General features: G+C 35.4%; 6 protein-coding genes and 1 long non-coding RNA gene across 8 annotated transcripts in view; 5 read left to right on the top strand and 2 right to left on the bottom strand.

The window, feature by feature from the left end:
• Window positions 1-3814: 3814 nt before the first annotated feature.
• On the bottom strand, window positions 3815-5495 carry LOC116119457 (putative S-adenosyl-L-methionine-dependent methyltransferase Mvan_1345). Its single transcript, XM_031405404.1, has 2 exons — window positions 5114-5495; window positions 3815-4555 (listed from the first exon to the last, which is right to left on the bottom strand). The coding sequence occupies exons 1-2, from the start codon at window positions 5493-5495 to the stop codon at window positions 3927-3929; spliced, it is 1011 nt and encodes a 336-aa protein (XP_031261264.1). The 3' UTR covers window positions 3815-3926.
• A 3698-nt stretch (window positions 5496-9193) lies between these two features.
• Window positions 9194-18884, top strand: LOC116119414 (DUF21 domain-containing protein At1g47330-like). Its single transcript, XM_031405354.1, has 12 exons — window positions 9194-9536; window positions 9875-9951; window positions 10034-10117; window positions 10215-10328; window positions 10480-10566; window positions 10689-10828; window positions 10912-10999; window positions 16482-16555; window positions 16641-16804; window positions 17358-17572; window positions 17953-17999; window positions 18372-18884. Exons 1-12 carry the CDS (start codon window positions 9359-9361, stop codon window positions 18622-18624), a joined length of 1521 nt encoding a protein of 506 aa, XP_031261214.1. The 5' UTR covers window positions 9194-9358; the 3' UTR covers window positions 18625-18884.
• A 1318-nt stretch (window positions 18885-20202) lies between these two features.
• On the top strand, window positions 20203-25655 carry LOC116119460 (probable methyltransferase PMT28). 2 transcript variants are annotated; one of them, XM_031405412.1, is made up of 8 exons: window positions 20203-21403; window positions 21489-21641; window positions 22533-22803; window positions 22912-23004; window positions 23792-23966; window positions 24533-24775; window positions 25025-25219; window positions 25379-25655. In XM_031405412.1, the coding sequence occupies exons 1-8, from the start codon at window positions 20540-20542 to the stop codon at window positions 25575-25577; spliced, it is 2193 nt and encodes a 730-aa protein (XP_031261272.1). In that variant the 5' UTR covers window positions 20203-20539; the 3' UTR covers window positions 25578-25655. The 2 variants fall into 2 exon arrangements, with proteins under 2 accessions (XP_031261272.1, XP_031261273.1); XM_031405413.1 differs by having other exon boundaries at window positions 21492-21641.
• A 1490-nt stretch (window positions 25656-27145) lies between these two features.
• Window positions 27146-31842, top strand: LOC116119455 (S-adenosyl-L-methionine-dependent tRNA 4-demethylwyosine synthase-like). Its single transcript, XM_031405402.1, has 8 exons — window positions 27146-28098; window positions 28523-28638; window positions 29168-29343; window positions 30138-30328; window positions 30434-30520; window positions 30846-31003; window positions 31077-31287; window positions 31375-31842. The coding sequence occupies exons 1-8, from the start codon at window positions 27247-27249 to the stop codon at window positions 31513-31515; spliced, it is 1932 nt and encodes a 643-aa protein (XP_031261262.1). The 5' UTR covers window positions 27146-27246; the 3' UTR covers window positions 31516-31842.
• A 26915-nt stretch (window positions 31843-58757) lies between these two features.
• On the bottom strand, window positions 58758-59630 carry LOC116119407. The gene is made up of 2 exons (XR_004126395.1): window positions 59563-59630; window positions 58758-59416 (listed from the first exon to the last, which is right to left on the bottom strand). It is a non-coding gene; the product is annotated as an uncharacterized LOC116119407 (long non-coding RNA).
• A 5028-nt stretch (window positions 59631-64658) lies between these two features.
• On the top strand, window positions 64659-69128 carry LOC116119450. The gene is made up of 5 exons (XM_031405399.1): window positions 64659-64867; window positions 65513-65574; window positions 65683-67989; window positions 68230-68338; window positions 68503-69128. Exons 1-5 carry the CDS (start codon window positions 64756-64758, stop codon window positions 69126-69128), a joined length of 3216 nt encoding a protein of 1071 aa, XP_031261259.1. The 5' UTR covers window positions 64659-64755.
• A 2146-nt stretch (window positions 69129-71274) lies between these two features.
• LOC116119422 (glucan endo-1,3-beta-glucosidase 7-like) overlaps window positions 71275-71635 on the top strand; it is a 2076-nt gene continuing 1715 nt past the window's right edge. The window contains exons 1-2 of the mRNA XM_031405363.1: window positions 71275-71354; window positions 71527-71635. The exon at window positions 71527-71635 is cut by the window's right edge and continues 556 nt beyond it. Coding sequence (XP_031261223.1) covers window positions 71291-71354; window positions 71527-71635 — 173 coding nt within the window. The 5' untranslated portion in view covers window positions 71275-71290. The remainder of the gene's footprint in view (window positions 71355-71526) is intronic.

Raw genomic sequence — 71635 nt, forward strand, 5'->3', positions numbered from 1 at the left:
TCGGCCAGATCCATCGTGGATCTGGCCGAAAAAGGCCATATCGGCGCACGAACGACAAGATCCAGCCAGTCATGCGCCGATACGGCGACTCCGGCTACCCTTCGGCGGTGGTGGCTGGCTGTCTGTATTTGAGGGTGGGTTGGGGGTGTTTTTGTTAACTTTTAATATTTTATTATAAGGGGGTATTTTGTAAAAAAATAAACATAGGGGGTATTTTAAATTTGTAAATCTTACATCGTAATACCCGTCCAATTCAACTTTTTTTTAACTTTTTTTCAAAAAACTTTTCTCAAAAATACAAAATTGTGAACCAAACGGAGCCTTAGAATATGATAATGGGAAAGAGTGCCAAACGCAGGGGAGATGCGTAAGGGCTTGGAATAAGTGGTGGGTTTTCATGATGCATGTTTTTTTAATTTTTATTTGTAATTATTAATTGTTATTTATAAGTGTTTTGTGAATTAATTTAACTAAAGTCTGTTCAATGTTTTTTCTTTATTGAAATGGCGATTGTGGCGTCCTTGTGATTTTTCTACCTCATCAAAGACGCTTGGAGTTGGAGAACGTATCATTTAAGCCAAGCGGGATATGTTTCGAAGGACATTTAAGATGAAATGGTATAATATTGCTTAGTTAAGTAGAGTTGGATGGTTATTACAAGGTAAGATTTGAAAATTAAAAATAGTTGAATAATTTAGTATATGATTTTGATAATAGGAAAACAAATATATATTTTGATTTGGTATAGGAATAAAATAGGGAAACAAACGTGTTTGTTTAGTTATTTGAAATAATATTTTTGAAATATTATTGTTAGATAGAGTTGGGTGCTTATTATGAGTTATGATTTAAAAATTAAAAATAGTTTCCGTTTGGTACATTGATTAAAATACTATTCTGGTTTTCTCAATAAAGTTAAACAGAAAATTGGTCTTTAGTTCTCTCATTCTCAAAATATTATTCAACTTCTTTTAAACCCTATAAATTTGTTAATTTAATTAAACATCTAAAAAAAAAAATTAAAAATTGACAAAAACACCACAGTAATCCACATTTACCAGATTCCGTCCACCACTATTGGAAGTTGGTCAGAATCTGGTATAATGGTACACTACCGGCTGAATCTGGTTGGTAGTGCGCCGATCTAGCCTTTTTCGACCAGATCTATAATGGATATAGCCAGAAAAGGCCAGATTTACAGCCAAAGATTTGGCTGTAGTCAAGATACGGCTATCGTTGATGACCAAATGCGGCCAGATCTGGCCGTTAATGACCAGATTTAATAGTAGATTTGGCCGGAAAAGGCCATATCGGTAGACGAACGGCCAGATCTAGTCGATCGTGTGCCGATGCGGTAACTCCGGTGGTGGTGGTTGGTTGTTCGTATTTAATTGGTGGGTTGGGTTATTTTTGTTAATTTTTAATATTTTGTTTAGTAAATAAACAAAAATAGAGGATATTTTTTGTTAATTTTCAAATCCTACATCATAATACCCATCTAATTTTATTTTTTTTAAATTATTATTCTAAAACGTATCAGAATAATGAACTAAACAAGCAAGAATAATGAACGATATGATTAATAATTTACGTTATGATTTTGAGAATAAGAAAATAAATATGGACTAATAGGATAGGGAAACAAACAGACCCATCTCAAGCCCGGCAGTTACGCTCCATCATGGCACCGGCAGTTACGCTCCTTATCTCAAGCCCTTCCTCCACTCTCTCTTCCCTCTTATCATTCCGTCCAAAACCACCATTTTTAGATGCACCCAAACATCAAAACCAACAACTGCTAAATCATGGAGTTAAGTTCCGCCGTAGAGATTGTGCTTTGCTCTCATTTCTCAGTCTCATGCCTTCTCTCTCACATCCTGACCCAGCCAATGCTTTCTCCATTGGAATTTGTACGGAATACTATTCCTTGCACACATCACTTTCGTTGATTAATCACTATTGAAAAACCTGATTGATTGTTTTCTACGCAGCAGGACCAAAGGATTGGCTTAAAGAACAAAAGAAGAAGTCCTCCAAGTTTCTTTTGGCCCCAATCGATGCCTCACGACAAATCCTAAACTCCGCCTATCTATCGCTCAGTAAAATTCACTCTCTTCTTTCTACTTTTCTTGTTTACCTTTTTAATGAATTCAATTAGTTGGTTTTGAATAGCGGCTAGAGAATCTGATTATACGGAGAAAGAATTAGAGGAGGTTCAAACGATGTTGAAATCTGCAGCTAGAGATTGCATTCCTCAAGAGAGAAACTCCTTTGTTGCATTTCAAGCCAATACAGGCGTAGAGGTTTGGTTTTTTACTCTCATTTTTTAAATGATTAAGGCTTTGTTTTAAACTAGCTTAATCAATGCATATTCTTCTAATTAATTACATAACCATGAAAATCATGATTATTTTGTTTTGGTTGATGTAATTAACAGGTTTGCACATTCCGTTTGATAGTGAAAAATGCTGCGTCGTTGCTTGATAATAAGGATCCCAAAAAATTGGAAGCTGAAGCTATATTAAATGATCTTATAAGGTAGTCGTTGTGCATATGCCATACAGAACATCTCTGTCCGTGGATTAAATTGAGATTGCTTACTTGATCTTGCACCAGTTGGACCCAATTGGTTTACCCTTTTGCCCATTTTCTATTTGCTATGTAGTGATGACTAATATATTAACAGTGTATTTTCTTTTTCTTTTTTCCCTATATGCTTCTGATGCTGCAGATCTTTTACTTTGCTCAACGGTGTGGCTGGTGATGCTGATATCCAACTCCCTTCGACAAGAAGGTATGTCTTCTATGTCACGCTTACAGATGTGGGAGAAAGCTTTCACCTTTGGTTTTCTATTTTTTTCTTGGAAACGTTTGTCTGTTGTTTATAGGAATTTTGAAACATACCACTTTGGTCTTAATTTTAGTGGTTCTCTCCTGGCAATAATGTGAGCCTTGTTTCAAATAAATATTGCATGACATCATGAAAATCTTAATTTGCCTAAAGTGAAGCTATAAAGAAAAAGAGTAATAAAACTTGTTTCTTGTAGCTGCTTCACTGTAACTAAATTTACATCTCAACTATCGTTTATCAATTAAAAGGAAAAAGAAATAATGGTACATTTATCTTCTTTGCTTTTCTTTCCTTCTATAATTATTGTAAAATTTTACTGCAGACAGAATTTGGCGGATGCTCTCATGGATACTGTAGCTTCCCTTGACAAATTTGAGCAGGGCGTTAAGGACTGCCTTGAAATTTAGCCATTCTGGTTTTCTCCCGCAGTTAAAACCTATGTTGTATATTCTGTTCAAGATTTTGCAATGCTTTTGTTTTGCTGGAGTTGGCTTTACCCTTCTAGGTACTGCAACTATGGAAGTTTATCTATTTCCGCTTGATCTTTGATGTGTCCACTTTTTGTTTTCCTTTCCATTTTATGCCTTTTCTCTTGTTTTATGTTCTCCATCCTTTGGTTTATAAACTGCAAGCTACTGTAGTATTATTGCGGAAAAGAAGATAGTTTGCATTAAGTTTTCCAAAATGCTACTTGCTCAATAAATAATATTAGTTTGTAAAGCGCTCTCTCTCCTTTTCATCTAAAAGCCCAAGGATAAATGTTACTTCTTAATGTTATATAGATTTATTATACTTGTGAAGAAGTTATTGTGCCAATCTTATTTTCCGAAAATAGAGCTACACAATCTTACTCAAATTTTACTGAAGACAGAAGTTGGCGAATGCTCTCATGTGGCTTATGACAAGAGTAAACAACGTATAGTATGTAGCATATCATCACACAACTCAAATGCTGTGCTATGGCATGGTTATGTGTAAACATTTTCTGTTCCTTAGAACAAGCTACAAACAATGATATTACATCTACTGCTACAATTGAGAGTTGATTTCTAGGTTCTACATTATATTACATGGCTTACAGAGTTGTTTGAATTGGAGAACCAGAAGCCTGCACCAAATACAAGCGACGACACGGTGTTCCATCATCTGGATTGGTTTCTACAGACCTGGGCAAGCTGCGGAGCTTGTTGAACAGGTTTAATGGATCATCCATGAGCCCAAAATGAGCATCTGGATCACCAATTTGTGAAAGCTTAACATGAGAAAATCCTAGAGATGGTAGGAGCTGATCAGGCCAATCGCTGTAGAAATGGAAGACAGAATTGCATAGTGTGGTTGACGGTTTATTCATGAAGTCTGCTAATAAAACAGTGTGGACAAGGGTGCACTTGTCAGCTATGATCTTCAACACTTGCATGGCATCGGTCTGGGTAAGGTAGTAGATAATACCTTCTAGAACCCACACTGTATTCTTCTCTGGCTTAAACCCTGATATCTGAAGCTTCTCAAGCCAGTCATTTTCTCTGATGTCAGCTGCTACTCTGGTTAGAGATTTTGCTGTCACCCTTAGCTGCTGTTGTTCGTATTTGGAATCTATCGCTTCTTGTATGAGAGTGGTTTTCATTTTCAAGACTTCTGGAAAATCTACTTCAAAGATGTCACTTTCCTTCAAGCAGCCTAAACGATATGCCCTTGTGTCCATTCCTGTAAATAGTAAATGTAATGAACATTTAATTGATCATAAAAACGATTCTTCTGTTTTTTAAATCAGGGGCATGTTTTTCCTTTTTGAACCCCAATATACCATACCTCTAGGGTGCAAGCTATCCACCCAAATCATTTAATGGCCATCTATTTACACATATAATTATTCCTTAGAGCTTAGATTATACAAGTCATGGTTCATAATTTACTATAATTATCAAAATATCCATTTTTCTGTGGTGTCTCTGCATCATTCAGTATGAGCATTTGTTTTATTACAGTTGTGCCGTCTGGACCGGTACCGGGAAAACTTCAGATTCCGGTCCGGAGAACTATGAATTTTGGTCATAACTCATAATCAAGGGAATTGGGCGGGGCCGGCAACTTAAGAAAAAGCGGTGTACCTGAAGCATATGCCAGTGCCAGACATTATCGAATATGGTTTCTAGTAATTACATCTATTAGTATTAGGTCCAAAACATGAAGATGAATAAGCTGCATTCCTTCTAGTATTCTTATTATAAAACATGTCAAAATGGGAGTAGAGTGATCACAAACCTGCACCGAGGAGAACAACCTGGGCGGTCTTGTCAGTGAAAGAACTGACAGCAGCTTCAATTTGTGAATCAAACCACAGGGTTCGAACAGCAAGAATTACGCCTGAAATTTCTCTGGCATTATTGAGGTTGTCTTTCTTTATCTTCTCATGAGTGTTTCTTAGATAAGTCTCTCCTGCAAGCAAATCTGCAAGTGGGTCGTGGATCAAATGCTTCCACAAGGCTCTTCCTGCTGCCGTTTGGCATGCTGATCGTCGGAGGGAGTCCCATTCATTATCAACTGTAGCATGGATTTCTCGAACCGTATCAGTAAATAGCAACTGCGGGAGCTTTAGCTCATGCCATTGTGGATTTTCAGGCAATCCATTTTCGTGTTCTGACATATCTTTTTACATAAAAAAAATATATATATATCAGGAGTGATAGAAGGGAATAGGGAGATAATGCATGCAATAAATAATAGAAAATATTTTATGAAAGAAGTAAGAATTGTAGTTAGGGATGGATAAGAAAAGAGAGCCACACATAACCAACGTTAGAGAAAACTTTCAATATCGTATCCAGCTTCTCTGCCTTAATGAAAAGTTATGTTACAGAATAGTCCACGAGTATCAAATGTTTCTTATGCCCGTAACCTGTCCATTATGAATTTTAAAAAAAGTAACAATGAATGGTTCCCACCATAGAAGAGTCATTGCCGGATATATGCGCGTGGCTACCAAGTTACATCTTATAACAAGCCAAACCACTCTACCATTAATTGCTTAACTACGTATTTGTCTTTTGGTTGCTTTTGGCAAGTTGACTTGACTGCTGTCCACACCGCTTCTAGTACATGGCAGCTACTGGCTGGTGCCAGGCTGCCGGTTAGTTCCATCTGGCATTTAGGCAATTGAGTGGTGTTAAATTTACATAAGCAGCTGCAATGATCGTTGCCGTGTTTTTGGAATTTTATAATTATTTTTTTCCATATTTATTATGAAAATATACGTAATATGTAGTAATAAAATGTTAGAAAAAAAAAAAAAATATATATATATATAACCTCAAGGGATTAGTCAGATGGTTAAAGAGGTTTGTTCTCATTCCCTAAAATTTTTATGTTCAAATTTTAAGATCACTAATCACAATGTAAATAACATTATGACTTACAATTGGGGTCACCTTGACTTATCTTATAGGATGTTCAATAAATCTTAAGAATTAATTGAGATATGTACAAACTGGTTTGTCCGACTATAAAAAAAAAATTTAGATAAAGAATTACAAAAAGAAATTGCTACCCTTACTGTTGATTGTGGACCTTATAATTATTTGTTGCGAAGTTGCTAAGACCATCTTCAACCCATTGCACCAAATTGGTGCAAATTTTGGTGTAAAACACTATTGCATTTCCAACCCACTACATCAAAAAGAATATTCTTTTTTTTTTATTGTAATAATCAACAATTAATCTATTTCACTCATTATTTTTGTATATATTAATTAAATATTGGGAATTATATTTTTATTAAATAATAATTACTTTGAAAATTATACTAATTTAATAAAATAAAAAAATAACACAAAAGTAAAATTTCATATTGATAGTAATTTAATTTTTCGAATTAGTATGTTCTTCCCATAAATGATTAATTAATGCATTTCGAAGAGTATGGTGTATCTCTGTATCTTTGATTTGTCTATATCAAACAAGAAAATTTTAAAATCGGATATTTTTATCTATGATATTTTCATTTTTTGAATTATATTATTATTATAAATAATAATTAAATCAAATTAAATATAAATAATTAAATTTAGTGTGATTTTTAATGTAGAATTTAATAATAAAATTGAAAAGAAACAAATTTAATAGTGCTACAACGTCATGCCAATTTGTGAAATTTGGGGCAGCACTGTAGCGCCCCACACCAAATTGGCGTGACGCTTAGCGCTGGACTGGAACAAAAACTCACGCCAAATCGCCTGGTTGGAGATGCCCTAAATGCTAATTCAATGGAAGCTACTATTATTTATTACCTAGGACTGGTGGAAGACGCGACAAATAGTAATCAATACTAGTAATTGTTCGAATAAGAAAAGATATGGCATAGTTTCTCTTGATAGTTTGGTATTGAAAAGCCAGCTATATGCGGAGATTTTTTCTCTGGAAGTGAGACTGCAGTCGTCAGGTAATTGAAATTCAATTACAAATGAAATTGCTTCAAAGTCCACAGTCCTACATTACTGCTACTGTGCTACATGCATCGTTCTGAACTGACCGGGGCCTGGCCAGCTCAGATTTCAGTGTTAGGTTTTGGGTCATTTACTACATGGAGAGAAAGGTGAATCACACTGCCACTGCCACCGCCACCGCCACCAATCAACAGACAGTCATCATCCAATTGCGAGGCAGCCACCCTTCTTCCATAAAATTCAATACAACTGCAAGTACAAAAGCATACTACCCACTTGGAGTCTTGGGCACACAAACCCAAACCTTATCCGCACCAATTTAGCAGAGTTCAGTCGCGTTTAATTCACTTGGCCTAACTACTCCACTTACCCAAATTTTGACATAAGGACAGATTGGTACCGAAAATGTTTGAAAATGATAAACAAATACTTTCTGTCATATTCTATTAGAGATTTTTGTATGCTAAAAGACAATATAATAATTTCATCTACAATCACAAAGGCTTCGTTTGGTTCAAAATTTGGGGGTTTTGAAAAAAGTTTTTTGAAAAAAGTTAAAAAAAAGTTGAATTAGACAGGTATTACGATGTAAGATTTATAAATTAATAAAATGCCCCCTATGTTTATTTTTTTATAAAATATCCCCTATAATAAAACATTAAAAGTTAACAAAAACACCCCTAACCCACCCTCAAATACCCCTAGCCGGCCACCACCACCGGAGGTGGCCGGAGTCGTCTTAGCGGCGCATGACCGGCAAGATCTTGCCGGTCATGCGCCGCTATGGCCTTTTCCGGCCAGATCCACGGTGGATCTGGCCGTATTTGCTCTCAATGATGGTCAACAAACGGTCGTCGTTGATGGTCAACGACGACCGTTTGTTGGTCGTCATGACCGACTGTTACGACCAAAGATACCGGCCAGATTCAGCCGGTAGTGCGCTATCCTACCAGATTTCGGCCATTTCCGACGGTGGTGGCCGGAATCTGGTAAATGTGGATTGTTGGGGTGTTTTTGTAATTTTTTAAAAAATATTTAGGGGTATTTAATTAAATTAACAAATTTAGAGGGTTTAAAAAAAATTGAATAATATTGAAAGTAGTATTCCCAAAAATGAGAGTTTTTGGGTATTTTACTGTTTAACTTTTTTTAGAATACTAAGAGTAGTATCCAAATTTTGAACCAAATGAAGCCAAAATTTTTAAATTTTAAATATGTTTCTCCGTATCCATTCTCACCCCAAGCCCGTTTGTACAGTCATCTTACTTCATCGATTGATTTTTTGATCGGATTTAGCATTTTTCTACGAATTTGGTGATAAACAGTGGCATTGACCCTTGTTGGCGCACGTTGGGAATAGAGATCGGTGGGTATGCCAGTCTTTTCACCATTTTTATCTTTTAACAAATGAAAATGCTTAACAAAATATAACGAAAAGTGAGTATTTATCATTTCTAAATATTTTGGATACTATTTTATCCATACAATAAACTTTGGGTATGTGTAAGTCGTTCTCCAAATTCACTTTTATTTCATATGTAATGGTCCACATCCACTACAGTTTTCGGCAAAACACAAGTTATTACATAAGTGAAAAGATTTCATATAAAGCTTCGGTTGGATATTGGAACAAAGTGTAGCAAATGGGACAACCTAAGATGCTTTAGCATTATACCCGTGCACGCGTGGCCTTGAAAAAGATACAAACCAAATAATCAGATACTAATAAAAAAATAAACGGTTCAGAATGTTGGTATAAGAAATAGGTAATCAAATCGTGGGTTGGAGATTTATATTGAGACCTAATTAAGTGGAAAAAAATAATTTGATAAAAGTGGGTCCACTCTACTTGTAACAAACATGTTCGGCTGAATAGATGCGAATTTATACACGCAAGTAAAAACCAAATAGTAAGGTCGATTTGTTTCTGATCAAACCGGCGACTTTGTACTGGGATACTGATAATACTACTGACAAACGAGCACAGCACTCCCGCCTGCAGAATTCTTGTTTAAAACACAGAATATTTGAGACAGAAGAAGAGGGAGAGAGGGGAGAGAGAAGAGTTATGGCGTCGGACGTGGAGTGCTGTGGGACGACGTTTTCGGTTTATGTTGTGGTTATAATCGGGTTGGTTGGCTTCGCTGGGTTGATGGCTGGCCTAACACTGGGTTTAATGTCTTTAGGCCTCGTCGACCTTGAAGTACTCATCAAGTCCGGTCGTCCTCAGGATCGTATTCATGCTGGTACTCCCTTTCTCTTACCGTCAATTTGTAACCTGTTGATGAAACTTTTACCCAAAAAACCTGTTGATGAAACTCAAACTTAATTTGGAAATTGTTGATCCCTTTTGTTCTAACAATTTACTTAGCCTCAATTAACCAGTTCCTTATCACCCGAAATTCAATGAAAATGAATAAACCTTTTATACACCTTGGTTTTGATATGGTGTGGTAAATTGGGCCACTAAGTTGACTAACTGAGTTATTGGTGGATTATCTTGTGTGCGGTTGGGTTCTAACTCATGACATTCTAACTTATGACAATCTGATTCATGAAGTGATCTGTTTGATTCTTTGTGCAGCTAAAATATTTCCTGTGGTGAAGAATCAGCATCTTCTGCTATGTACTCTTTTGATTGGAAACTCTCTTGCCATGGAGGTAAATTGCTAGGTTCTATGTGGTTTACGAGAGAAATAATTGCTAGTTTTTCTCACTTTTGTTTTCTCTCTCTTCCAAATAGGCTCTTCCCATATTCTTGGACAAGCTTGTGCCTCCATGGGCTGCAATTTTGATATCAGTGACTTTGATTCTCATGTTCGGAGAGGTTACTAATTTTTAAACTGATTAAGCATTATTTCTGTGAAAAGGTATCTCTTCTCTCAAGTACTCAAATCTATCTATGCTTTTATTTCTGGTCATAGATAATGCCACAAGCAGTCTGCACTCGTTATGGCCTGACTGTTGGAGCAACAATGGCACCCGTGGTCCGTGTTCTTCTTTGGCTTTTTTTCCCTGTATCTTATCCAATTAGTAAGGTGTGACCGATTCTTAACGTCAATGTTTGTATTTTGTTTTTGTTTTTGTGCACGTTTTGTTTGTTATTGATGAGTTGTTTGGAATTACTTTCGCCATTAAATTGAGTTTTGAGAGGTTGCTTTTCTCTTCTTAATGCATGTATAATTGGAGGTTTTGGATTGGATGTTGGGTAAAGGGCAGGGGGTTCTTTTACGGAGGGCAGAGCTAAAGACTTTTGTGAATTTTCATGGCAATGAGGTATCAAGTTTAACATTTCTTGTTTTTGATCAATTGCGCAAACAGGTTGAGGCATATTCAGATCAAACTATCTTAGCCAAATTTTCTGATGAATCATTGCATATGTACACTTTGTTTTTTAGGCTGGGAAAGGTGGGGATCTAACTCATGATGAGACTACTATCATCGCTGGAGCGCTTGAATTGACTGAAAAGACTGCAAAAGATGCCATGACTCCCATATCGAAGGCATTTTCCCTTGATCTGGATGCAACTCTTAATTTGTGGGTTTTTGGATTCTTGTTCATTCTCTTTGAATGTTTTATGTGTTCTTCATATGTTCTAATTCTCTGTCATTGTAATTTAGGGATACACTGAATGCAGTAATGGCAATGGGTCATAGTAGAGTGCCAGTTTACTTTGGAAGTCCAACAAATATTATAGGCCTTATTCTGGTAATTTCCTTTCTGTGATAAAATATTCTACTATAGTTTATTCAAATAATCAAATAAAATAATATTACACCTTATATATATTTTCACTACCTTACACTTACACATATACCCCTAACTTTATACACATAACTTCTATCACTCCCCCTCAAGCTGGAGCATATATATCTATCATACCCAGCTTGTTACAAATATAGGATACTCTTTTTCCAACTAGAGATTTAGTAAAGAAATCAGCTAGTTGTTCCTCTGTTCTAACATGTTTAGTGGAAATTAATTTCTGTTCAAGTTTCTCTCGCACAAAATCACAATCAACTGCTATATGCTTTGTCCGCTCATGAAAAACTGGATTGTTGGCTATATGTATGACTGTTTGGTGATCACACCACAAGTCCATAATTTCTAGATCACTAATTCCAACTTCTATAAGGAGATATTTTGTTCATATAAGTTCACAAGTTACTTGTGCCATAGCTCGATACTCAGATTCTGCACTTGATCTAGCTACAACAGGTTGTTTCTTACTTTTCCAAGAAATAAGATTCCCTCCAATAAAAACACAAAATCCAGTCACATAACGCATGTCTATAGATGATCCTGCCCAATCTGCAACTGAAAATCCTTCTACTTTACTATGGCCATGATTACTATAAAGGATCCCACGTTCAGGAGCCCCTTTGAGATATTTCGAAATATGAAGAACTGTATCCTAACGAGGTGTCCTAGGAGATGACATAAACTGACTTACCACACTCACTGAGAAAGCAATATCTGGACGAGTTACTGTAAGATAATTCAACTTTCCAACTATTTGTCTGTATCGCTCTGGATCATCAAACACCTCTCCATCCTCAGCATTCAATTTTACGTTAGGAACCATAGGAGTATCACAAGGCTTAGCTCTAATTAGACATGTTTCAGTCAATAAATCTAACACATACTTGCGTTGAGACGACAATCTCTCTCCTACTTCGAGGAACCTCAACTCCTAGAAAATACTTTAAAGAGCCTAAGTCTTTCGTGTGAAATTTCAAAGCCAAAAAGATTTTCAAACTATGAATACCAACACTATCACTACCAGTGATTATAATGTCATCAACATAAACAACAAGGAGGAGAATACCAGAACTAGATTGCCTATAGAAGACAGAATGATCATAAGCACTTTTGTGCAGTAAATCTCCCAAACCAAGCATGTGGAGATTGTTTCAAACCATATAAAGATTTCCTCAATTTGCATACCTTTCCAAACTCCCCTTGAGCAACAATCCTTGGTGGTTGCTCTATATAAACCTCCTCAAGAAGATCACCATGAAGAAAGGCATTCTTGACATCAAGTTGGTGAAGGGGCCAACCATAGGAAGCTGCAAGAGAAATAAATAACCAAACAGAGGTCATCACAGCAACAAGAGAAAATGTCTCTGAATAATCAATACTATATGTCTGAGCATAACCCTTAGCAACTAACCGAGCTTCCAACCGGGCCACAGACCCATTAGGATTAATCTTCACCATGAAAACTCACTTACACCCAATGACCTTTTTGTCACCAGGTAAATCAATGAGATAACATGTACTATTATGCTCAAGAGCCAACATCTCTTCTTCCATAGCCCTTTGCCATCCATCATGAGCAACTGCTTCAGACACTGAACGGGGAACAGACACGAAATCTAAAGAGGCAACAAACGACTTGGAAGCTAGAGACAATGAGTTATAAGAAACAAAAGAGGAAATAAGATAAGTACAAGAGCGCTTACCTTTATGTAGAGCAATGGGAAGATCTAAGTCAGAAGGAGGAGTTGGATTCGGGGCCGAGTCAGGAAGTAGAGGCAATGTCTCAGGTGTCTCAGATGCCGATACTGGTGCTAGTACTTGTGCCACTTGCTGTGGTGGAGGACGGCGAGAGTATATCTAAGTGACAGGAGAACGAGACAGAGGTGGGAGAACTATAGTGAGTAATTGTATAAATAAGAAAATCATTATTGACCAGAGAAGAAGATGGAATGGAATCATCAACATAAAGAGTAGTTTTGAAGAATGAAACATCAGCCGAGACAATATACTTACCTAAAGTAGGAGAAAATCAACGATAACCCTTTTGATACCATGGGTAACCTAAGAATATACGGTTGAGGGATCTAGTGTCTAATTTGGAAAGATGAGGGCAAACGTCTTGAACAAAACAAGTACACCCAAAGATTTTGGGAGCGAGGGGGAATAAGGTTGAGAAGGAAAAAAAATGGAGTAAGGTATTTGGCCAGACATAATAGATGAAGGCATATGATTAATTAAGTAACAGGCAGTAGAAACAACATTTGCCCAAAACTCTTTAGAGACTTTCATATGAAAGAGAAGTGTACGAGCGACCCCTAACAAATGACGATTTTTTCGTTTAGCAACTCCATTTTACTGAGGCGTATACACATAAGACGCTGATGAATAATATCTCTGGTGGACAAAAAAGAAGAGAGAGAAGCAGAAAAATATTCTTTGGCATTATCACTTCGCAAAATTTGATAGATGAAGCAAATTGGTTTTGTATCTCAGCATAAAAGGTACAAAATATAGAGAATAATTCAAAATGATTTTTCATAAAATATAGTCACGTAACACGTGAAAAATCATCAACAAAAGTAACAAAATATTTATAACCAGATTTAGATAAAACGGGACAAGGATCCAAATGTCACAATGTATAACATCAAAAGGAGCAATGGCTTGTTTTTTTTTTCTACGACTAAAAGACACTCGATGGTGTTTCCCAAATTGACACGCTTTATAGTTAAGCTGTGACATTGACTATAAATTAGGATATAACTTCTTTAGGATTGGAAGAGGAGGATGACCAAAACGACCATGGAAGAGAGAGAAAGACAAATCACTGGTACATGCAACATGTGGTGGCACTAGAGTAGAGATGTCATCAAGCATGTACAAGCCACCTGAGACAAGGCCCCTATCAATAATCTGCTTCGTCCTAAGATCCTGAAAAATACAATGAGTAGGGAAAAAATAAACACCACAATCAAACGTAGTAGTGATTTGACTAACAGATAAAAGATTAAAGGAAAAGTGAGGAAGACACAGAACAAAGGAGAAAGACATAGATTTGGTGGGATTAGCAGTACCACAATCCATAATTGGTACAGTAAACCCATTAGCTAAAGTAACAGAAGACAAATCAAAAGAAGGTGTAAATAAGGAGAGAATACCTGTATCACGTGTCATATGGTGCGTAGCACCAGAATCAATGACCTAGTTACGACTAGAAGTAGATACACAAGCTATCGCATTACCTAGTTGAGTTAATGTAGTAGCAGTTGGTGGAATGGATGACTGGGGGCTAGCAAGCTGAGTGAGGCTAGCATACTTATTTGCAGATATAGTAACCTATGAAGGAGGAGGTAAAATGCCATCTTGAGTGGCAACATGAGCATATTTCTGATTGCTCGATATAGTTGGAGGTTTTCCATGTAACTTCCAACAATTCCTTTTGACATGACCTTCAGCACTACAATGGAAGCAAGTACGAGGACCATTACCATTGCCATGAGTACCCTCAATATCCCGACTAGCACCTTTGGTGCCTCTAGTCCGCATGATCTGGAGCAACATTCTGAAGAGTCTCCCTGTCTTTAGATGCTTCTCTATCTTCCCCTTTACTAACCCGAAGAAGACGAGCATAAACCTCTGTTAGAGAGATAAGTTTGTCACTGGTAAGGAGTTGTGTCCGAACTATCTCATATTCTGGTCTCAGCCTAGCCAAAAAACATTGCACCACCACTTGCTCTTCTTGTTCTTTCATTTGCACAACATCTGCAGTAAGAGGGAATGTAGCTTGTTTTTCCTGAAAGGCTTGCTTCACCTTTATATAGTATTCAAGTAATGTCTTCTCTTGCATATTTGCTGGATAAATCTGCAATAACAGCTCGTGAACATGAGACAAGCCTTATTTACTAGCATACAAAAACTCTAGATACTCCCATAACTCTTTAACTGTATCACAATGATTAGTGACATCATCCACTGTGGAATTCAGAGTATTCTGGATCTGATTAAACAATTTATCATCCTCTATGAGTCATTTCTTCTAAATTCTCGTAACTCTCTCTAATTTCTTATCACTACCCTCTGGTTGCTTATTACTCTCTGTTTGTGGAAGTGAATCCGTAGGTGGATCCTTAGTCAAATGATCCCTCATGTCAATGCTAGAAACATATCTCCCAATAGTTCATCTCCATTGAGCATAATTTTGCTTTCCCAGTAACTTCCTATCAGTAATCTTTGCAGATGAGTGGACTAAAATTTCAATCACCACTTGTTTACCTTCCACTGCCATAGCTTAATCGAACCAACAATGATTCTTTAATAAGCTCACAGACAAGATCACCTCTAATCACCAATATCTAGCAAACCCAAATCACCAATTCACAACAAATTCACGACTCAAATCCAACATCATAACCAGAACAATCATCAAATAAACATAAAAAAAAGGAACAAAATAACTGGAAACTGCAGAATAATAAAAATAGATCACCAACCAGATACCACGACCAGAAAACAGGAGACACGACAGACTTAGTCGCCGGAAAAAGTAACAACCTTGAACAGTGTCTCCTAAACAGTATCACGTGAATAGTATTGCATGAACAATGTTTCACGAACAGTGTCTCGTGAACAATGCCTTCGGCCACCAAAACAAAACCTTAAGACCGGTGCTCTGATACCATGTGATACAATATACAATATTCTACTGTAGTTTATTCAAATAATCAAATAAAATAATATTACACCCTATATATATTTTCACTACCTTGCATTTATAGATATACCCCTAACTCTATACACATAACTTCTATCACTTTCTTCTTGTTCATGAGACAATAGTTTTGTGGATTGTTGATAGTGTGGATACTTCACATTCTTTCTTCAACTACTTTGATTTTTGGTTATCATGGTCACGTTTTCTGTTATTCTTAATTGATTGGGAGAAAATGTTACCATAAGATTTTTCTAGTTCTTCTTTATTTTCATAATCTAGAAGATGTACATTTCATTAAATACAAGGGTGGATGATATATGAGTTAGGGATATGTACTTTCAGAATTATTATTTTAAATATTGAAATTGGATAGTTTGATTTATTATCAGAGGTATGGATGCTCGGACTTTCCCTTATTTCACCTTTTTCTTTTTCTGTTCTCTTCCTTGGCCTTTTTGTTCTACAACTTAAAGCTCAAGTTATTTTTCATAGTTACTCTGTGCTGTTAATCATTATGTCATACTCGCTACTTGATTCATAGCAACTAATTTCTTCATGTTTTTCAAGCTTTCCATCAAACACAATTCTTTGTAACCCTACCCAAATCTCAAACCCTCCTTTTATGTTATGCATATGTAATATAAATGTGTAGATCTTATGATCTCTTTCTTCCTGATATTTAGTTGAACTTACTAGTTTCATCTGTAATGTGGGCAGGTTAAAAATCTCTTAACAGTTGATCACAGAGATGGAGTTTCTCTGCGAAAAATGATATTAAGAAAAATACCTAGGTATGATAATTTTTTACTTTCTCTCGAGGATAATTATATGTATCGAGCTAAGTGATATTATTTCTCTCTTCCATTCATCGGACAGGGTGTCAGAAGATATGCCTCTGTATGATATTCTAAATGAATTTCAGAAGGGTCATAGCCACATTGCTGTCGTATATAAGGTTTTAAACGAGAAAAAAGAGGGTGAACAGTTTAAGGACAGCTGTAAGAAGCCAAGAGGACAACCTGAGAAATCAATGAAAAAAGGTGAGGATGTTGTAATAGCAATATATTATTACTATGTTTGAGTTGCAGGATCCTGACCTAGGTTTCTTTACTTAAAGTTTCAAATTGTATATTGCTACTCGTAGCATTGCGCTTATTTTTCAATGAGTAGACGTGTTCATGTTTCATTTATACCTTATAAGTCATTATTGAAAAGTTACATTAAAAAAATTCCCCTAATGGTTTCAAATTTCTCAGAAATCTTTATGTGACAGCTGTTGCCCTGACCTCATTTTGTGATCATTCCTGATCAATTCCTGAAAGTTTCTATTCTGTTACTATCATAATTGTGTTTTTCCTCCATCTAGAATATTTTGTTATTTGTATACGTGGCACGTCTAATGTCTGTGATAGGTTGTCCGTTCCAGTGAGGAAAAAGCCTGTAAATTTCACTGTTCTTACTTCTGCTATTGTTGCTTTCATTATGAGTTTCCATTGATTGCTATTGCAAGACTACTTTACCAGTCTTGGTTCCCTAGGTTGCTTCATCTTTTTCTTCAAATTAAATAGAACTGGTCTTTGGTTGAATTCTCAGTTGACAATGAGGATAATGCTTCTACCCAACATTTGGGGAATAAATTGGAATCAACAAAGAAAAGTCCACCAGCTGCTCATGCCTTTAAGAAACGACATAGAGGTTGTTCTTTTTGCATTCTGGACATTGTGAATGCTCCTATTCCAGAGTTCCCAGCCAATGAGCAGGTTGTAGGTGTTATTACCATGGAGGATGTCATTGAAGAACTTCTTCAGGTAAATCTAAGACTGAAATACATTATGGCCATGTGTTCAAGTGAGAGTTTATGGACAGACCATTATATAGGCCTTAAAATGGGTTTTCTGAACATCTATTTAATGTGTTAATCATGATGATATTACGCCTCTTCCCTGAGATATGGGACTCCTAGCAGGGAACTATTACTTCCAATTTACTACAAGAAACATGCTTAGGCAGTGTACTTGAGTTTTACATTTTTATTGAATGATGATGTGAAAAAGTAGTCTGTCTGAAAATGTTGGTATAATGACTACAACTGCAGTTGAAATTTTTACTTATAGAGTTGTTGTTGCTCTGTTCTTTTAGTTTTAGTTTGTCTGTGCTGATCTATATTTCAAATTTTTGCGTATGTCAGGAGGAGATACTGGATGAAACTGATGAGTATGTCAATATCCACAATAGGTAAAATTTGATTCTTCTATCTCCATCTGGTTCTACTGCTGTGTATTGTTGTATTTGGAGCCTGCTGGTGCTGGTTAACCAAGGTGCTGTTTTCTGTTACAAGTTTTGTTTGTGTCCATGAAAGATGGAAAGCCATGGTTGTTTGGCATCATCTTATTTGTTTCACTGTCTAATATTGCAAGCACGACATGGCAAGGCTTCATCCATCCTATTGCTAAGCAGGATGATAGAACTGCTGATTTCTTCCTCCATTTTTAAATGGATTTAGAACCCTTAAGACTTGTTGATTCACTATGTTGTATGGAATAGCAGTTGAACCATGCAGGTACACGTCTCATGAATGCACTAACCTAGTGGTTCTTGTGAATCCAGGATAAAAGTTAATATGCATGCGTCTCAAGAAAAGGCTCCTGATTCAGATTTGTCACAACCATCATTCAATGGCTCGTCTGCCATACGGAGCTCCAACCCAACATCACCAACACCCATGGGTTTCACTGTCACTCAGAACTCCTCAGTCTCTCCTTCCTTGGTGGCCTCCACTCCAACTCTCTCAATCTCTAGCAATACTTCAGTCACAGGTTCACCGACCCCAATACATCATGTTTTAAAGGAGACTTGTTAAAGGATAGATGAAAATTTGGGGTTTTCTCATGCTGAGTCTTGATATGATAAGTAAGGATATGAACCCTATAATGGAGTTACATAACCCTCAATATACCTGGAAAATTAGGTAGAATGCAGCAAAAGGATATGGTGTTCTTATGTAGAAAGGGGTGCTTTTCTTGTCAGATGTGATGAAAATGAAATTTCCACGGTTTCTACTGTAGGTTGATGTAAAATTATTAAGTGAATGAAATTTTCAGTTCATTTATTGCAGAAGAATTCACATTCCAAAAGGATTAATGATGTCACTGAAGAGAAAAGATGCAGTCATGATTAGCAAACTGTATGAGAAGAAAGGGGTGTAAAACTGTTTCTTTTTTGGTGTACACTGTACATGTAGAGGCAGTATGGAGGCAATGAGACAAAGAAGATAACTAATTTACACGCAACCAAATTAGATATGGAATAGCACAAAAGTATCTGCACCAGATATTTGAAAACTAGAGACTACTGGTGTGCAAGGATTTTAATAGATTTTGGACTCCAATTTGTTTCCTCCCATAGACATGGCAAGACGCAAGATCCTCAATGAATGACTCCAAAATGTGGACTTGTAAAACTATTCTGTGTTCTTATAAATTTGCTAAAACATGACAATATCCCCAACTTAAAACTAAAAGAAATAATTTGCTAGAGGAAGTAAAGCGACTTCAATATTCTGGGGTTCGCAGTAAAATCGGCTTGAAAAAGCTTTTTCCTTAAACATGTTTCCAACGGTTGTACTAATCAATCAATGGATGCCTATAATTTCTTTTTTCCCTTAAAGTTTATGTAAAAAAAGAGAAGAAGAGGAAAACTAGGAGTAAACCACTGGCGCATCTTTTTCTTACGGGCATGCCAAAATCTTTTTCTCATTTCACATTTCATAGCCACTACCACTGGCGCATTATGCGCAGTCACATGCATGTATAGACAACCAATGAAAAACAGGTTAGGAATTATACCCCACCTCCTGACAGACTACAGGCTCATGATTATTACCTTGAATTCTCTCACTATAAATAGAGGGTTCATCTCTCATTTACGGGATTAGCTTATCTTAGTCTTAAACAATATACACACACTCTTTCTCTCTAAATTATAACTCAGCTCACTACATACGATCTGATCATAACCTTCTATTAATACAATTACAATGGATATAAGAATCGCTTTTAAACATCTGAACCATTTAAAAAACCGAAACATCTGAATCATTTAAAAAACCGTTTTTTATTTACTCTCTTTCTACACATTTTCATATCACATATAACTTCTAAACTATTTTATACGTGGATCGTTGATATCAAAATCACCAACAAATACAAACATAACGTTGATGTTCAAAACCGAAATATTCGCAGCTGGTCCTTCCCACTCAAAGTGCCTTAGTTTCTACAACATCTGTCTCACACTAACACTCACGCATGCTCACTGATAGTCCACGCTGTACCTCTATGTTATCTCAACTCTTAACTTAACCCTTCTCTGATCTCTCTTCTCAGCTCTCCTCCTTTTTGTCATTTTTTTTTTTAGAAAAAAAAAAAAAAAATTTGAATTCGGTAGGTGCCAGCCACTGGCCAGTACAATTATACTATACTATCCCAGTTGATAGCTCAACTAATATTTAGCGTGTTAACCAATCTGTGCACTCCAAATTTCTTGCTTTCCAAGTGTGGTTGTCTTGATGAGATTGAGATTTTCTTCTTTGCTTTTTTTCCAGATTATAACTTCTCCCCTTTAACCTTTTCATTATTTTGTTGTATATACATTATTATTCGTTTCTCATAGATCTATCTCCTCGCTACTCATTTTTAAATTTTTAGTACTGTATTTCGTATTCGATGCGTTTTGTTTGATTACTTCTTTCGAAGAAGAAGATTGATTGCTGAGAAATGGCTATAGCTCGGTTAGCTCGATTGGGCCGCCAAGCAAAACGACCGCATGGATTGTGCATAAAGATGAGTGCAGTTGCAATCTTGGGCCTTTGCTTCATATTCGTTTGGTCTATGTTCTCTTCTCCTGCAAATTCAGTAACCTCTCAAAGGGAAAGCTTTGATGACATCTCTGAACCCGTCGCAGCTAATACAAAGGTAACCAATTCTTGGATTCAATCTCAAGAAAAGAGACCACAAAAGCATAATCAAGAAGAAGACAAAAAGGCCAAACTTGAATCCGATTTGGAAAAGAAAGATGAGAAAAAGGTTAATGGATCTGTTTCTGTATCTGTTCATAAACATGAATCTAAGAAAAAGAACGAAAAAGATGCGAAGAAAGTCAAGCATAATGTAAAGTCACCAAATGAGGAAACAAATGAGAAAACTGAGATTGATGATTTAGAAAATGAAAACGATGAGGAACTAGAAGAAGGACTAGTAGTGGATGGTAAGGAAGAAGAATTTAATAGTGAAGGTGAAGTGATTGTGGATACAGAAGGTAATGATAATTTAATTCAGCAAGAGAATGAAGAATCTGTGGAGAAGGTTGAAGGTGAGAGTGGTGGATCAACAAGTACTGGAAAAAAGAGGAAGATAAAGGGTCCTGTTTTTTATCCCAAATCACATTATAGTTGGAAATTATGTAGCACAAGGAGCAAGCAGAATTACATTCCTTGTATTGACATTGAAAGTGGTACTGCAAAGTTTCTGAGTCATCGGCATAGAGAGAGGAGTTGCCCCAGATCTCCTCCTATTTGCCTTGTTCCACTTCCTCATGCTGGTTATGGACCTCCAGTGCCCTGGCCTGACAGCAAATCAAAGGTGTATAAAAGGGTTTATTCTTTTTTATTGAATTTTGGATAGATTTTGATTGATGTCCTGATCTGGCAGTGTGTTACTCTTTCTGCAGATATTGTATAAGAACGTGGCGCATCCAAAACTTGCTGCATATATTAAGAAACATAATTGGTTGGTGGAGGATGGAGAGCATCTTACATTTCCCCAGAATCAATCTGAATTCAAGGGTGGAGTGCTTCACTATCTAGAATCCATTGAAGAGGTGCATTTTTCTTATTCGTGAACCAAAAGTTGAATCAATAAATTTTCTGTTTGAGCCCCTATACAGAGATAACGATATAAAAGCTATTAAACTAACAAAAGAATTTGAATAGACAAGCTTTTTCCCTCTTCAATATGATAATATTCCATTTTTACCATGCCAAAGGTCACGTAAGCCTTTCAATCTTTCTCAGTTCAATACAAAAGTTTTAACGCTATATGTTTCTCAAGTTTACTTTCTTTCTTTCCTTCTTCTTTTAATTTAACCTCCTTTTTCTAAATCATGTACCTCATATGTGGGAGGGAACTGATGACCCATGGTGAAGATTACTAATTCTAAAGCTCACCAATTGTACCACTCTGTAAATTTGTATAGCTCATCTCTGCTCCTTCAATATCATACCTATGTCAACTCACCATGCCATCTGTAGCACCATAAAATACATGATCCGTTCTGTGTAAGATTGGTGCCTATATAAGCAACAATCAGGAAGTTGCAAACGAACTTTGTGTCTGAATTATCTTAAGAGGAAAAACAAAAAGAGTGGATGTAAATACTTTTAATAGTATATATAAGTATGTTAAATTATTTAGGATATAACATAATTTCTTGTATTTTGTGTGTTATAGTTGCTTAATCAATAATTCAGTTCTTTTTTAGTTTGATTTGCCCATATTGAAAAACCCCATTACTACACTTGGCTGTTGACACTATATTTGCAGCCGCCTACATTTGTATATATCATTTTCTTTTTTTACTTTTAATTGTTTATAACCATTGTGCTCCCAGCTAACTACCAATTAACTGTAACCACAAATTCGTGTTATTGATTGTTTAAGACTTTAAATCCTTACCTTATTTAGCATTTTGAATTTTGATTGTATTTGATAGATGGTACCAGATATTGAGTGGGGAAAGAATATCCGTGTAGTTCTGGACATGGGTTGCGGAGATGAAAGCTTTGTGGCATCTCTCCTTGATAAGGAGGTGCTAACATTGTCCCTTGGCTTGAAGGATGACCTAGTTGACCTAGCACAAGTTTCTCTTGAGCGTGGATTTCCGACAGTTGTTAGCCCTTTTGGGAGTAGAAGGCTTCCTTTCCCCAGTGGTGTTTTTGATGCTATTCACTGTGGCGGATGTAGCATATCTTGGCACTCTAATGGTTTGTGCTTCCAATCCTCTTTCCTTCTTTTTATGTTATTATTAAAATAACATCTATTCTAATTCACATTTCAGTAAGATCAGTGTAATTGTTTTCTTCCACATTCAGGTGGAAAGCTTCTTCTGGAGATGAATAGGATTTTAAGGCCTGGTGGATACTTTATTTTGTCAACTAAACATGACAGCATTGAGGAAGAAGAAGGTTTGGCCTCTGTATGTCTTTTTAGTTTTGGAGCTAATGATGTTGGATACAAAACATGCAAATTCATGAGACATGAACTAGACCTGAAGTGCACTATTTTCCTCCTTAGGATTGATTTCCATAGTCCAGCTGAGGCTATTCGCTTTATTATATTGTTTATTTCTCCCTAGCTCTTTAAAAGTACTTGGAAGGTTTATTTTTTTTCCATCTCAGTCATCTTTATTGACTGGATGGCTATTATTACCATTGGCATGTGACATGCTGATAGGTTGACATGTATATTACTATATTCTATTAAACACCCTTCAAACCTTCACAGACTTGAATTAAAAATGTATGTTTTTACAGAGTTGAATGCTGGACTAGTTTCAACTCTAACTATTCACTGATAAGAAGCACTAAGATTGGCATCCCTTGATGTGCACATTTTAGCTATCTCAACCTATGTATACATGGTGGGTTTTGATGCCCCAGGATCACATCTGCGAGTAGAGCAGTTCATAGTGATTGTCAAGTTAAAGGGAAGATGACTATATACTTCTTGTTGCAATGGCAGAGAACTATTTTTAAAATCTTGCTGTGTGAATATAAGTGTAACCTTTACTAGTCTTGAATTGCTGTTTGCATTTAGCTATATACATCTCATCTCACATGCCAATGTGCAATGAAGTTTCTTCTGACCATATGTACAGAACAACTGTCTAGTCTATTTGCTGGTGCTGCAGTTCTAATAGAAGAAAACTCACATATTCTATCTTGTTTGATATGCTACTTTTTTTTTTTTCAGCCATGACCGCATTGACTGCATCTATCTGTTGGAATATTCTGGCGCATAAAACTGATGAAGTGAGTGAAGTGGGAGTTAAAATATACCAGAAACCCGAATCAAATGATATATATGAGCTGAGAAGAAAGAAAAATCCTCCTCTATGCAAGGAAAACGAAAACCCAGATGCAGCATGGTAGATCAAGATGAGCTTATTTTACAAAATTAATCTTTTTGTCTATGAATTTGTCATCCTATATTTTCTCTGGTAATGTTGCACATATGGTTTAAAATAAGTCAAGTTCACTGTCAGTGCATTAAGCTTAAGTTTTTTTCTTTTCATTAAATAGGAACAAGAGTCAAATTTGATATGAGGTTGATCAACGAAATTTTACAACAACACTTCCACATGATATATAAGTGAATTAGTATCTAGCTTCAGGCAGCCAAAGTGAACGATAATCCAGTGGTGGAATCAATTTTTTTCAACAAGGCTGTACCTTCTGCTAGCGAAGGTCAATTTGAGTTTCTACTTCAAGGATTATTGACTCTATAACTTTGCTTTAATTTGTAAGATATAACTTGAAGATAAGCTCTCAAAACACTCAAATTTTCATCAAACCAAAGAATTTAGTTTTTACTTACAATTTTTTAGTGTCACCATACAAGAATGTTGATCCTTAGATGAGTCTGATGCAAAATATCATTGTTTTGATTTTGTGCCACTTTACTTAATGACTGCAACTTTTTTTCTCTTAACAGGTATGTGCCTATGAAGAATTGTTTGCACACCATTCCATCTTCAATTGAACAACATGGAGCAGAGTGGCCTGAAGAATGGCCCAAGAGACTTGAAACGTATCCTGACTGGTTGAATGATAAAGAAAAATTGATTGCTGATACAAACCACTGGAAAGCTATTACTGATAAGTCCTATCTCACAGGAATGGGTATTGATTGGTCAAACATCCGGAATGTGATGGACATGAAAGCCATCTATGGAGGGTAGGCAAACTTTCAACCGAGTAATTTATATTCTTTGAAACTGCATAGTGCTTATTTATATAATCCATTATTTAAGTAGTAGTGTCCAAGAGCAGGATGAACAGTACATGCTATCTCTTTGATTAAGAGTAGTAGTCTTGCTCTCTCTCTCTCTCTCTCTCTCTCTTCTGATTTTCACCATCTGTTTTCATTACAAATACACTAAAATATGTTAAGAAATGGAATCCTTATGTTCATGGTAAAATGCAGATTTGCTGCAGCTCTTACACAACAAAAAGTTTGGGTGATGAATGTGGTCCCTGTCCATGCTCCAGACACACTTCCTGTTATTTATGATCGTGGTCTTGTTGGCGTCTACCATGATTGGTGCGAGTCTTTTGGGACTTATCCAAGATCTTATGACCTTTTGCATGCTGATCATTTGTTCTCACGGCTTAAGAATAGGTTAAAGTTCTTTCTAGTTCTGGCTTTGTGATAATGAACTTTTAGCCCTCTCTGGATTTCTCTGTCTAAGCATCGTAACTTTGCTTTTTCTCTTGGCATTAGAAGTTTACTTATCCTTGCTGCCTGTTCTAAGTTCTAAACTTGTATATTGCTTTGCAGGTGTAAGCAACCCGTGTCAATTGTTGTTGAGATGGATCGTTTATTACGACCTGGAGGTTGGGCAATTTTACGTGATAAGGTTGAGATATTGGATCCACTAGAGGGTATATTGAGAAGCATGCACTGGGAGATTCGAATGACTTATGCTCAGAATAAGGAGGGCATCTTATGTGCACAAAAAACATCGTGGCGGCCTTGAATTATTCTGCCTGGTTTACCTGTAAATAGAATGACTGCAAATTAGACAGAGATTACTCCCTCTCCCACTTTTACAGAGGCTCTGGGAAGGCAGGCGTAGCTGTTCCCTGTGTAGCATAACAAACAATACTGATTCTTCAAAATTTGTGAGGTACACGTGAAATCATTCGCCATTTTTAGTATGACGACTAGTAATGATTTTCAAGTTTCATGCGGATTTCGTATGAAGAACTGCTTGATTTTTTTTTGTGGTCAGGTAAATAAATTTATAAAAAAAAGAGGGGAAAGGATATACAAAGGCTTAAACAAAAGGCGGCCAACCCATATCGGGACATGTCCAGAGATAGGGATCAAAAGTAAGCAAGCCGATTCACGGCCAAGAAAATCCTCTTGTGGTCCTATCTTAATCTCACCAAGAAAGATAAGGATACAAGAGGAGTATACAAAACTATTTTCAAAGGAACTCAGACTACCACAGGACACCCTTTGGGTTAGGGGAACAAACAAAAGATGGCAATAACAATCAGGGAAAACAAAGAAAATACAACCAATATAACGGAACAAATCTTCACCCATCAAGGAGGAAATCAAGCACAACCAAACTTTAAAAAGCATCGTTATATTTGATTTTGACACTAACGATTTGCATATGTAAAGTGTTAAGTTGTTCTTAGAAGTTATACGTGAATGATCAAATAATCTAATGCAAAGACTGAATAATAAATGAAAAACGATTTTTAAAATTGTTCAGATGTTTAACGCAAGTCCTACGTCCACTGTTCTTTTATATATAAGAGATTACAAGAAGTTGCATATAACGAACAGCAAGTAGAGGTACAATAACTAATTATTCAGATATAATATCAAGTTAATCTCTTTCTCGTAAGTTTTCTTTGCTTTGAGAATATAGATTACAATCAAAATGTGAGTTTTTTGTCTTCGAATCCCGAAAATGAGAGGAGGAGTTCTTTACTTATAGTAGAGGAATTCAAGGTAATGATTACACATCTGCAAGTGGGTAGGTGTCTTGTAAGTATTTCCTTACCTTTCATTGGTTGATAATTTGGGAGATATCCTCAAATTATCTAGGATTTGAACATGTGTGCGACTTCTATTCACTTATAGACAAAACTTGAATCTGCCAAGTTGATGACATGCGTATTCTTTCTGTCTTGGGGCGACGTGACAGCTTCTGGACGGTACAAAATCTTCCTGAACTCTGATTGGAGCTAACTGATGTAAGCTTACGTCAACTCTGATTTTTTAGATATAACAATTCGTACTCATCAAATCACCAATGGGGATAGAATCATGGGAAATGGCTTTGAAAATGCTTGAGTTGGTTATGAAAGGAATTCAATTATATAATTTTGATGTGTAGATTGTGTGCAAATCACGAACTGATTTCATTTACATTTTCGTGACATAAAGGTGAAAATTTCATCAGGCGACTGATCTTAAAGGGAGATCTAAAATTGATTCGAGGCCCAGCCCAAAATCCTAAGGCCGCAGACCCATCATTTGAATTGAGCCCAATTTCTATACATACCAAACCCGCCGTCGTCTTCCGCCTCTTCGCCAGCCATTCTCTGCTTCTCTATTGCACTCCACTATGAACTTCACCTAAACAGCATTCCCTAAACCCCAAGATCAAACTCCAAAACCCCAACATGTCCTCTTCCTCAATACGTAGTCGCCTCACAGTTTTGGCTCTCCTTTCTGCCACCACCTTCTATTTCGTCTACAAATCTCGCCGCCTCAACAAACTTCTCAATCTCTCTTTAAACCTCAAAAAGCCTAGCCTTAAAAAGGGAAAGCTCCTTTTCATTTCACAAACTGGCACGTCGAGAACCCTAGCTCGCGGTCTGCACTCTCTCCTAACCTCTCAGAACTTCCCGTTCGACCTCGTTGATGCACAGAACTACGAGCCTGAAGACTTACCCAAAGAAACCCTGATCATAATTGTTGCTTCAACTTGGGAAGACGGAAAGCCTCCAGAAGCAGCTAAGTTTTTCACCAATTGGCTGGCTGAAAGCGCAAATGACTTTAGAGTGGGTTCTTTGCTGCTCTCGCAATGTAAGTTTGCGGTTTTTGGTGTTGGAAGTAAAGCTTATGAAAAATCGTTCAATTTGGTGGCGAAAGATTTGTCTACGAAATTGAGAGAATTGGGTGCGGCTGAGATTTTACCGGTTGTTGAGGGTGACGTGGATGGTGGTGAATTGGATGTTCTTTTTGATGATTGGAGTAAAAGAGTGGTTGGGGTTTTGAAAGGGGGTGATCAAGTAAGGAATGGCAACGTTGAGAGTGCCGTGGGAATGGAAAGTGAGGATGATGATCTTTATGATGATGAGGAGGAGGAGGAGGAGGAGGAGGAAGTCCTATCAGAGGTGGTTGATCTTGAGGATATTGCGGGTAAAGCGCCCTCCAGGAGGTCGGTAAATGTGGCTGAAACTAATGGAACAGTCAAGAATGGCAAGAGAGATATGGTCACTCCGGTTATTAGAGCCAGTTTAGAGAAGCAGGTATTCCTTGTAGTGTACTCTGTTGTTAGGACGATTTGAAATGGACTTTATATACTTCATTGCATTTTGAATTCTGAATTTTTTTTATTGATAAGAACATTCTTTCATGTAAAGAAAAACCATATGTACTTTAGGTTCCGCAACCTGTTACCAAAAGTAGTGATAGCTGGTGAGTTACAATTTTGATAGACACTAGTCCTGTGAACTCCCATCTATTTGTAAAATAGATAAATGTGATGATTAGTTGCTATAGCCCAGAGAATTTATACACAATAAAGAAGGTCTATTTTGCTTCTGATAAACGGTTAACAGCATTAGTTTCAACTCTTGTTTTGATTGGATAAAATTGGGCTCTTTGTATCACTTTCTATTTATGATTTTGGCTTTTGATATGACTGTTTCCTTTCTTGGGATGCGATCACAGGGATATAAAATTATCGGTTCACATAGCGGTGTAAAAATCTGCCGATGGACCAAGTCACAACTTAGAGGCCGTGGAGGTTGCTACAAGCACTCATTTTATGGCATAGAGAGCCATAGGTGATTATGAAGTTTTTATGCTTTTATTAAGCTCTGTCTCTGTTTATTGCTGTATTTATTGGTGATAATTTCATTTTCCTCCAGAATGTCAAGTAATTTGCTAATTCTTAGCTGTATTTACTTAGTCAGAATTTAAGAAACAAATACCTTGTCTTCCCCTTTTCTTCTCCTGGATATAGTTGTTTGACACCTTTAGAGATTAGAAGTTTGACACTTGGTGATATCAGAGTTCTTTTTTTTTTGGGTGGGTGGAGGCTCAGGAGTTAATAGGAAAGTTTGAACCTGTCCACAAACTCTCACACTCACACCCACACACAAATGAGAAAGGAGGAACTATATCATGGAGGGATGGACAATTTGTGGGAAAATCTGTGCATTTTTTTGAAAGCGTATCCTCTCCCACCTGCATCAAGAGGAAGAAGCTTGGATGGACATAGTCCTTTTTCTTCTGAGTTTTCTCTTACTTATAATCTTCATTCTGCCAAAACTTATGATTTACTTAATATTGATCAATTATCAAATGAAACAGATGCATGGAAGCTACCCCCAGTTTGGCATGTGCCAACAAATGTGTTTTCTGCTGGAGGCATCATACAAATCCTGTTGGGAAGAGTTGGCAGTGGAAGATGGATGACCCACTAGAGATTGTAAATTCAGCAATAGACCTTCACACGAAGATGATTAAGCAAATGAAAGGAGTTCCTGGTAATTATTATGTGTCTGCACCTTTTTCTTGTAAGTCCAATATGCTTGTTTCTACTTGATTATTCATGTGTAATGGTGAGTCTTCCCATGGAAAGAAAAAATTGCATCAATAATGGTATTTGCATTGCATCTCCCAATCTCCCATTTCCATTGAACACCATGAATTGGTCTGATTCCAGCACGTGTGAGTCAATAATGCAAACCAGTGGTTTTGAAGGTAAAGATAAAGATTGAATTTACCAGGTGTGAAAATTGGGGGTGGTGCAAATATTGGGGTTTAAATATCAATTCTGAATATTTTTCTACAGTTCAATAGATGGCCAACCTAGTTGTTGAGATAGTTTAACCTTTAATGATGTCCTAGTAATTTCTTGACAAATAATGACCAATCATAACTTCGTTTTGACTTTTAATTTTTAAATGCTGGAACCAGAGTGAGCTTATAAATGTGCTGGATTTAACTTCTTAGGTGGGTCAAAATATGATATCGCCTGTTTGCCCATGTTTTCTCGGATTTTGGTGGTGTCTGCTTTAGCATATGATTTACTGATATGCTTAACATGGAACACTCAAGCTACCTTTACTTTCATTTGTTGGAGTTGCGAAAGCGGCATACTTATGTCTGCATATAACATTTCATGGGGAAAGAAATTAATGTTCATAATTCCTTACTACTAATTGTTATGTCTGCAAGGTGGTTTGTACATGTTTAGGGTTTATTGGAGATTTTTGAAAGGATAATTCACATCATTGGCCTATCCATTGCAATTGATTAGAAAATTTTATGAATGTAGGCGTTACAATGGAGCGGCTAAATGAAGGCCTTACTCCTAGGCATTGTGCCTTATCACTTGTTGGTGAACCAATTATGTATCCAGAGATCAACTCGCTTGTTGATGAGCTGCACGGAAGGCGGATTTCTACATTTCTTGTGACAAATGCACAGTTCCCTGACAAGATTAAAGATCTGAGGCCTGTCACGCAGGTCTGTGAGTTCATTTTCTGGAAGAAAACTAAATCCTGTGCGTGGAAAACTGCTTCAAATCTAATCATTGATTGTGAACCTATGTGACTTCTTTGAAACATGCAGTTGTATGTGAGTGTAGATGCTGCAACAAAGGAAAGCTTGAAGGCAATTGACAGACCACTCTTTGGGGACTTCTGGGAGAGATTTATTGTAAGTAAATTAGATATATTGATATACTCTTTATTTTAGTGTGTTCTGAAAGAGTGAATTTGTGAATATCTTGGAGAAATAGACCACTGTGGAACTGGAAAGCAAAGTATATGATAATTTAAACTGTAACTAGCCAATTTTTGGTACAACAATCATTGAATATCTTATGGCTTACTTTTTCATCAAAGTTTTTCCAGATCATCATGAGTCTTTTTTATGTATGGATTTCATGGGAAAACCAACATGGCAAATGGTTGATGAGTTGTTGGTATGAATTCAGCACCTCAGGGATTACTTATCACATTGTTTTTTCTTATATTGCCAGGATTCCTTGAAAGCTTTGAAAGATAAACAGCAGCGAACAGTTTATCGCTTGACACTGGTCAAAGGGTGGAACACAGAAGAAGTCGATGCTTATTTTAAACTCTTTAGCATTGGACATCCTGATTTTGTTGAAATCAAAGGCGTTACATACTGTGGATCGTAAGCTTTTTAATCCTGTCATGTTTTATATTGGCGATGCTGTTCTTGCATAATCTTGAGGAATTTCTTACAGGTCTGCTACATCGAAGTTGACAATGGAGAATGTTCCTTGGCATTCTGATGTGAAAGCCTTTTCAGAGGCTTTGGCTTTAAAAAGCGAAGGGAAGTATGAGGTTGCATGTGAGCATATCCACTCATGTTGTGTTCTCTTGGCAAAAACTGAGAGGTTCAAGGTCAATGGCCAATGGTTCACATGGATCGACTATGAAAAATTCCATGACCTGGTTGGTAACAGCATCAATTCAAATCTTTAGAGTCTAGAATTTTATATCATTATTATGTATTATTTTATATTTGAGATGAAAATGCAGGTGGCTTCTGGAAGACATTTCAACAGCAAGGATTACATGGCTGCAACACCATCGTGGGCTGTCTATGGAGCTGAAGAAGGTGGATTTGATCCAGATATGTCTCGATATAGGAAGGAGCGACATCACAAATCAAAGCCGTGAACCACGGGTTGGGGATCAAGAATAGATTTTGAATTGTCAAAATTTCAACCCCCCTTTTTTGTTTTTTAATATTTTGGTTTTTTTTCTTTTTCCTCTTTGTGATTATGAACGGTTTTGTGGTGCCTGGCTATACTCGAGGGTAGAAGTTATTGGGTTGAGATGATTTTTTGACACTACTGTATTAGTTGTAATCATTGTTTTAAAAATCGGACTGGACCAGCCGGTCCAACTGATTAGACCGGGACTCGGGGCCTTCTCCGGGTCGGGTAACTCTTTTTAACTGTTTCAAGTTTAAAATATAACAAATACACCCCTGATTAATACGAATCAATCCCTAAAGGTTTCAAATCTAGCAAACACACCCTTTAGCCAAATGCAAATCGGCAATGACCTCCCCTTTTTCGGCGACCTTCCACCTTCCCTTACTGTGGGAAACCATCCTCTGAGTTCTGACTTTCTCCGACGCTGTCACGCTTCATCTTTAGCTGTCGCGTGATGTTTCGTTGTCCATCTTCGTCAAGTGATTTTTCTTCCATTTCCCGGCGTCGATCTGCCTTCTCCAGCATTGACAGGCTTCCTCAGCCACCGATCTACCTTCTCTCATGCTCCTTTGCCGTTGTTCACGAAGATCCAGTCATCTCCCCAAAAAAAGTCACTGCGACCATTGACTTCCACCACCGATCTGCCTTTTTCTAGCAATGCCTCTACTTACTAGCTGCTGATTCGCCCTCCCCATCATCCGATCTACCCTTCCTGGTGTGTCGCCGCTACTTTCCCAATCGATCGTCGATTTGCATTTGGCCAGGGTTGTGTTTGCTAGATTTCAAACCTATAGGTTATAATGGTATTTATTATGGGTGTTTTTGTTAGATTTTAAATCTGTCAAACCATCGGTTTAACGGGCGGTCCAATCGATTGGACCAGTTGAACCATGACCCGGCCATCAGAGCAGGTTGCCTTCGGTCCGGTTTTTAAAACAATGGTTGTAATCCATCTCTTACAAAGGTAAATTTTGTAATGCTTTACTTTTGAAGTTGTTATAGTGCATTATTCATTGCACATTTTAGGACTCATCGCTACATTTTTGTTCCTATTTTAAAAAACAGAATTCATAAAAATGTTACTAATCAATTTGGCTGCCAATTCTCATTTTTCCCGGTTGTGTTAATGCCTGTTCTTTCTTTAACACACACTCAAATACTCGATTATGTCTCTTTGATTTAATGCCTTTACATACACTCAATTTTATGCCTCTTTGGATTACAAACTGTGGGGGAAAATTTAATTGGGCCTTTAGCTAATTGACCATATCAGCCTCTAGTGGGATGAAACTTTATAAATTTCTATCTCGTTTCTCTTATGTTGCTTCTATCAAAGTCAGATATCTGTTCGAAGATTATGATATGTTGGTTCAAGCAATTGTGCTAAGCATTTCAGGTTTTGTTGGGCGAAAATGTAAGTCGGAATGCCCATCAGATGGCCGTCATTTTCCCAGTGGCAACTGGAGCTCATATTTGCCGGAATCTTGTTGATATCACTATCGTGGATTTAAATATGGTATCAGTGGAGTGTCCTAAGTAATCCTAATTCCAAGAACCAATTACATAAACAAACCTTGACTTATTAGATAGGTCATTCTTTATCAAGAAATGTCTCTTTCTACTATATCACTTTCAGAGTTTCAGTTTCATAAATTTTATACATCCCTACCTTTCACCATTTTGGCTTGTGTTTTACTTGCCCCTTCATCAATGTTTCGTCTTTTTTTTTTTTTATCTGTGTTTTAACTTTTATTATTTGTCCCTTGTTCTTGTCATGAACATCTCCATCTCAATCTTGGGGATAAGTTACTAGCTAAAAGGGAAATTCCAACTTTCTACTTGCTATCTTATTTTTTAGTAGTTTATTGATTTTATTTTTTATTTTTTGGGGGGAGGGGGTGTTTTAAATAACCCTCTTGGATCTCCACAAGATCAATATATATGTTAAATTATTTATAATAAATAAATAAAATGGGTGCAGAAAGAAGAATTTTGTTTATGTTCAATTCAAAGCAGAGACAACGATTTACAACTGTAAAACAGCATGATATTTCTCTTCCAATCCCAGACTGTCGCACTGCTTAAATTTTGGAAGAATCCAGTTAACAACCACTCGTACATTGGCCGTTCCATATATTAAATTAGCCATTGATGTGTATTCAGATTGAGCCACCACGCATTCAGACAAAGAACACAAATATACAACCATAAACTGTGAATTAAACACGTGTCGGTTAAATTAAATAAGGAGAAATGAACTGGAATGGAATCCCTTAGTATTTCTCTCGTCTCGCCAGGTCCTATCATAGCGAGACAAATACAAAGTCATTTCTTATAATTTCCCAATTATATATGTACAGTACAGCGACAGCAGCAGCCTGAGGCTCTGAGAAACTGCAGATATTTATCTACAATTTTATTTTTAAGTAAAAATGTGGGCGCTATCAGTAGTTGGTTTGATTCTGGTTCTGGGAATTTGTAGTTGTAATGCTGTTATGGTTTATTTACGTAACGTAAGGGGAAGCCCAATAAAACAGTAAAGCGCGTGGGAAGAGAGAGCGTGTGGGGATTGAATTGAAAAGAGTAGGGAAGAGTTGTACTAAGTAATTACGTCTGTCTCAGTGTCCTTTTGGTTTAGCAAAACTCAGCTCAGCTCAGCTCTGCTGTTACTGTTACTTTCCTTGTTTCTTTTTTGACTTTGTCCATTACTATTATTATTATATCTGACCCCATTTCGACACCTCTTTTCTCATTGGCTTTCCCTTATGTTCTCCAGTCGGCAATATCTCTTCCTTCAACCTCTCAACAATCACGTGCTTCTCACGCCCCTTCTTATCTGTCTTACACTGTCCTAGAAATACCTATTCACATTACAATTATACAAAATAAAAATCTGCATAAATACTTGTGGAATTCGTATTAGTATTAATACTAATAGCCAAAGTATCGATTTCAGAAGTGATTGGCGGTGACTGAGGCCGCCAGGGGGATAATAATTGAGCGTGACAATCACGTGGTAGTGAGAATGAGTTGGGATGAACATGTGAAAAGTAATTATAAAACAGCGTCAGCTGGTAATAGCACAGAGCTCAGCTGGCAGTGACACTGGCACTGGACTGGGAACAACAATTACCCTTCAGTTTGGCCTTCCCCACCTCTTATCTCTATTCAATTCCACCAAAATACGTTCAGAGAGTAACTCTTTCATCAACATTTACATGGGCCCCATCATCATCTTCTCTCCCTCTATTATGTTAGAAACTATCATGACAAACAATACAACAACCTTCTAATCAACATCTTTTTCTATTTTATTGCCACGCTGATCACAGAAACAAGAAAACAAAACCTATTAGATTTAATTTAATTCATTCCAATGATATATAATAATCACCCAAAACTAAACTATATGATCAAGAGCATGTCTCTTCAAATCTTCAACTTCAAATATATGATTTAGAAACCTGTAAACAAGTCGATAAACACAATCATTGCAATCAAACACAAAAGTGAACTTCTTTTATTCTTCTTTCTGGTTTTCGTTTCATGGAGAAATCAAGGAATGATATATAAATATATATAAGCTACCTTCATCATGATGATACCAACAGTGTACATGCTTAGTAATCATGAAAACTCCAGGCTCCATAACAAATAAAAACGACGTCAAGATTTTGAACACAAAATCAGTTGGCTTTCTATATTTTCTTGATTTGAGTTGCCATCACCATAGAAAAAGGAAAAGAAAAATACCCGGAAACATTGAATAATTAATACCAAGTTTAGCTGCTCTTTCTGGGTTTGCTTTTTCTCCTAGCTCTGCTACTCCTTGGAGGCTGTCTTGATGGCTCTCTCTCGGAAGATTGACCCTCTCCTTTCTTCATACCTCCCGTGGAAGCCGATGATGTCTCTGTCTTGACCTGTTGTTTTTGTTCTTCTTCACTGTTTTTAACTTTTTTTGATCGACTCTCTGCCGGCGCTTGTGCTTCTGTTGCAACTTGTTCTTCAATATTAATCTCTTCACTTTCAATCTTTTCAACAATCTTTCGAGGTCTACCTCTCTTTCTAGGAGTCTGAGGCTGTGGTTGCTGCTGGGTTTCATCTCCTGCTGATGAAGCTTCAGCTATTGCTACAGAAAGCTCCTTCGTTTTCCTTGGCTTCTTTTTACCCATCAATTTCTTTCTTTCTCTATCAATAACTATCCACACAATAGCTTGATTATCTTATAACCCCCAACTCATAATCAAAAATCAAAACTTTTTACAACTTTTGATGTTCTACACCCCCTGGCCTCTCTACTGAATCCCTAAATCCATTCCACAAACACTCAGTTTTTTTTTTTTTTTAATTATTCTGATAGCACAACTCTCTTTGTCTCTCTCTCTCTCTCTCTCTCTCTAAGATCCTAAAGCAACTGGACCAATATCTTTGACTAATATCCCGATTCTGGAAACCAATTAATAGTCTACTGTGTGTGTGTTTGTAATAAGCGTGTGTGTGTGTGTGTGTGTATGCTCTTCTTACTCAATATGACCCAACAAAAAAACCAAGAAGGACCTCCTATATTTTGAATAGAATAAACAATGTTTAAAAGCTATAAGCCACTAATATTATCTTTATTTTTCTTTGTATATTATCCCTTTCTCTTTTGCTGCAGAAGAATAGACAAGTTGGAGAAAAAATGAGGTCCAAAGCCAGCGTGCACAGAAATAATAAGCCCAACTCTAACCATGGTTAAGTTTTTTAGGGTTTGTACAGAGTACTGAATGGAATTGCTGTAAATGCGAATAGTGGGTGTTGTTCTTTTTACGTGTGTTAAGTATAAAGTTAAGTGTACTATGTGACTCAGACTCAAGTGTCTCAGTCGACTGCCCTCCCCACTTGTGTCTGGATCCTGGTCCAAATAATCTAAGGACTACCTGCTCCATAGATTTACTTTTTTTAATATATAAATACTTATTGGATTTCCATAATTATCACGTTTTCACCTAAATGGTTACTCTTACCCTACGGTAGAGAAGCTTAAGAATTTAATATAAAATATACACCGGTTGAGTATTTGATCTCCACCACCAATCTATGATCGGATGTTCTAAAGCAGCTTTAATAGTTTTGTTTAATTAATTTGAGTGTGCATTTAAGCTATATGTATACACTGATATGGTGTTGGCAAAGGAGACTTTTACATGAACAGACAAAGACTTAAACGTGTGGACGACCTCTTTGTGTCCACATTCAAGTGCTAGAAGAATGGCTCGGTATGTGTTTGCTTGCTTTTGTTACTGTTCAATATTCCTACCCAAAATTTTTGCTGTGAAACGAAACATTAGAGGAAACTTGTGCAGGAGGTTTACCTTGTTCGTTCTATGTCATGTCCTTGGTGAAGAACATAAGGATATTGCTTATTTTTATTTCACATATAAAGTATATATCATGATCAAGTCAATTCATATTTTAGTAATATTATGATTTTAATACAGCGTTTCAATTGTCTACTTTTAAAACAAATAAAAGATCGTTTCTTAAAACCAGCAAAAATAAGTGTCATTGGTGGAACTGTAAATACAGTTTAATGCATGGTCAATTTATATGAAGTCACAGACAATTGTCAATGGTTTTAAACGCTGCAAAATTAGAACCACTAATGTCAATGAATTGTAAGTATAAATGAAGTGGATGAAGAGAATAAAAGAGTCACTATAAAATTAAATGATCACATTCGATAAATTTACTACACTAATTGAATAGATATTAATGTCTTCTTCGATTATCTAAATGAGCAACAAATCGTGTATACTTTAACCAAATGAGAAGTCATTTTTGCAATTAGACGGGAAGAGAAAAGAAATAATCCTAAGGATAATAATACGGAAATACAAAAAATCTTGTGTCATGAAGCTCTAAACATGCTTGACAAACTAAAAATATTCTGGCTTCAACAAAAAGGTATACATGCTAACGAGCTATTACGTTCTCGTAAGATAAAAGATATGATAACAACTTTAAAACATAAATCATTATCTTAAATAATTTTAAATAAATATTTTATTTCATTTTAAACTTTTAATTTTACATAACATATAATTTTTTTTTTGTAATATGCAGATAATTATTACTATGTAGAGACAACTCTCCTTAAGGCAGAAATTAGAAAAATTATAATTTATTACAATGGAAAGTTTATTTTTATTTATACCTATCCTAAATTAATATTAGAATTTTTTATGACTATATAAAATTTATTTTTATATAAAATATCACTAGATTTTACCGTATATTAATTTCTCAAATTAAGTTGATCAAAGGAGGCAGTTGAAGAAACGAGTGAGAATTACAGATGATAATGGATTAATATGTATATTTCGCCGAAAGTATTTTATTTTTATCAAAAAAGAAAATGTTTGACTGGTGGAAAAAGTTGAAGATATAATTAAAGTCAAATTCGAGACGTCTTGAGGCCGTAGCATCCATGCGTGACTTAAAGCCGGCGTTCATGATTGTCTTCGTAACCGTGGGTTCCATATTTGATTTGAAAATCACTGCTGGTAATTTAACGCATTCACACTATTAAATTGACAATGTCCAGATCAAACCAGCCAGAACAGATCATTTATTTGTAAANTTCTTTAAATGAAACTCACTCTTTAATTTATATTTTAAAGATAAAGAATCTGTTGGACTCTTATTTTTATGGATAAACTCTTTATAATAAAGAGTTTGGATCATATAAAGAGTCATTTGGAGATACTCTAATTAATGTAAACTTATCTCACGTCGGATTAAAAAGGTATACTAAATTTGATGGGTAACGTTCATGTAATTTCTACTTTTTCCGTATGAGAGATTTTGAATTAGAACTACTTGGTACTTGGGCCTCTTTATACCAGATTAGTAAAATTGGACCACTGTGGTTACAAAGGGGCTTTGAGATATCTAGAATCTATTGGAGTTGGTAGCATTTCTGGCTGATGAATGATGATCACGAATCTTTAGAAAACTATGGATAAGGTGGTTTCTGACTGCCCACGGTTTAGGATATTTAATTGCTTCATATATTTCACGTTCTTTTGAAAATATAAAGCTACCAACTTCAATGGCAACGTACCCTTTGTTTTTTGTTTGCTTCTCATTATATAATCCTTATTATTACTTGATTAAGTAGTGGTTGATTTTCTTGTAAGAAACCTAAAGAAAAAGCTTTCCGCATCAAGCCATCAACGCAACTTTTTTTTTTTTTTTTTTTAATCAGACGTGTCTGAGTTAATTTATACACATCTCGACCAATCTTCAGAATCCCAAAATTAATAATCAAAGAGAATCGAACTCAAAACCTCTTGAATAATACACTTATCATCGTCTCACCCTATCGCATCAACACAACTCGTACACATGAAAAGATTTATTGTTATGCCTAAAAAATAAAGGCTGACGTAAGCTTACATCAACGAGCACCAATCAGAATTAAAAAAAGTTTTGTGTCCCCTAGAATCTATCATGTCATCCCAAGACAGAAATAATATGGTTGTTACTAACTCAGTAAGCTCAAGTTTTGTCTATGAATGAATGTGGTCCGCACACCCGTTCAGGCCTCATATAATTTAAGGATATTTTCTAAGTTATCAGGCAACGGGACACAAGGAAAGGTTTGCACAGCACCTACCCATTTACAGACTTGTAATCATTGTCTTGAACTCAACGACTATAAATAAAGGACTCCCCCAAATAAAATTGAGATCAGACTCTCTGAATTCAACAAAGCAAATAGCAAAGACAATCCACGGGAAAGAGACTGACTTAATATTCACTTAAAATAACAAGTTCTTATAATTCTGCTCGCTGCCAACGACCTCTTGTAAACTTGGCTAACACCAAGAACACTCCTATAAAAGGTAATAGTGGATAAGAATCGTTTTAAGAATCCGAACCATTATAAAAATTCTCACCATCTCATTTGTTATTCAGTCTTTACATACTATTTTTAACATTCAATCAATTGTTCACTCGTAATTTGTAAGACCCTCTAAACACTTTATACATACGAAGTCGTTAGTATCAAAATTATGCTTAAACATTTATTAACATACAATTGCTTTTTCAGAAGCTAATAAACAATAAAGTATAACATTGAATAATGATAATAATAATATGATCAGCGAAATCATCAACAAATATAAACATAATTTTAGTTTAGTGTAGTGATCCGGCACTTGATGACTTAACAAGAAATGTTTTCCCAAATCAATCTTCTCTAAGATTGTTATTCTCTCTTTCCCCTGAATAAAAAATCTGTCCCGGCATTGTTGACAGCTCTCCTTCCCCTAAGTCAGATCTCTTTCCCAGAATTGCGAGTTGAAACCCTAGACCACCACCATTTACCACCGTTATTCTCTCTTCCTCTTCCAACACCGTCCAATCCTGTACAAAACCCACACGTTTCGGGCTTCGACCACCACCAGCACGATCTGTCCACTACCACCACCATCGCCGGCTGTCCTCTTCCAACACCAGATGAGACTTTGACGGTAAAGTTTATTTTGTTTCATGTCAGACTGCATCGTTTTTGAAAATACAGGGTTATTGATCTGAAACATAAACTTATTATCTTGATTCCATGAAGTGTGAACATCATTAATTAGGCAAACCATCAAATCCGGTTGGACTTTTCTCAAAAGGTCCTCTTCATTCCTCAATCTAGTATAAAAAGTAAAACATGGACCCCCATCTCGCAAATGTTGACTGCTTCATCAACTGTTCTTTTCCCCCTTCTCACTAATTTACTTTTTCCCCTTCACAAATCACACCTGCCCTGTCGTTTTACAACCATTTGTCTTTGTCTTCTTCTTGCAACTTCCCAACTGTTTCATATAAAATGTTACTGAAGCTGGCAACAGTGCCACCCTTTTCCGCTATGCTGTGGATTCTGATTGATGTCGATTTTAATTAGGGAGAGTTTGCTACTATTTAAAGTGACAAGACTAAGACATAGTAGACTGGAATAATAATATGAAATTAAAGAACTAAATTGTAAATGATTGGTTTAATTATTCAGTTACCTTGGGTAAAAAAGTTGAGAAGAATTTAAGGTTTCTATTTTAGAGAAGAAAAAATGATTTTTCTATTTAACTTATAGGGATAATGTTAAACAGGTTGATTAATGAGACAAAGCATCACATTCTCAAAGCAGCACATCCTTCTGGTTTGTCTGCAAATAGAGGCTTTTTGGCTGTAGGTTAGTTTGATTACATCCTCAAAGTATCACATTATCCCTATTTAACTTATAGGGATAGTGTTAAACTGGCTGTTTTTGGTCTGGTGGTTGTGTTTGGAATTTGTGTTGATTGTGGTTTGGCTGTGTGGGCAGCATGTTGTTGGGTTGTATGTGATAGGTTCAGGGGCTTATTTATTTGTTGTAATAAGCTACTATATGTTGTTTTTCGGGATTTGTCTAACTTATGTATTATTTGTTTTGCAGATTCGGTATTGTAATTTGATCGTAACAATGGATTACGATGTTATGAACAAATGTAGGTGTAATTCAGCCCACTGTTGCAGGATTGATTATTACTTTTTGCAGAGGAAAAGGCTTTGACGTTTTTCCACACTTGGAGTACACCGAAGACCCTATTGGTCTACTTTGACCGTAGTATCTCTTGTACTTACCGCTTCAAGTAGTGTTGGATCAAACGAGGTAATAATTTCTCTCTATTTAGTTTATAATGTTTTAAGTTGCATATGTTCGTGTTGAGCTGTGTGCTGATTTTTAGAATTTTTGAATCCTGGTTGTTGTTCCCACCCTACTGTTATTAAATGAGTAAGCCTGTTCAATGGACCCTTGACCTCACCCATCACTTTTTAGTTCTGGTGGCTAAGTGCGCGAAAAAAGCTCATGGTATTGCAATTAAATCTTCTGATTACAAGATTATTAGTGAAAAGTTAGTTGATGTAATTCAGCCCACCGTCGTAGGATTGGTTATTATTTCGACAAAGGAAAAGGTTTCGATGTTTTTCTGCACTTGGAGTACTCTGAAGACGCTATCGGTATACTTTAATCATAGTACCCCCTATACTTACCGCTTCAAGTAGTGTTGGATCAAACGAGGTAATAATTTCTCTTTTTTTAGTTTATAATGTTTTAAGTTGCATATGCTCATGTTGATATATGTGCTAATTGTTACAATGTTTGAATCCTGGTTGTTGTTCCCACCCTACTCTTATTAGATAAGTGAGTATGTTCAATGGACCCTTGACCTCACCCATCACTTTTTAGTTTTGTTGGTTGAGCGTGCGAAAACAACCCATGATATTGCAATTAAATCTTTTTATTACAAAATTATTACTGAAAAAGGTAGCTGATGTAGCTAAGAAGAAACTTGAAGTCAGATAATTATCTTCCAAGTATTTTTGGTTGAGATCGACATATTACTCTTGGTGTGCGCTACTTCAACATACGGGGTTTAGTTGGGATCATCAGTCGCAAACTCCAACATGTCCTGAAGAGATTTTGGAAGAATATGTAAAGGTAAACAACATTTTTTTTTTTCAATTCTTATAACATAGTAGTTGGTATGCATTTTTTTGGAGAATATGAATTAATGTATGTCTGTTTTCATTAACAGCAAAGCCGAGGGGCACAACACTTCCTACATATGGGACTTGTTGATAAAGAGTTATATGAGGTCATATTCAAGAAGCAAAATGCAACTAGCAGATTCTCTTACTCATATGCGTCTCAACCTGTAGTATCTAACATGATTTTTCTCGATCCTGTCGAGGCGGACATGGATCAAGATGACCTCGAACCTGATCCAGATAGATCAATTGGGAAAAAACAATCTAACAGGTTTGGATCTAGCTGATCCGTAAATAGGAAGAGGAGAGATGTTTGGGGAAACCCACTAGTGGGTGTGATTGGTTAGTTGGCAGAAGCTATTTCTAATAAGATTATGAGATATGCGGCATCATACATTAATTCATATTCTCCAAAAAAATGCATACCAACTATTGTGTTATAAGAATTGCAAAAAAAAAAAAAAAAAAAAAAAATGTTGTTTACCTTTATATATTCTTCCCAAATCTCTTCAAGACATGTTGGAGTTTGTGACTGATGATTCCAATCGAATTTCGTATGTTGAAGTAGTGCATGTCAAGAGTAATATGTTGATCTCAATCGAAAACGCTTAGAAGATAATTGTCTGACTTCAAGTTTCTTCTCAGTTATATTAACTAACTTTTCACTAATAATCTTATAATCAGAAGATTTAATTGCAGTACCATGAGTTGTTTTCGCACACTCAATCAACAGAACTAAAAAGTGATGGGTGAGGTCAGGGGTTCATTGAACAGACTCACTCATCTAATAACAATAGTGTAGAAACAACAACTAAGATTCAAACATTCTAACAATAAGCACACAAATCAACACGAACATATGCAACTTAAAACATTATAAACTAATCAAAGAGAAATTATTACCTCGTTTGATTTAGTTCTAGATAATCTTGATTCAAGTTTCCTACAACCTCTTCCCGCTATAACTAGTTTCTTTACGTTTTCTAGCTAAATCATAAATATTTTTTTAAGATTTTGCAAATAACATTTAGTATTTTATAATAGGAAAATATTACTTAATAAATGTAGGTTATGCGAACAAAGGTGGGTTCTTTGCCTCACATAGACAAGTTCCTTACCATGTTCCTGATGCGCGTGGTAACCTTTTTAGACGCCTAGAGTTGTTTAATTATAGACATGCATCGCTTCAGAATGTTGTAAAGAGAATTGTTAGTGTTTTAAAAAAAAAGGTTTCGTATTCTTGATAGCATGAACAATTACCTGTTGTAGAAGAAGCAAACTAAAATTGTTATGGCATGTTGTGTAATTCACAATTTTATCAGAAGTTTCGATATGCAAAACCCTATCTTTGAAAAGTTTAATGCCAATAGAGTTTATGAGGAAGGGAATGGGGTGTGTTTGAATCAATTGCAGCAGCGTAATACAGATAACATGAGAACTCTGAGGGATAGCATAACTAATGCTATGTGGGCAAACATGAATCTATTTTAACACAATATAGGTCTACGAAGGTTTCTAAAGGATGATGATTTGTAACTTCGTATTATTAATTTAGATATGTATTAATTCCGTGTTTTTAAATGATGTATTAATAGTTAAAATTATTACGGAGAATTGGTTTTTAATTTAGTGATAAAAAATTATCAAACAATTAATTAATATTATTTAAATGTAAAGTGAAAAGTTCCAAATCAAATAAAAAAATTAATAAAATGTATCAAAATATTCCATGTTACGATCTTTTTTGAAAAAATATATATAATAATTATTTAGTTATAATATTTAAATAATGTATTAAATATATTTTTAAATTCAAATTCTATTATATTAAATATAACTCAAACTTGATTTTTTTTAAAATATTATTTTATAAAGTGCGTAAATAATATACCAAACGGACCTCTTGAGGTCCAGTGGGCTTGATGAGCCCAAAAAAAAAATAAAAAAAGAGACAACGGTCATGCAAATTGAGCCGGTAATTTCACTCAAAGGGTTGAAGATGTATATCCCTTTCAAAGAGGCAGCAGCCTCGTGATTGTAAATTCATGGTTCGTAATCGGATAAGATCATCATATGATATGAGCAAAGTCAGGGGCCCATTTACTCCATACACACGTCTCTATTATTTCACAGATTAAATACCATGAATGTCACATCACTCTATTTCATATTTTTGGAGATTTTCAGATTACGTCTACTTCCACATCTAATGCAAAATAAGAGTAAACGGCGTACTCCAACTCAAAGTTTGACGAAATCTCAAGTTGATACTCCAGATTATATTTATTCTAAATTTCTACAATTCAGGTGACGAAAAAATGTTTGATGTAACGATAAAGAGGTAAATTAGTCATTTTACATAGGTGACGCACGTTAGCAGACTATCACCTCTAACAATCATTCGGTGCACGTTATCAAATGACGTCTTCGATGTTTTTCACCATTTTTCCGGCGATTCTTCCACCCAAAATCACCCTTGTCACCACCATTTAAACTTCTATCCTCCCCTTTACAAAACCATACCCTTCACAACCCCTCATCACTTGCCGATCGTCAGCCACGATAGCCGTGATAGGCGACTAGTTTTTGCCGGTTTCCAACTATTTTGAACGGCGAAAACCTAACCACCACCACCATTTGACTCCTCGCATCCTCCCGTACAAAACCCCTAACCTTGCTAGGCATAGCAACTCACCGTTTTCCGTCCACCACTTCACCAAAAAAAGGTCAATGAACATGAACTCTCGGCAGGCGAACGACGACGAAACGATTGCTAAGGACATAGGGGTTTTATAGGTTTGGAGACAATGGTTGCAGTGGTGGTGTCTAATTGGATTTTTGCCGTCAGAATCGATCGGAATCCAACGAAGAACACCGAAATCCTAAGCCTAATGGCGTTGGCGATTAGAGGGGCCAATGAGTTGGGAACCAGAGGGGTTTTGGACGACAAACTACAGAAAAGGTGATGGAGGTGACCACGGGGTTCGACGCCGTCGAAAACAGCCCAGATCGGACTGTTTCTAACAAGGGTGTGTTGTGACTGAGGGTGTTTTTCATATAATTTAAAAATAAAATAGTAAGTTTTATAATTCTACTAATTTAGGGGTAATTTATTAATTTAGAGTTCAAGGCATTATAAAATTGTTAACACTATTTTAAGATAAGAATTTGGAATAAATCTAACATAACAACTTGGGATTTCATCAAACTTGGGTGAGAATATGTCGTTTACTCTGCAAAATAATAATGAACAGATACCCTGTTTTTCATTCTAACATGGTTGGCCACGAATTTTGCTTGAAAGATCCAAAGCGTTAAGCTTAAAGCTAGAAAGCGATTTGCGAAGTGCCATGTTGGAAGATTAATTTGGAGCTGATGAATGATTATACTAGTCCAAACTGAGGTTGTGGATGGAAGATTTTCTTAGTAAGTATAAGCCTTTTATATTTTTGATTTTATTTTTCGTTTGTGGTTCTGTACTCTTCTAGAGGAAGGGAGAGTTTTTATTTGCATGTATGACGTGGGTGTTACTTGTTTATAACCGGCTCTTTTGTCTGTAAGCGTTGAGTTTTTTACTATTTTCTTTCTAGGAGAAGAAAACATTGTTAAAGGTTTCATCTCGATGTTTTCCTTACTCCGAACGGAAAGAATGAAGATATAAAACTTTTGGTGGGTTTATTTCTCTTTTATATATTCAAATTAATCGGTTTTCTTGTAGTTGAACTTCTATTCTTCCTTGATGGTTTCTGAAATTCTGAACTGAGGATTGATAATCTTGAACAAAGATTGTTTTTCAGCTCTATTTGTAAGTTTTAGCGGCATGTTTTGTTTATTTAAAGTAAATTTTGTGTAAAGAGGAACTGAATCATTACTTGACTCTGTTTTGGTCTTTGTTCTTCATCGTTTAGATAGAATCGCTCTGAAATCTGAGTCTTGAGCTATTAATGGGATAGATATTACAGAGTGTATATACTTTTTGTAACTTTTTTTGGTTAGATGGTAATCTTGGCTTTCATTTCTCTCTTCTGTTATGATTTTTTTCCTTTTCTTTTCCTTATTTACAGGGTTTCTGTTCCTAAATATCAGTTTCCACTAATAGACTCAAGTAACTGACGACTTATTTTCTTTCTCTTCACCGCTTGTAAGGATACGACTTGACCATTTGGGTCTCTGGGTTCTACTCTCTCTCTCTCTCGTTTCCTCTTCGTTTCTAGTTCTGTTAACCGTAAGAATAATTAATTAGTGACCTGTTATTGTTTGTTTGAAAAGCAAAACTTTGTTTGATTTTGAAACAGGTTTTCGTCGGTCCGCTGATTTTAGCAACTCGTATTGTATTTACCATGTCATCATGTCAATCAATATGCGAGGGTTTCAGTGAGGAATAAGCTCTCGAATCATGGAGAATCATTATGAAACACCGAGAAATGGTGAAGCAACTGATCCCAGCCTTCAAATTATTAAGTACTCTCCATATCAACTCTCTACCAAATTATCATCATCTTGGTTTGATTTGAGAGTTTTTTATGTGAGGGTCAGCAATTTTCAGGTTGATGATTTAACCCCAGAATTTCTCACTCTCAACCATATCCCTTTAGGCCCCGACACTGTTTTAGAAGTTAATTAGAAAGGAGTTAGATTTGCATCGCTATTTGTGGATGTCTTCTCGTGGGGATATTGAGAAGGTAAGTTAAAACAATTTTTAAGAAAATTTTCTAGACTTATCAATTGTTGTTACATCATGATAGTTTAAGAAATTGTGATCATAGTATTTTATATTACAGTCGTTTTCGATGGTCCACAGAATAGATTGAACTTATTATTGGGCAATAAATTAGCCTATTGTAATTCTAAACAATTTACAAATTTGGGTTGTGATGGGATCAGTTTATATTTTATCTTTCAACATTTTTTGACCTAGTATTAAAGAATGATGGTTATTTGGACGTTTGATGGTTATTTTGATTTCTTGTTCAATGGATAGTTATTTTGATTGGATCAGTCGCAAATTTGCCTTGTTTTGTAGTTGCTTTGATGTTTTCTATTGATTGATGGTTATTTGATGGGATCAGTAAAAAATTTTGCTTTTATTGTTGGTTTACTTAATGTTCTCTATTTAATTGATAAATTATAAAAATAGTATATTTTCCTGTGTATCATATCAGTCTAACAAGATTTCAGTACAGATGATGTTGAAAGATGGAGACATCATGAAGCAGATTGAAGTATTCTAAGAATTTACGGTTTTAACAGCATAATTATTTCCCGAACACCTTGGAATAATTACTTAGAAGGGGAAAATATTAAATATGTTGACAAAGTTCGGGTTAATCATTGCTAGAAATCATTATGTATGCGTTTGGTTTAATATTTTTATCCCTATTCTGATCCTATTTTTCAAATAGCGTTTGGTACAATATTCTCAAAATATTACCCTATTTTTTAATTACATTTTAACCCCATAAGGTTATAATTTCACTAAATACCCCCTGAAAAAAGTTTAAAAATTAACAAAAACACCCCCATCAACCCAACTTGTCAGATTCCGGCAACCACCGTCGGTGATAGCCGAAATCTGTAACACCAAACTTCCGACCAGAAATGGCCGAAGTTCACCGCTGTGGCCTTTCTTGGCCAGATCCACCACGGATCTGGCCGGAAAAGGCCAGATCTGGCCGTCAGCGACGGCCAAGAATGGCCGTCATGGCCAAAACAAACCGTAGATCTGCCTTTTTCGGCCAATCCACCCTGGATCTAGCCGGAAAAGGCCATAACACGTGTTACGGCACAGATCCGACAAGTTCTATGCCGTAACGAAATTTTCCGGCCAGATTCCGGCGGTGGTGGCCGGAATCTGACACTGCAGATAGTGGGGTGTTTTTTGTCATTTTATATATTAGGGTCTTTAGTTAAATTAGTAAACCTAAGGGCTTTTTATAAATTTTTAAAATTTACCTCGTTTACTCTCATATCCAATAACCAATACTATCCCTAAAATCCTATCCAAAATACTAAACCAAACGCAGCCTATAAATCAATATCCTAATCCATAAGGCAAAACTTCTTCTTTACACTTTGGCTCTCTATTAATTCTACGGTCTATTTTTTATTTTTACACAAGGTTTGTAAAAACCTACTTATTGGGATTGAATTCCCTATTCTTATTGGTTTCAATTGACAGATATATATATGTGTGTCAATTTAAAAGTTTGGATTCTTATTTATGCTAGTACTTTGTTTATTTAAGTTAAATTGACAAAATTTAATATAAATGCCAATTTAGGGTTGCAGCAACTAAATGGTAAATGGTAATTCTACGGGTTTTAAACTTTTAAAAATCAAATGGTACTTCATAGTTTTGAAACATTATTTTAATAAAAAAACAGCACAAATTGGTAATTTATTTTCATATAAAGTTGAAAGCATACTAGTAATTTTATATTTAAAAAAATAACTATTTTAGTAATTGACGATTGATATGACAAAAGAGAGGGTGCGAAAACAAACCATGATATTGCAATTAATCTTTTTTATACAAAATTATTACTGAAAAGGTAGCTGATGTAGCTAAGAAGAAACTTGAAGTCAGATAATTATCTTCCAAGTATTTTTGGTGAGATCGACATATTACTCTTGGTGTGCGCTACTTCACATACGGGGTTTAGTTGGATCATCTCGCAAACTCCAACATGTCCTGAAGATATTTTGGAAGATATGTAAAGGTAAACAACATTTTTTTTTCAATTCTTATAACTAGTAGTGGTATGCATTTTTTTGGGAAATGAATTAATGTATGTCTGTTTTCATTAAAGCAAAGCCGAGGGGCACAACCTTCCTACATATGGGACTTGTTGATAAAGAGTTATATGAGTCATATTCAAGAAGCAAAATCAACTAGCAGATTCTCTTACTCATGCGTCTCAACCTGTAGTATCTACATGATTTTTCTCGATCTGTCGAGGCGGACATGATCAAGATGACCTCGAACCTGATCCAGATGATCAATGGAAAAAACAATCTAACAGGTTTGGATCTAGCTGATCCGTAAATAGAAGAGAGAGATGTTTGGGGAACCCACTAGTGTTGTGATTGGTTAGTTGGCAGAAGCTATTTCTAATAAGATTATGAGATATGCGGCATCAAACATTAATTCATATTCTCCAAAAAAAGCATACCAACTATTTGTTATAAGAATTGCAAAAAAAAAAAAAAAAAAAAAAAATGTTGTTTACCTTTATATATTCTTCCCAAATCTCTTCAAGACATGTTGGAGTTTGTGACTGTGATTCCAATCGAATTTCGTATGTTGAAGTAGTGCATGTCAAGAGTATGTTGATCCAATCGAAAACGCTTAGAAGATAATTGTCTGACTTCAAGTTCTTCTCAGTTATATAACTAACTTTTCACTAATAATCTTATAATCAAAGATTAATTGCAGTACCATGAGTTTGTTTCGCACACTCAATCAACAGAACTAAAAGTGATGGGTGAGGTCAGGGGTTCTTGAACAGACTCACTCACTAATACAATAGTGTAGAAACAACAACTAAGATTCAAACATTCTACAATAACAACACAATCAACACGAACATATGCAACTTAAAACATTATAAACTAACAAAGAGAAATTATTACCTCGTTTGATTAGTTTAGATAATCTTGATTCAAGTTTCTACAACCTCTTCCCCTATAACTAGTTTCTTTACGTTTTCTAGCTAAATCATAATATTTTTTAAGATTTGCAAATAACATTAGTATTTTATAATAGGAAAATATTACTTAATAAATGTAGGTTATGCGAACAAAGGTGGGTTCTTTGCCTCACTAGACAAGTTCCTACCATGTCCTGATGCGCGTGGTAACCTTTTTAGACGCCTAGAGTTGTTTAATTATAGACATGCCTCGCTTCAGAATGTTGTAAAGAGAATTTTAGTGTTTTAAAAAAAAAGGTTTCGTATCTTGATACATGAACCAATTACCTGTTGTAGAAGAAGCAAACTAAAATTGTTATGGCATGTTGTGTAATTCAATTTTCAGAAGTTTCGATATGCAAACCCTATCTTTGAAAGTTTAATGCCAATAGTATTTGAGAAGGGAATGGGGTGTGTTTGAATCAATGCAGCAGCGTAATACAGATAACATGAGAACTCTGAGGGATAGCATAACTAATGCTATTGGGCAAACATGAATCTATTTTAAACACAAATATCACGAAGGTTTTCTAAAGGATGATAGTTGTAACTTCGTATTATTAATTTAGATATGTATTAATTCCGTGTTTTAAATGATGTATTAAGTTAAAATTATTACGGAGAATTGGTTTTTTAATTTAGTGATAAAAAATTATCAAACAATAATTAATATTATTTAATGTAAAGGTGAAAGTTCCAAATCAAAATAAAAAATTAATAAATGTATCAAAAATTCCATGTTACGATCTTTTTTGAAAAAATATATATAATAATTATTAGTTATAATATTTAAATAATGTATAATATATTTTTAAATTCAAATTCTATTATATTAAATATAACTCAACTTGATTTTTTTAAATATTATTTATAAAGTGCGTAATAATATACCAAACGGACCTCTTGAGGTCCAGTGGGCTTGATGAGCCCAAAAAAAAATAAAAAAAGAGACAACGTCATGCAAATTGAGCCGGTATTTCACTCAAAGGGTTTGAAGATTATCCCTTTCAAAGAGGCAGCAGCCTCGTGATTGTAAATTCATGGTTCGTAATCGATAAGATCATCATATGATATGAGCAAAGTCAGGGCCCTTACTCCATACCACGTCTCTATTATTTCACAGATTAAATACCATGATTTCTGGTTTAATGGAGACCACTTTACCCAAAGATAATTAAATGTCCAACCTTCCTTTTGCTCATCCAATAAAAGAGAATGTGCGTGACGGTGGCATCATGACTTTAACAATGAATATTTAAGGGAGATATATAATTAATTGCATCACTTTGTGCGCGAACCCCATGATTTATGTGGCTTTAGGAAGAAAAGTGGAGAAGCCAACAATAGGGAGAGCATAATATTCTATAATGGAGAAAATATAATAAGAGCGTGTACAGACTATTGTACATGTTGAAAGAATGAATAAAGCTTCAAACAGCTGTTTAAATAATATGCGTGTAGTAATTTCACTTTAAGACATCGGATGTTCGTATATATCCAATCTGTAAAGGGATGATACCAGAGAAACTGCCAATTCTCTCTTAGAACTCCCAGTCCCAGTACACCTGAACACCTAAGGAAAAAAAACATAAGTGATGTGTAATTACTTAATTAGATCAGCTAATTATGTGTATTTCAACTAATCTTTGAAGTCGTGAAAATCTAACTCAATAACTCTCCATTGACCACCTTCTTAGCACCTAAAAGGATTCAAACAAAAAGTTCTAGGAACTCATTTGAATGGTTTTATCAATCCCATATCCTTAACACAAATCTCAAAAAAAATGATAAAGGAAACCCCATGTTATCATTGTTGAAATCAAGACATACCAAATACAGAGATATTTTGATCGGCCAACCCGGTGACCTGACCGGGTCATTCCCCCGATTGGGTTTTAAAACCCTGTTCCTAACTACTGTTTGGAGAAGCAACAATATTTGACTAATAAAATTACATTTATGCTATGGCATCTTAAGATTCTGATATCGATATCAGATAAAGTTGGGATTTCATGAGTATTGCTGCTTTTTGAAAGGAGGGGAGTTCAAATCTCGAGTAAAGACTATAAAAGGATCTAAATTCCATTATTAGGATGGTATCACATGTAAATTTCCTTCCATACAAAACATCTTTATTAGCTTTTCTTTAAAAAAAACAAAGAAAACATTAAAAATATTTAAAGTGAATTACCCACTCTAGATTTAAAACAATCGTAATGTATTGAACGATTGAGAACCTTCTTGAGAAGGAGGAATTATTTTTGTAGCCTAGGGGCTAGGGATAATACTTTATACTAGCAAAGGTTAAATAATGTACCGCCCACATATTATAACTTCTCCTCTACTACCCTAATACTTTTCAAAGTGACATTTTTGCCCCCTATTTTTTAATTCCAAGGAAGGTTACGGAATCTTGAACTTTTGCCTTTGGAAGTAAGTTTTTGCACATAATATGCACAGGTGTTACTAAGTAAAATGTCTCCTGTCAACTTGATTTTGGAAATTATTTGGGTTCCATAATCTTTTAGAGAAAGTTGAACCAAATAATGAAGGCTCATTTTACGAGAACCCAATTCTTTTGCGTAGAGTGAGGCTATATATGTTACAAATTACAAAGTGATGTAATTTCTTTACCAAATTTTAATATTTGTTACGCTTTGTTTTTTGTCCAGGACATGACAATTATAAGAATGATCTAACATATTGTGGATAAAATCCTAACAATAAGATTTGCTTACTACAATAACATTAGTAAATTTGCTTCGGAGCCTGAGCTCTATGTCTCAAAATAAGTCTTCTATCTTTGCTGCACAGGTGCCTCTGCCAATTCATAGAGGAAAATAATCAAAAGCATACACATTTAAGGGTATATTTTTCAAGATTACAACATATTATTTTAATTATTTAGGTTTTTTTAGAATAGTAATAATGGTAATTTCGTAATAAAATTTCGTCCCTAAAATAATTAAAATAAAATTTATAAATGAATAATAATTTATTTGAAAATTATTCTAAAATTTTAAATGATTTATAAAAATAATAAGAAATAGGAATGGAATTATTTTAAGTTGATATGCGACGAGAAGGGTAAAATAGAATTTTAAATTTAAATTTAGGTAAAACATAACACGAATAGTGGAATATTTTTAATACTTTCTTATAAAAAATAAAAAAAAGACGAGCTAAAAACCAAAACTCCAAAAAAATATCAAAACATAACAATGTTTTTGTGTTATTTTCATTATTATGAAATTGAAACATTCAAGTTTATAGTAGCATTGGTTGAAAATTGAGATCATCTTCGCTTGTAGAGATTTAATTTACTTGTCTTTAAAGACTTTAAATATATGTGTTCAAGGATTTATCTCATAACATATCATCTTGTCTATTTGTCTTCACTAAATACCTGACTATTTTCGTTTAAATCTTGCTTACACAGGCAACCAAAACTATACTAAATTAGACGTTTGACTGCATTTTAAAAGTTGTTTAATTTAAAATATGTTCACTTTTTTAATTTTCTCTTTGTCTAATTTGTGCAAAACTGGAGGTGATTTATCATGTTTCATTATGCCCTCTATTGATAATCTATTGTCAATGTGTATTCTAATTGTAGGATCTCCATTATTGGAGGAAAGGAGTTAGATTTGCATCGGCTATTTGTGGAGGTTACTTCTCGTGGGGATATTGAGAAGGTAAGTTAAAACAATTTTTAAGAAAATTTTCTAGTACTTATTCAATTGTTGTTACATCATGATAGTTTAAGAAAATTGTGATCATGAGTATTTTATATTACAGTCGTTTTCGATGGTCCACGAAATATGATTGAACTTTATTTATTGGGCAATAAATTAGCCTATTGTAATTCTAAACAATTTACAAATTTGGGGTTGTGATGGGATCAGTTATATTTTATCTTTCAACATTTTTTGACCTAGTATTAAAGAATGATGGTTATTTGGACGTTTGATGGTTATTTTGATATTCTTTGTTCAATGGATAGTTATTTTGATTGGATCAGTCGCAAATTTGCCTTGTTTTGTAGTTGCTTTGATGTTTTCTATTGAATTGATGGTTATTTTGATGGGATCAGTAAAAAATTTTGCTTTATTTGTTGGTTACTTTAATGTTCTCTATTTAATTGATAAATTATTAAAAAATAGTATATTTTTCTGTGTATCATATCAGTCTAACAAGATTTCAAGTACAGAATTGATGTTAGAAAGATGGAGACATCATGAAAGCAAGATTGAAGTATTCTAAGAATTTACGGTTTTAACAGCATAAATTATTTCCCGAACAACTTTTGGAAGTAATTACTTAGAAGGGGAAAATATATTAAATATGTTGACAAAGTTCGGGTGTAATCATTGCTAGAAATCATTATGTATGCGTTTGGTTTAATATTTTTATCCCTATTCTGGATCCTATTTTTACAAATAGCGTTTGGTACAATATTCTCAAAATATTACCCTATTTTTTTATTACTTTTAACCCCATAAGGTTATTAATTTCACTAAATACCCCCTGAAAAAAAGTTTAAAAATTAACAAAACACCCCCTCAACCCAACTTGTCAGATTCCGGCAACCACCGTCGGTGATAGCCGAATCTGTACAACGGCCACTTCCGACCAGAAATGGCCGGAAGTTCACCGCTGTGGCCTTTTCTGGCCAGATCCACCACGGATCTGGCCGGAAAAGGCCAGATCTGGCCGTCACGACGGCCAAAGAAATGGCCGTCGATGGCCAAAACAAACCGTAGATCTGGCCTTTTTCGGCCAGATCCACCATGGATCTAGCCGGAAAGGCCATAACGACGTGTTACGGCACAGATCCGACAAGTCTATGCCTAACGAAATTTTCCGGCCAATTCCGGCGGTGGTGGGCCGGAATCTGACACTGCAGATAGTGGGGGTGTTTTTGTCATTTTATATATAGGGTCTTAGTTAAATTGTAAACCTAAGGGCTTTTTATAATTTAAATTTACCTCGTAATACTCTCATATCCAATACCCATACTTCCCTAAAATCCTATCCAAAATACTACACAAACGCAGCCTATAAAATCAAATATCCAATCCATAAGGCAAAACTTCTTCTTTACACTTTTGCTTCTCTATAATTCTACGGTACTATTTTTTTTTTTTACACAAGGTTTGTAAAAACCTACTTATTGGGATTGAATTCCCTATCTTATTGGGTTTCAATGACAGATATATTATGTGGTGCAATTTAAAAGTTTGGATTCTTATTTATCTAGTACTTTGTTTTATTTAAGTTAAATTGACAAAATTTAAATATAAATGCAATTTGGGTTGCAGCAACTAAATGGTAAATGGTAATTCTACGGGTTTTAAACTTTAAAAAATCAAATGGTAACTCATAGTTTTGAAACATTATTTTTAATAAAAAAACACACCAAATTGGTAATTTAATTTTCATATAAAGTTGAAAGCATACTAGTATTTTATATTTAAAAAATAACTATTTTAGTAATTGACGATTGATATGACAAAAAGAAGGGTGGAAAATGTTACTTTGAACATGATGGGTGGAAGTTTAGGTTTCACCAAACAGGGGTGAAAAAGTCGTTCTCCCTAAATAAAATCCTAACATATGATTTGCTGACTTCAAAAACATAGTACACTTGCTTCGGAACCTGAGCTCTATGTCTCAAATTAAGTCTTCAATCTTTTGCTGCACAGGAGTTTCGGCCACTTCATAGGAAAATAATCACGAGCACACACTTTAAGGTATATTTTCATGATAACAACATATTATTTAATTATTAAGGTTTTTAGAATAGTAATAATGGTAATTTCTTAATAAATTTCGTCCCTAAATAAGGAAAATAAATTTATAAATGATAATTCTATGTAAATTATCTAAAATTTTAGTACTTTTAAATGATTTATCCAGAAATATAAATAGGAAATTAAATTCAGATTTAGGTAAAACATAATAGTAGAATATTTGTAATACTTTCCAATAGAAAGGCGAGCTAACACCAAAACTCCAAAAACGAAAGCTGACTGATATTTTTATACTTTCCATAGAAATTGGCCAATTTGCATTTGACAGACAAATACCATTACCAATTTAACCAATCACAAACTAATACATAGCAGTTGTGAAAATAAATAAGTAAAAAGTTTGTACAAATAATATCTAACTAAAAGACCCAGGTGGAATCGAACCACCATCCTCCCAACAAAGTTTGACGCTCTAGCCTATTTGAGCTTATGGGTCTACCCTACAATATTCCGCCCTACCAAAATAAAAGCATTGCCACAAAAAATTACCGACCACACCATGAACCTAATCATCTCCATTTGGTGTCAAACAATAACCTCAAGTTGCATTTAGATTAAATTATTATCTTAGATTACTAATTGTTTTTAATCCGGGTGTTAAACCTGGCTTAGGTTATTTTGCGTTCCGTTCTTTTGAACATTTCGCCAAAATCATTTACACCGTGAAATTTCACTTCTGTAAAAACTAAACTTAAAATAATTTTTTTCAAAACGCTAAAAATTAATTACCTAGCAACTTCTACATCAATACCATACTGACGTGAATAAAATTTTTCTTTCGGGAAAAATGTTCAACATCAGGAAGATTTCTGCCTCATCAAAGTAAATAAGAACTAATTTTAAAACTCTTAACAAGGCAAACAGAAGAAAAATATTACCACTCTCGTCATTGCGAATTCCGACGCTATTATTTACTATTTTCATAAACATACTATCGTTCATTCAACCTCCAGTTGCAAATTATTCACCTGCAAAAAACCTCAAAATTGCATCAGCTTGCCAACTAAGGATTTGAACAATCTTGTTCATCATAATATTTCAAGAAAACATGATATTGCTACCTACATCAATTGAAAACCCAACTATACCGTAGAGAATAACATAATTATTTATAGCAAAACCTGATTCCACAACCACATTTCAGCGACGGAGTACAGACCAATAAAAAGCCCAAAAATAACAATTGAACAAGTTCGTAGACGAGATCTCCAGATAACAAACAAATGGTTCCCCTTTACGAGAAAAATATTAGGACATCAGATAGCCAAAACTCCAATAGACATCCCTTGCAGTTCCAGTTCATCCCCAATGGAAATCCAACACTGCATATAACAACCACGGTAATAATAATAGAACAGGTATTATTTAAAAAAAAAATCAAATTAACATAACATATTTATGCAAATAACTTTCAATAAAAACATCAAACCCATCTGACTGGTTACAAATGAAGCATCTGCTAATAAACACGAACGACTACTACAACAACGAAAGAGAAAACATTAATCACCTTGCACTACTCTTGTCAGATCTTATGAAACAGATTAAATCAAGCAAAAAACAGTCGCCAGAGGTACATGTAAAAGGCAACCACAGAGAGCACGCTGAAACGAGAAGGCAAGTCTTGGTCGCCAGACATGATAAACATCACAGGTAGAGCTTAAATTGTGTGTCCATCATAGCAGAACTGAACATTATGAGGCAGAACTGAACACGCCAAAACACCGTAAAATGCCTGCTGAAAGCGATGGAACCTTGTATGAGTGGTACTAGTTTCTTCAACATTGCCGCGCAGTGACCATGCCAGGAAGATGGTTCCATCAGTCATATCCAAATCAGAGATACACTGTAAATATTTGCCTCATATTCCTGCAAGTAATGAAAATCATCAAACTTAATGCGGCTAAAATAAAAAAACTCTTTAATTAGCATAATTTACAGATATTAGCGGAAATTTCCCTCTATAATAAAATAATTGACGCGTCCAAAAGCAGCTCCACCACAAGACCTTGACAACCAACATAAAAGAATAATCTTCCACCGCGGTGCTCCAGCTGGTACATTTCACATCCAACAAAGCGAATCTTCACAACAATAAAGTCTCATATGCTAGGTACAACAAGCTTCATCCCCTTACAATATACACAAATACAATACCTTCAAGAGTACAACAGCTGCTAACCCCCACCAATTAATAGACATCAAAAATCATAAACTAAAATGGTCCAACAACGAATATCAGGACCAAATCACACAGAAGAAAATGGAATTCCTTTTGGACACACAACACTAAAATTGCACATAACAAAATAATTGATTGACAATCTCACAACACCTTAAAAAACCAAAAAACTGAACTATAAAACAGGTAATAATATAATTTATTTGCCCGTCATATTCCAGACCATAATTTATAGGTTCTTTACTCTCAATATACCCATGCTAATTTCACATATTTTCAGTTTATTAGATAAGAACTGAATGACAGCCTAAAAATTGTGTATGGCTATGCTATACTAGAACATAAAATTTGGCAAAGATCACAGTGAAGAGATCGCAGATTGATAAAATGTTAGCCACAATGTATATAAGATTTAGAATGATTATTAAAATATAAATCAGTATGATTACGTATAATAATTTAGACTGATTAGGAATGACAATTTAGACTGATTATGTATGATAATTTAGACTGATTAGGTATATAAGACAAGAAATGACGTGGCCGATAAACAGGGTTTTTCAAAGTGATAATCAACTTGAAAATATTCTTAAAAAGTGATTTCTTAGAGCCAGTAGACAGGTAAGTTCAAAATGATATAATTAAGACAAATGTTACTAATAGTCATTTTGCGTGATAAAGTGGTTGGTCATATATCCGATAAAAGATTGTGTTTAAAATAATATACGCAATATGGAAATAGACTTCTGATGAGCATTGTTAAAAGAGCCAATATGTAAATGTGTGCTGAGATAATTAAAAGTATTGTCATACTACATGCGATGCCTGTTACCATTCTTTATGTACTAAATGAGCCAAATAAGAGAAGACAAATTAAACTTATGTGTCAGTGGATTGTACCTTGGGATTGTTCCTTCGCGAAGAGTGCCCTGCACTGTGTGCTGATCAATTTCAAACTGTGTGGGGAAATCTATATTGCCTTTAGACTGTAAGTGGTTGCATGTTTGGCATAGAACCAAACAATTCAGTCAAGCAGCAAGAAACCAAAGAGGGAAACACAGGAAAAAAAAAGGCAAGAACACCAGCAAGGGGGAGAGCCGGGGATAAAAAAAATAAAACCCCCGTACCATCTCCCCCGAAAACAAAAATAATAATAATTTTATTAGGGTTTTTGACCTGCCATGCAAGCGCACCTGACATGGCAAAGGTCGATCACAACCACACAGCGTAAATTCATCTCTCACATCTTAACCTCACAAATCTTACCTCTCTTTTTTTTGCTCACTATCACATAATTTTTTCCATAACATTCTTTTCCAACGCCACAATTTTTTTCTTCCTCACAACACATAACTTCTTCAAAACCATAACAACGATAATAAAACAATACTGTGAATAAATTACCCAGCATAAGTCAACCTTTGTCTAGCTTACTATAATTCCTGCCAACTATTAACAGCTTCTATGATCTACCGCACCATAACGATCTCGATCCCGTCTCATAAGGCAGCTTCAGCAGATCTGATCTGATACGCACAGGTAGGGCAGACATAAAATCCGTCCATCCTTCGTCCAGATCCAAAGACCGTTTCCAGAAACAGCATAAGCCTGCACGTGTGAAAGTAGAACAATAAGTAAATCATTGAAAGATTAATAAATCGATCGAATATACAGACCTTTTAAAAAAAAAAAAAAAAACAGCTAAATCTTAATTTAAAATTATTGAATAGATATAAAGAGATTCTTGGACATACCTAGATCTACTCGATTGGAAACAAGACTGTCCATGGATCATGACCTCGCAAAAGCGGATCAAACGATCTATTCGTGGACATACCTTGATCTGCTCGATTGGAAGGCATGACCAAACGATAGATCATTTCACGATGTGTTCAGATCTATAAAGAAATTTGAGAGAAACAAAAGCAAAAGAAACAGATCTGATAATTAGCATGTCCTGAATAGAGAGAAGAGAGCCGACTGAAATGAGGTATCAGGGTTGTTGTGACTTATAGTACATGAAAACCGACTTAAATTGGAACCCTAGATGATCCAACGGCTTTTATGATTTGACGAGTTATATGGTGGACGGTTGGATTTGCGCGATATTAGTAGGTATCTGTCTGGCTGTCAGTAGCGTGTTGTAATTGACAAGGTATGGACGGCTATTATTTCGAGGAAGGTTCTCGATGAAAATGATTTTTTTTTTTATTTTTCAATTGGACGAAAAAATCAAAGCTAAACACCTTGTTTGGCAACTTGACCTTATGTAATCCATACACGTTTAACGCTACCACCTTGTTTGCCTACTTGGCCTTATGTAATCCATACACGTTTAAAGCTAACACCTTGTTTGCCTACTTGGCCTTATGTAATCCATACACGTTTAAGGTAGTGATAATGATAAGATAAAAATAGCATTAATATGAACCACAACGTTATGAAAAATTTTAGATACTAAAATCTAACAAATTTTTTTTTTTTTTTTTTATATATATATATTGAGGGATTAAATTATTATTTTGTTATTTTCCCGTCTAAAATAATATAGTACATGGTACTAACCCTATTTTAGTATTGTATACTTTTTCTTTTTTTTTTTTACTTTAATTTAATTATTGATAAAAATATTGTGAAAACCACCATAAATTTTTATGTTAAATAATTAAATGCTAATTGTGTTAAGTATCTCTAACAAACAAACCTAAGTTAAGCATATGAGTATATATATATTGTTAACTAATATAATATTAGAATTTATTTAAAATAATAAGTTTTTCTTAAACTGTATATAAGTTTTAGGTAGCATTTGCTTCTAGGTCATAAAAGATAATACCAATAATCTATCTTTTAATTCAGTAATTACTACATTTTGGTGTCAAGTAATTAAAGATTCCAGTAATCGATCAATATCAATAATAATTATTGTAGGTAATATAAGGGATAATTCGATTTTCATATGAAATGATGTTATTTTTTTATTACCGGGGTAATCAACTGTTCATACCAGTTTTACCCTTAACTAATAAATATTTTAGACACAAATGCCCTCATATGTCTACTAAATAACAATTAGTCAAAATGTGCGAACTGACTTCTTTAATCTCATATATTTATTTTTTGGATAGAAATACCCTCATTATTTACATGGACAAAACCTAAAATATCCCTAGCCATCCAAGACAAATGTCGACTGTCGACCACTGGCAGTAGTCGCCAGAACAACACACGACCGACCAGATCTAGCTGGTTGTGTGCCAATCTAATCGTTTATGGCCAGATCGAAGGCTGGAAATGGCCAAATGGTCGTGGATCTAACCGAAAATGATCAGATCCACAACGGCGAGATCTGTGGCCGTTTACAACCATGGATCTAGTTGTTAATGGCCATAATGGATTTGGCTTTCTGGCCAAATCGATGCACGATTGGCCAGATTTGGTTGGTTGTGCGTAAGGGTGTTATCGAGCCGAGCCTTCGGCTTAACGAGCTTAGCTCGTGAGAGGGGAAGAGTAAACGAGCCTAGACTGAGCCAAGCCGAGCCATAAATTATATGGCTCGGCTCGGCTCGGTAATGGATTAGGCATATTTCGAGCCGACTCGCGAGCCATCTCCAAATAATTTTTTTTTTTTTAATTTTTTTTACAAAAATTCGCTGGGCAGCAGTCTGAGTCGTCTGACTGCCCACCTCCATTTTCTGTTGTTTAAATTATTTATTCTTTTATCAATAAAAAATCAAAATAATTTTTTTAATATTATTTTCTTCATTCTTCAAAGGCAGAGGGCTCTTCAAATTCTGTTGGCTTGCGTTTCTTTGTTCTACAATGTTTGAAATTCAAATAAATGCAAATCATAATTTAACTTTGTCTGGGCAGCAACCATCTCCAAATAAAATTAAAGAAACCCCAAACAAACAATTAAATCCCAATCGACCGGTTAAAGTCCCCTACTGACCTATTAAAGTCCAACGACAATCCGACGAAGATGATGACGAACCGACGATATCCACTTCAGATCTAACGATGATGATGACGAACCACAATGTCCACTTCAGATCTGACGAAGATGATGACGAATCGACGATATCCACTTCAGATCTAACGAAAATCCGACGAAGATGACAACGATGATGAAGATCCAACGGCTGCCAAAGGTCCGACGAAGATGAACAATATCCGGTGAAGCTGACGAAGATGAACAAGATCTAGCTGAAAATCAACACTTTGGGAGGAGTTTGATTCAAATTTTACGGCAAGGGTTCACTGCTGACGGAATTTTCGAGATTTGGGAATTTTAATAACGGGGGCCATTTTGTTATTTTTTAAAACTTGTTTGTATTATTTTCAATTAAATCCCAATGGTTTAGAAATTCTCAAAAAACCCCCGCTTTTTCGAGCTAGGCACGGCTCGCGAGCCTGACGAGCCGAGCCTTGTATGGCTCGAACTTGGCTCGTTTTGTCTCACGAGCCGAGTCGAGCCGGCTTGTAATCAGACGAACCGAACCATTAACGAGCCAGACTCGAGCCGAGCCCAGCCGGCTCGCGAGCGGCTCGGTTCGTTAACCAGCCCTAACTTGTGCGTAGTCCCAATGACTGTCGTCATCAGCCAACAGTCGTCTTAAATGACTAGGTGTATTTTGTTAAATTTTAAACTTTTGTTGTTTGAGTGTTTAGCTAAATTCTCAAATATAGGGGGTTAAAAATAATGTTCTAAATAATAATAATAATAATAATAATATTAACAAACAAGGACAATTCAGTATAAACTCTTTCGATAATATTTTATTCCTTCCAACCAAACATATTAATTATTTATACTCACCAATCTAACCAAACATATTAGTATAACATTCCCTCATTAATCTTCAAGATAATTTATCTCAGTAGTGAAAAATTCACGCTACCTTACTATATTTACAAATTACGTGGCATCATTACCTACAATTTTTTGTTTTAATTTTCATACTCAAGACTTGACTTCATAAGTTGATAGTGAAATTTTGTACCATAAATTAATTTAATCAAACAAAATTTTACAAAATTTGTTGGTTAGGTCCTCAGGTTTCCCAAATGGGCAGTATATTAAAAAAATACCCATCCGGTACAATATACATGCAGTAAAAGCTCTCAATAATAATACTTTATATAGGAATAATCTATGTATAGTCATAAAAAATAATAGTCCCAACTTGGGATAGTTATAAATAAAAATAAACTCTACATTATAATAAGTTATAATTTTTCTAATTCCCATTTTAAGAAAATTGCCTCTGTAAAATAATAATTATTTGTATAGTGCAAAAAAATATATGTTACGTTAAGGTTTAAGATAAAATAAAATATTTATTTAAAGTTGTTTAGGACAAGAATTTATGTTTAAGAGCTATTACCGTATCTTTTAACTAACGGGTATAGTACGTAAAACTCACTAGCATGAATATATTGTTGAAGCCAATATATTTCTAGTTTCTCAAGCATGTTTAGAGCTTATTAACACGAAACTTTTTATATTTCCGTACTATCATCTTTATGATTATTTCTTTTTTATTTTTGTCTAATTGCAATAATAACTACTAAAACAATGAATTGAAATCCTAATACATACTATTAAAACGTGAATTATAAAATAAGAAATCAAAATATAATTATATATCTATTAAGTTATAACCTCCTTATAGTAATAAATTAGTTTGATCTCAACGTTATGATACTAGAGAGATTTTACTATATATATTTTTTATAATCGGGTTGTCTAAACCAGCTTGTGTAAATCTCAACTAATCATTAGATTCATTGAATATCCTATATGTCCAATAGACAAATAAGTCGCATACATACCTCAAAATTTTTATCATTTTGGACTTTATCACTAAAATCACACAACAAATCCACGGATTGCGTGGATTTTGATAAGAGAAATTAGTTGGGAGACTACAAAAAAAAGAAAATTAGAGTTGGTTTAGATTAAGATTTAGCTGAGGAAGTGCAAAAATCCCATTTGTTAATGTTGTTTTATGATCTTAATTACTGATGGTGCTGATAAACAACCTGACGTTAACCAAATGAGGAATTGCTTGTTACCCATATTTTGATTGATTTGATTAGTTGATACTCACTCTCCACCCACTGTTTTTGTTTTCACCTGCGAGGTTGTGAGTTCAAAATCCAAAACACTGCAATCCCAACCCAGTTGTTTCATGCTGAGATTGCCCATGAAAATTTTTTAGTTGCTTCATAGTTTACCTTCCTCATGTATGTGCGTGGAGACAAAAACTCTTTTAGTCCACACCCTAATTGATGCTATTCTTTACAGGCAATAAGTCCAACTCATTCCACCTACTCTCTTATGTATTGGACACCTTTTTTCTCTTAATTTTAACCAACCTTAGACCAAATTACCTTAATAAAAGTTATTCAAATTTTTGTTATTTTATCATTAGACCACCTAGTGGTGGTTACTGTTTGTAAATTCTCTTCTTTCTTTCTTGCATGTGCATTACCCATCTATATATCCGATCTGAACCATCATGGATATATAAAGAGAAGAAATGGAATGAGGAGATGTAGGAAATATGCTAGTAAAGAAGGCTTGAAGCGGAAGCTCTTTGAAACATCAGCAATTGCTTGGATTAGAATCAAAGTCAGGACAGTGGAAATGTAACAGAGACCCCCACTCGCAGATATAACTGACGTTCACGTCAATCTTCCCATGTCAATATTTCAAACATCATTTTATTATCGCGTTGGACTGGACTTCCCACCACACCCAACTTTGAAAGAACCTTCCCAACTAGAAAAGGAATTACAAACATTCTCATTCTCATCTTCTCTTCTCTGCACTAGCAATATTCCTAAAACAATGTAATTAAAACTCATTATGCTATTTTTGGGTTAAACAGATAGGAACTTAGAGATAGGAACTGGGTTCCCGTTTCAGCTCCAAGCACGAGATGGCGAAGAGATCAGACTTTGCACAGAAGCTGTTAGATGATCTCCGGTTGAGAAAAGAACGACTGGCTGCCACTGAGAGTTCAAACCGAACAAATAACACAACAGTTGCAGGTAAGTAATTCTACAAATCTTTGCATTAGACACCAAGAAGAGAATGCATTCATAGGACAACTTCATATTGAAGTTCCACGGATACAAGAATCTTAACTTAGCTTTTCTCAGGATCATGATTCTTGTTTCATGGCTTCAAGCAAACTAGAAAAGTAGCCGGTACCATTTACCTTTTAGCATGTAGGCTAGAAGGATCATATCGAAATTCAAAAGGGAAATTAATTCTTTTACATGTTGCATTCTTACTCTTCAGTCGACATATATACGTAATAAAATACTGAGAAAAGCTATCTCTTAACACAAATGGTAAAATGTTAGATTGTGTTTCAGTTTACTAACTAACAAAGTCGGAAGGTTTCAGAAATAGTACTTTGTTCTGGAACTCTGCCTGAAAAAAAAAAAAAAAGAAGAAGAAAACACCAGCAATAAAATCGGCTAGTTTTAGTCAAAAGAAAATTAAGAGAGGAAAAGACTGCAAATGTGACTTTATTAATTATAATGTATTGACACTTTATTGACTAGATGTACATCGACCAAGATAATTTCTATGATTATTTTATAATGAAACTAATGTAATAATTAGATGTTCAATCACAAATAGAAATGTTTAATTAAGTGCAGCGTTTGTTCTGCTGTGTGTAACAGATGCATATTCGTATGCAAAGAAAAACTACCGAGGATCCAGAGATTTCAAAACAACTGAAACTGTAAGTTTTCAAAGCTGAACTTTGTTTAATTTGTTGATATATATATATATATAAGACTTAAATACAGGGAATTAACTTTGTTAAGTTACAATTTATTGTTTCCAACAGACTGGTTTAAGACCTGGGACCCCGCAGAACAGGTATAAAGGAGGCAATAAATTCACCACTGGTGAAGCTTCTCAACAGGTTGTTCCTTTTGGGAGAGGCCAAAGCACAGGAAAAATTGGAGATTTGTCTATGGCTCTGGCTTTTGCCCTTGAGAATGGAGGAAAACTCAGCATGATGGATTCGTCAGGCAATAATTCAATTCTGGCATTCTTGAATCAGATTGGCGGGCGATCACTGGACTATGAGAAGATGGGAAGAAGAAATAGCATAGACAGGCATCAGTCTTCAACTAGCCACTTCCCTAGCCTCTCTCATCTCCATCTCAAAGAGATATCAAGGGGGGCTCAAAAGTTAAATCAGATCCTTACAGCATGCTCTAATGGCCTGAAATTTGATAGATATTCAATGGAAATTGGAAATGAACTACTGAAAGGGGCCACAGATTTGGAAGAATCATTGCGGATGCTTATAAACCTGCAGGATGCTTCGGAGTACATGAGCACCCCACGAAGAAAAAGTCGGATCACTTTGCTTGAGGAGGATGAAGATGAAGATGACGATGCTGTTAATTTGGCTGAGCAGAAGCAGCTGGCTCGGCCACAATTTTCATTCGACAAGCCCTCAAGAAACTATCATGGCACCCAAGATGTTGCAAGGAATGATCTCAAGCTGAGGCTGGCAGCTCTTACTTACCGTTCGGAAGCTACTAATTTCATCTATGAAAAAAAATCAGCACCTCACAGGCAATCAGTTAAGAGTAGCTCCAATGTCAAAACTCCAGCTTCATTTTCAGAACAGAAAAACTATTCAAGTTCTTCTCAATCCAAAATGGAAAAGGCGAGAATTCCAAATGTAATTGCAAAATTAATGGGGCTTGATGAACTTCCAGAAAATGTAGAATCAAAGCACGCCATACAGAAAGACTCAAACCTCTTGAAGAAAACTGTGCAGGGAAGCACCAAGAAGGCCAAAAAGAGGACAGAAGATGCTGAGAATCTGGTACACTTAACGTCAAAGCAAAAGATGATAAAAACCAACAACATTCCAGCAGTTCAGAACAGTGTTGCATCACAAGCAGAAATTGAACTGGCTGCCCGCAATGCTGGCTTTCAGGTGGTAATTCATGGTGGAAAGTCACCCTGGAAGGACTTTGAAGGTACAAAACCAGTGACAGGATTTGAAAAGGCCAGTATCAAAGTAGACAATCAGCAAGGCAATATCACCCCATTGAACCATAACATTGGAAACCAAAAGGATAATCATGAAGAGCAAAGAGAACATAGAGGTGCAGAAAAGAGCAAAATGAAGGAACCAGTTTTAAAGGATGAGCTGCAGCGGATGCCACCTCAAACACATAAAAGGTCAGAAGCGATAGTTATGTCCGAAGACAAAACAGGGTTGAAGGAAGGTGCGCTTCGAAGAGAAAGCGTTTACACAAACAAGCTTGTAGCGGGCACTCGGCAGAAGTCTCAAGCCAATCTCGGATACCAACAACCACACATGCTCCGGAAATCAGAGCCTCTAGAAGAAAAACAGCAAGCAGACGAGAGGGGACAACAGAGTGTAAAACAGAAGTTGCCAGCAAGGAAACTAAAGGGAAGTGAATCAATGTCCCCTGCTTTTTCAAAATCCATGCATGCTGAGATTAATTTGCAAAAGAAGCAGTCACATATAAATCATGCCGCAGTTAGTAAGAAAAATTTCACAGAAGCTCCTGATGCAATGCAATCAGAAAGGTTTTCAGATGGCAGACGTCAAGAAGATCTGGTCAGTAACAAGAGTTCTGCTAGCTTAAATGTCAACACAAGAGGCCCAGTGAGCGGGAACTCAAATCAGGATACATCTTCAAGAGAGCAAGAATCTAAACTAGCAAAATCGAAAGCTGCCGTTCCACCAATTATGGAAAAGAAACCTGTTCATGATCCAGGCACCTGGAACACTGAAAGCATTAAGGTGCATAGAAGAGAGACTCCTCGAATGATCAATGAAGTAATGGTCAGAAGAGGAGGTGCCCTACAGAACTCTGCCAGGGCACAGAAACGTAAAAATTCCATTTTGCAAGAAGTGAAACAGAGAAAGAATGAAAAACTCCGTGTCCCCAGAGAAGCAAATCAAACAAGGATTGGCAAGTCCAAAGAACCTGAAGTAAGCATCATTAAAACAAGAAAATTAGTTGCTAGCATAGAACCAACGGCTGTTGCACAACAACAGGAAAGAGAAGCTCAGGAGGCTCCCACTTTGCACAGTCCTACTGAGCATGGAAGCCAAAGCGCAAAAGAAACACAGACTCTAGTTCGGAATGACAGTGTCAGTCCATCTTTACACCAATTTTGAAGTTATTATTTTCGTATATCTCAAAATTCTAATTTGAGTTTCATGAGGAATATTTATTGTGTTAGGATTAGAAACCACATTCGAGGTAGAAAAGTAATTGCTTGTTTTGGGGGAGTCATATTGGTTTGGTGTGTTGTTACCTGCCATACTTAAATAGGATTTTATTTTCTCGCAGCTATTTCACATTTTGTTTTTTGGATGGATGATGTGCAGTGCCAGCAGACAGACTCTACGGTTATGAGTGATCAGCAAGGTGGAGAACCACTGCTTAATGGAGGTGTAGAACAGAAGTCTCACATTACTGAATCTAATCCACCAAATGGTAAGTACAACCTCGTAGTTCAGTTTCAAATGTGTTTCCCCACAAGACGACGTGTAGTGTATCTTTCCGGACGAAATGTCATCTCATGAAACAACAGAAACGACATTAGAAGTGTGGAATGGAAAAACGTTTGATAGTCAAAGCTCTTTGTTTTAATTTTGCAGGGAAGCATCAAGGCAGCACTGATATCGCTTATCCCTCACAATTGGTGTACCAGAAAAGTTCTAGAACAGAAACAGCAAGGCCACTAACAGAGGGTGAAAATCATCTGAAGCAGATACTGATTAAAAGCCAGATATTTCTTAACACTGCAGAGGCTCTCTTCAAACTCAACATTCCTTTTGACATTCTTGATGCCGGTGGCCCTGACTGTCAAGATGAGGACAGCAAGCTCATATTAGACTGCGGCTATGAAATAATGAAAAGAAAAGGAAGAACGCAAGAGCTAAGCGTTCATCCTTTTATTAAAGTATCAATCTCTGCAGTGAAGATAAGATCCTTGGACGACTTGGTTAGACAGTTAACTAAAGACTTTGAGAAGTTAAAATTCTACGGTGGGAATGTGAATAGTGAAGTCATTTTGGAAGAGTTTCTGCCTAAATTGCTTGAGAATGATGTCTATAACAAGGACCCAGATGTGAATTGTATGTGGGATTTGAGTTGGAACGAGATGATGTTTGCATTTATTGAAAAAGATGATGTTATAAGGGATGTGGAGAGATTTGTTCTCAGTGGACTCGTAGACGAGATTACCAGAGATCTTTTACAATTCCAAATTCCAGCGTTTTGATGTGAACTGATGAAAAAAACACGGGAAAATAATTTGGCTCTGCATTGCAGTTTGTAAAGTAAACTGAAAATTTTCATGGGTTATTTTTTTTTTTTTTCCATTTTCCCGAAGGTAATATTAAATTTGTGTATATGCCAGTTTGAATTTTGATCATTGTCCATATCAAATATACCATATCTATGAGCATAATGTCGCATTAGGGGAAATTTTGGACTTATAAGGGGACTCCCTCTATTTTAGATATAAAACTCCCAATCCTTAATAATGGTATCAGAGTAAACGCAATTCATCTTTTGGTGTTCCGTCATACTCACACGGTCACAAACCCCACATTGAAAGGGGAGAATGACATTTTCCCATCCAAGGTTTGGCGAAACGACACTTTTCCATCCATCAAGTTTCAAAAGGACACTTTACCACCCTTCGTTAAGTTCTACTATATTTTCCGTTAATATTTTACTGAAAAGACAAAAATACCCTCAAATATTTTACTTTATAAATTTTTTATTATTTTTTAATTAACCAAAAAGTCAAATATTAAAATTCAAAAAAGAAAAAATAGTTAACCCTACTTGAAAACTTAGGAATAATACTATAAAATTGTTTAAAGTTAACAAATCGTAATATTTATTTATAATGTCATCAATATCACATCACTATTATTTATAATGTTTTTTATTTTTAGTAATTAACATAAAAAATCAATATTCCTAATTAATTAAATAAACAAAGAGAAAAATATATTTTTATACTTAGACTAATAGATAATCGAATAAAGACTTTAAATTAATTAAATTTTAATTTATAATAAACTATTTAAGGATATTCTCATTTTTTTAATCAAATATTAACAAAAAAATATTAACAAAATTTAACAAAAGGTGTGAAAATGTCATTTTAAAACTTGATAGGTGAAAAAGGCTCCATCAGACCTTGGGTGGGAAATGTCGTTCTCCCCATTGAAAGCTATCGAAGTAAACGAGATCTGCCTTTCAATGTCCTGTGACACTATCACTTTCCCACATTAAAAGCGCTTAGGACGGGAGTTCGATAAAAGAGCGAAACTAGTACTAAATATCATTGCCTATATCAAACCGTGTTTAGAAAATATTGGGTCTATTATGTAAACTTATCTTCAATTTAACTAATGATTGAGGGCTATCTAGCAAAGAGACGAGAGACATTAAGTATTACTCAACACTTTACTAATAAAGTAATTAGATTTTTTTATTTAAAAAAAAAAAAAAAAGTGTAAAAAGCCTTTGTAACGGATATCTCTGAACAACACTTTAGATTTAGAAGTTGGATTTGAATTTGTTTTATTTGACATACATAAATGATGAAACCACTAGCATAAGATGGTCAATAAAGGAGTCGTGATGAGGCCTTTGATAGAGTGGGTCTCCATAACATCTTATTTAAAGATGAAACTAAAGATCATGAGCTCAAAATTAAATTATTAACCCCAAGAGTTGGTCGGGTGGTTAAAGAGGTTTACTTATTTCTTTGAGTTTGGGTTCAAACCTTGGATCCACTTACCATAATAACATTATAGTTTATCTGATCATTTAGACTTGTAAAATGTTTAATAGATTCCGAAGATTAGTTAAGGTGCACGTAAACTGACTCGAACACCCCGATTATCCAAATAAAAAAAGTTTGGTCAATAACGGCAACCAAGAAGAAAGCTTAATTTTGAAGGTATCAATCAAAGTTTTCCTTTCCATTTGAATTGCTTGTGCGCCCATCATACCTAGCTTTATAAAGTTACTTCCCCTTTGTGCTTTTGCATTTTTCACCTCGAGCCACCTGCAATATTCTATTCCATTTTATGCTTTACTTTCTATAACGTCTTTAAAGCTCTCTTCCCTCGTTGAAAATTTTACTCCATTTTCTTTCTTTATTATATTATATATATGTCATTTCTTAGTAGAGAAGAAAACCACCATGAATACTTGAAAGGAGGAGAATTATACGTATTCCCAGTTCCCCACATGACTAGGATCCTTCACTCAGGAGTTTCCACTTTCACGATGTAGTAGAATTTACCATCTGTTTTTCTTCTTACAATTCTACCCTCGACTCCATAATCCCTCTCTTATTTATAGAACCTCACCTTCACGAAATAATATCCGAAACAGAGACTGCACTGCATTTCTTCCATGGCAGCTGTTCGTTGCGCTGTACTTTTGGCCGTCTTTCTACTGAACGTAATAGAAACTGCATGTAAGTTGTTGTTCAGTTTTATGATTCGGAAAGAAAGCTTTGTTTTGAATTTTTGTTGCATTTTTTTTTTTTAAATTCATAAATACTGTACGTACTGGCCTGAAAGATGAAATATCTTTTTAGTGGCTGAGAATTCTTACTCAGTCATGAAACTCTTACTCTGTCCGTGCAGACTCAGAACCATTCATAGGTATAAACTATGGGCAAGTCGCGGACAATCTCCCGGAACCATCAGCCACTGCAAAGCTAATACAAACCTCTGCAATTGAGAAGGTCCGGTT

Source organism: Pistacia vera, unplaced genomic scaffold (genome assembly GCF_008641045.1).
Source record: "Pistacia vera cultivar Batoury unplaced genomic scaffold, PisVer_v2 Contig89, whole genome shotgun sequence".
NCBI lineage: Eukaryota > Viridiplantae > Streptophyta > Magnoliopsida > Sapindales > Anacardiaceae > Pistacia > Pistacia vera.

Bases quoted from the DNA above. Each gene is read 5' to 3' on its own strand.
- LOC116119414 (XM_031405354.1), top strand. From the start codon at position 9,359: ATGGCGTCGGACGTGGAGTGCTGTGGGACGACGTTTTCGGTTTATGTT. The intron at 9,952-10,033 runs GTAAATTGCTAG...TCTTCCAAATAG, and splicing joins GAAACTCTCTTGCCATGGAG to GCTCTTCCCATATTCTTGGA. The intron at 17,573-17,952 runs GTAAATCTAAGA...TGCGTATGTCAG, and splicing joins TCATTGAAGAACTTCTTCAG to GAGGAGATACTGGATGAAAC.
- LOC116119457 (XM_031405404.1), bottom strand. From the start codon at position 5,495: ATGTCAGAACACGAAAATGGATTGCCTGAAAATCCACAATGGCATGAG. The intron at 4,556-5,113 runs GTTTGTGATCAC...TACTATTTACAG, and splicing joins GGTTGTTCTCCTCGGTGCAG to GAATGGACACAAGGGCATAT.
- LOC116119455 (XM_031405402.1), top strand. From the start codon at position 27,247: ATGTCCTCTTCCTCAATACGTAGTCGCCTCACAGTTTTGGCTCTCCTT. The intron at 28,099-28,522 runs GTATTCCTTGTA...ATGCGATCACAG, and splicing joins GAGCCAGTTTAGAGAAGCAG to GGATATAAAATTATCGGTTC. The intron at 28,639-29,167 runs GTGATTATGAAG...CAAATGAAACAG, and splicing joins TATGGCATAGAGAGCCATAG to ATGCATGGAAGCTACCCCCA.
- LOC116119450 (XM_031405399.1), top strand. From the start codon at position 64,756: ATGGCGAAGAGATCAGACTTTGCACAGAAGCTGTTAGATGATCTCCGG. The intron at 64,868-65,512 runs GTAAGTAATTCT...TGTGTGTAACAG, and splicing joins AAATAACACAACAGTTGCAG to ATGCATATTCGTATGCAAAG. The intron at 67,990-68,229 runs GTCAGTCCATCT...GATGATGTGCAG, and splicing joins CTCTAGTTCGGAATGACAGT to TGCCAGCAGACAGACTCTAC.
- LOC116119460 (XM_031405412.1), top strand. From the start codon at position 20,540: ATGGCTATAGCTCGGTTAGCTCGATTGGGCCGCCAAGCAAAACGACCG. The intron at 21,404-21,488 runs GTGTATAAAAGG...TTACTCTTTCTG, and splicing joins GGCCTGACAGCAAATCAAAG to CAGATATTGTATAAGAACGT. The intron at 22,804-22,911 runs GTTTGTGCTTCC...TTCCACATTCAG, and splicing joins CATATCTTGGCACTCTAATG to GTGGAAAGCTTCTTCTGGAG.